Source organism: Centroberyx gerrardi, chromosome 10 (assembly GCF_048128805.1).
Source record: "Centroberyx gerrardi isolate f3 chromosome 10, fCenGer3.hap1.cur.20231027, whole genome shotgun sequence".
In the NCBI taxonomy this organism is placed as follows: Eukaryota; Metazoa; Chordata; class Actinopteri; order Beryciformes; family Berycidae; genus Centroberyx; species Centroberyx gerrardi.
In genome coordinates, this window is record NC_136006.1 from 25,119,891 (window position 1) to 25,191,979 (window position 72,089).

The following is a 72,089-nucleotide window of genomic DNA, read 5'->3' on the forward strand; positions in this document are numbered from 1 at the left end:
GGCTGGCACACACACACACACACATGCACACACACATGCACAAATACACAAATAGCCTACACACACACACACACACACACACAAATAGCCTACACACACACGCATGCAGGCACACACGAAACACGCACCCACCTGCACACACCCATACTGGCACATACATATAACACACACGCACACACACACAAATAGCCTACACACACATGCGTGCAGGCACACACACACAAAGCACACACCCACATGCACACACCCATACTGGCACATACATATAAACACACACACACACACACACACATGCTCGCACACACACATAAACACACACCGGCCATTGTGTGAATTAGAAAGCACTTCAGTCACAGTAGCTCATTCCCTGCGGCTGCTGTGCTTCTTCCATCACTGCGATGGGAGATTCTCCTTTGATGTGTTGCCACTCCATGGAAGAGGTCTGTGTGGTCTGTGTGTGTGTGTGTCTATATGTTCTAGTGTGTGTATTTGTGCTCATGCTTATCTTTATGTGTGTGTCTGTTTCACTCTATATGCAGGAGCGTGCATGCGGCTGTGCGTGCGCCTTGAAAGCCACAGCAGTCAGGCCCGTTTCTACTGGAAGTGACAGTAATGACTGTGCATCCATTAATATGAAGAGACAGGCTGACGGGGCAGGGGGAGGCACACTGTGGCTAATACTATTAGCATCTCCTCCCCTCTGGCCTCCACACCCACTGACATACAACTTATACAAATAAACAGGGAGCCACTTTGAGCTTCTCTCATAGGGCACAGCAGGGATGGAGAGGAGGGTAAACCCACTTAAACTCAGTTTGACATCTTTTTTTAGCCTGACATAAATCTATATGATGTGAATTGATACTATACATCATAGTAACTAGTATCAAACTGATAGAGGATAGTGTCTTATAAGGGAAAAAAAGGATAAATCAATGCTTTTCTAGAAGTATAATTGTTTAAATATTGATGGTTGTTTACCTTACGACTAGTTATCATACTTTACCCTCCTTTTTATTTACCACTACACCATTGCGCAACACTCATATATTCAGACCTACATATCATCTCAAACAGGCTACACTCATATATTCAGACCTACATATCATCTCAAACAGGCTACACTCATATATTCAGACCTACATATCATCTCAAACAGGCTACACTCATATATTCAGACCTACATATCATCTCAAACAGGCTACACTCATATATTCAGAGCATACATCACTCACAGGATCCAGCGTAACAGGGGATTCAAATTACTCAAGTGAAAATGTTTTAATGGCCAGGCTCTCAGGGTCAAGTGAAGTGTATATTAAAGCACAGATATGATTCTGACTCCATAACGGCCACGATACACTGGGGCCATTGTGTGTTGCCATTTAGACCGTAGCCATTACAGGAAAATCAATCGCTACACTGACGGCATTGTTTCAGATACAATGGAATGAGAGTGTCGAGTGCCGAAGATTCAGTCCTCTAGGTTTCCTTCTGAAGGTGAGAAACGCGTAAAATACTGACGCTCCAGCTGTTAGAATAGCCGTCTTCTGCGCAGCAGGTCAAACTTGGCTATTCTGCAGTAATGTGAACAAAAGCAGAAGGATCGATGCACTCCAGCAATTTCTAAATACTGGAAGTGCAAACACATGCACATAGGACAGGTTTGTCACACACCAGCCGCTGTCTGCTGTAGTGTATACATTCAGATCACACTAATTCTCACGGCGCAATTTACATAGCAGAGAACAGGAACCAGCTGTGTGGAGAGGAAGAGAGAGAGAGAGAGAGGGGGAGGGGAGAGAGAGAGAGAGAGAGAGAGAGAGAGAGAGAGAGGGAAAAAAAACTTGGTTGAGAGCCAAGAGCCAGTCTGATTCCTGCATCTCTGGATCGATACACAGCTGGTGGCTCTCTTTTTCTCTCACACACATGCACACACACACACACACACACACACACACACACACAGGCGCTTTTGGAGTCAGCTCTTGTGCATTAACTGTAGCCGAGGTGGAATACAGCCTAATGCTCCTACTGTATCTCAAAATGCCACCGCGATTAGCAACAGTCCTCCCCATTGAGCACTGCAGTGTGGGGTCAATTAACGGTTGTTAGGTGGCGTAGCAGAATCTGTAGAAGACATGAACAGGACGGATAATCGCATTACTAAACCTAACAGGCTGTTTTTGCCACGCGGTTTAATGAGATGCATAAAACAGAATCACAGAGGGAGAAGGCTGTGGAGATTCTCGGTTCAATTTAAGGGAGACAGGGGAGGAACTACCAGCTGTGATTTGAATTGAATTCTCTCTCTCCCTCTCTCTTTCCCTCTCTTTCTCTCCGCCGGTCCCTCGCTCTCTCTCTGCTTCTCCGCGGTGATGAAGGTTGTTGTTTTCACTTTGCCGTCCTCTCCTGCGAGAACTCATCAGCCATGTTTTCCCTAACAACCCGCGGGCCTGTGGGAAATCTGGAGGTTTACGTCGCTGCTGTTGTCATTTATATCCCCGCAACCCCGTCTCTCCGCACGGGCCGCCGGACCAAAACAACCTCGCGCAACCTCACCGGCGTGAGGCACCCTAGGGTGTAACGGTGTCAAATTCTGCTGCAGTGACTGAAGGGCCGCTATTCGGGACTCTCATCCCAGCACCGTCAACTCATCAGTATGTCAATTCAACGCGTAACATCCTCCTCTTCGCCTCTAGACAGTATAGGCTGTTTGTTGATGATGAGAAGGGATGTCTCGCTTTCAAGTGTCTCACGGGAATCACTCAGTTGTTACTGATATTATCTGGCTGTCTGTCATCTCTGTCATGATGGGCTGATGCAGGGCGTCAATTCACTAAACGTACAGTGTTTCTAAGTTACTGCAGCTGGCATCACTTGCCTCCAAAACCTTCAAACCCACCTATACCCACTAAATCTATGTGGACAAAGTGGAGCAAAGACTGATGACTTTCAAGATATTATTATTAGTAAAAGTGATCAATTATTAGACGTAGGTCACCAAACTCACTTAGAGGGAACATTTATTTATATACATATTTCTGGTGATTTTTGCTCTCCATTATAATGCTAAAAACTAACATTTGGACTTACTTGAGTTAAGGTATGGTGAGTTATCAAACCTAATAGATGCATTTCAGAGGCAGGCTTGTCATGCCGTTAATGATGTCATTGGACACTTAAGAGCTGGAAAGCCATGAAAGTAGTGTCTTTCCTACCCCCCCCTCCCACACACACACACACACACTCTCTCTCTCTCTCTCTCTCTCTCTCTCTCTCTCTCTCTCCATGGTGCTGAAGCGGTCGCCCAGGTGACATGTCATCAAGGGCATCATGGGCACCAGTTGGAAATGCCAAGGTGTGACACTAGCCATACATTAGCCTGAGTCCAAATTTGACCTTGTCGTTTTTATCATTACAACGGAGAGTAAAGGTCAAGCAAAAGAGATTTATTTGGAAGCCATATCTGGTGATCTGCTGTCTAATAATTCATCGCACTGACCAAACAATAATATCTTGCCAGTCTCTGCCCTACTAGTTTGTATAAGCAGGTTTTGGAAGTTTGGGTGGTAAATGATATGCGATGGAGGGACTCTGCCATCGCTTATAGGCTTTAGTGGATTAAATAAATCTCTCTCTCCATGGTGCTGAAGGGTCGTCAAGGTGACTTCATATCAAGGGCATCCTCCACCACAGCTGATGGAGCCTCTTCACCAAGGACACCTTCCTCACAAAGCCAACGCCAGCCGACAATCCCTGAAACACAGCCTCTTTCGGGAACCATCAGGACATTCTTGCAGTGGCAAGTGTGGAAGTGGAAGCTCCGTATTTTCAATTCCCACCGCACATCGAGACTATCAGCGAATGGCACCGTTAAGGCACTTAGTGGTCAGTTAGCACTAAGTGATCCAGAGCCGTTTTCTAAGGATTTTCTATGAGCAAATCGCTCCTGGTGCCGAGAAATGCTCTTCTGTGGGAGAAACCCGCTGTCCTTGTTCATGTACTTTCAAATGGTTTCCAAGGAACCGCGCTACACTTCCATAACAGACGCACATCTTTTTAGTTTGATTATATAGGCTGCACGGTTATTCTGATGGCTTTCTGCTTCCCCGCACTTTTGAACGGTAAACTGTTGAACAATAGATGGACTGCGGATCTAGCGCGTTGTCTCATTTCATTGTTATAAAAAAATCTTCCTTTACCGTATCAAAGAAAATCGACAAACGCTCATTAGAGCAGAATACACACACAGTTGGGCCACCCATCTCAGATTAACTTATCAAGGCTACAGGCAAATTGATATAATAGGGTTGATGAAGTAGCCTACATTAGAGGGAGAATTGTTTATCTTCTTGCTCCTAGGCAATAGCAGACAATTAGATCCTGTTTGCTCCTAATTCCTCTTGCATGCAGCTGATTGCTGTACGGAAAAGCTCCGCAACATGCATGGATAGAAGGTGTTAGTGTGTTGAGATGAACTGACACGGGATATTAACATATTAAGGCAGCAGCGGAGCCTTCCAATAACACGATCACCACGCTGACAGGAACGCGTCAAGATGAACTGGGGGAAAATACGGTAAAATCACAGCAGAAAGCGGAGTTCTTACCCGTTAAAATGGTGAAGTTGGACTGCGGGGAATCCGACAGATCGGAGGAATCGCCGCGTTAAAAAATCCTTGGAGGTGAACCTTGAAAGCCTCCGCTGTCGCTCTGCCTCCTCTCCTCTCCTCTCTTCCTGCAGGCTCTCTGGTGCATCTCACCGAAGAGACACCGAGTCGCTGCTGCCTCCGGTAGGACGGAACCGGGGGCGCGTCACCGTGCGCCGTGCACGACAGTCGGGTCTGGTCTGTGTGTGTCCGGTACCGGTGGAAGGAGAGATGGGCAAGAAGCAACGGGGAGCGTATGGGAAGAGACGCAGCTAAATGGCCTATACGTTGGATCCCATAATAAAATAAAATAAGATAAGATCAAATAAAATAAAATAAACAGAGAGATCAACAAGCAAATAAATAAACAAGCAAACAAAAAACAATAAATATGGAGACAGACGAATAAACAAGTAAAATAAATAGACTGATAAATAACAAATAACAAATAACAAATAAACGAGCAAATAAAATCCTGGCAAGCAATTTCAAGATGTGGGTAAATATTTGTACAATGTACAATACATTTCCTCTATGTATAACTACATATAGGCTATGGTTAAAAGATACAAGCTTTTTATATATGTGGTCTCCATGTCAATACATAATAGGCTATATAAAAATGTATGAAAATGCAATGCTGACTGGTTTGCTAGCCTACATAACAGTGGCGTCACCAGCATCGGGCTTCCGGGGCTTTAGCCGGGAATGTTTCTTGACTAGCCCCGAATCTTTTGAAAGAGGAAAACAAGGAGGTTTTATATGAACTGTATCAGGAGTGTCACTGGGCCGTGCGTTCCGGGAGTGAATCTGACGACGGAACGCGCGTTCTGCTTCTAAAAAAAGTAAATGCAGAGCAGCACCGGTGTTTGCACCTGTTTTTGGCGCTTAAACAACTGGTTTGGTTCGTTTTACACGTTTACCAAAGTTTGCCGGCTGGGCGGTGTTGGGATCTTCGGGCCAATCACAGTGCATCAAAACGGAAAACTCCACCCAACCGGGAAGCGGGGCAATATTAAACAAACGTACAATCAAATGACAGACAGAGAGTTTAATCTGAGCAGCGGAGCTGACAGGTTGTGTTGTAAAAATGTCGGGAAAGAAACATTCCGTTTTATTTTCAACCCAATGTGAGTGATAAAACAATGTGTTCATGTGAATTTAACTTGTAAACAGACAGACATGTCATTCTCATTTTCACATGATCCATCTTTGTAACTGAATTTACTAATTTAGTGTAAAGTTTGGTACCAGAGAGTGAAGGAATATTTAGCTATCTATTTGCTATCTATTGTTATTTGATTCACTGTAGCCTAACGTTAGATGCAGTGGTGTATCATATATTATCTTTGAGTTAATCTGAATAGTAATTTAAAAAGTCTCCTATACACAGCCATCATTTCTGAATACTTGCACTGCTCTATTTAACAGAGCCAAATGGAGGCAGGAGGATCAGTCACAGATTAGAGGAGACAGGCCAGCAGAGTTCAGGTAACTAGATAATGTACAAAGTTAATAAAGCTAAAATAAGTGTATTCCTGGTTTTGCTAAAGCTGTTGTTGATGCCATAAAAGTCATGCCCATCTCATAACTGGTACACAATAATATTCAGTTCATAAGCAAGTCTCATCATGGTGCATTACGTTAGACCAGTGATAAGGATTACTATGTCAGAGTCATGTGGTTATCTGAAATTAATCAACACCCCTCCGGCCAATCAGAATCAATTCGTCCAGCACATGTATAGATAATATTAATGGCTGATATTTTGAAAGCTGATTTTCTGTAATGTCATGTTTCCTCTAGCAGGAGGAAGTTGAGCCAGTTTTGAGGGAAGTGGCAGAAAATAGTGATACTATGATCACCTTCAAATGGGAAAATGCTAGTAAAATATGAAACAAGTGAATTGTATTTTATCATATCAATGTCATAGGAAGGACAACAAGAGATTGAGGAAGTCAGAGTCAGGGAGACAGCAGAGAGCAGCCACACTAACCAAACCCCAGATCCAGTCAGGACTCTGCACCCATGGCTTCACTACAGCCTTTTTCTGTTTATTTTGTTTTCAGCTGTTAGTGCTCAGTGTGATGGAATCTTCCATCAAATTATAATAATTGTGTAAAACAATTCCATTCCATTATAATACAGAGGCATGTTATAAGATCTTTAATTTTATAAATTTTAGAGTCAAGTTAACAACTGTATAGTGATGTGTAACTTGGCTTGTAACGCAGTAGAGTGCCCCAAATGCTACCCAATTTAGGGTAAAATACATGCAATGTTCATCCCCGGTTCAGCCCCACATTACTTGGGCTCAGCCCCAAATGTATTCAAACCTTGGTGACGCCCCTGCTACATAATGAGCAGGTCAATAAAGGAATATTTTCAAAGACCCATGCCATCAGCAAGGCAACAGTTACTGCAAACCCTTACAGAAAAGAATTCTAGTAATCCTATAGGGTCATATATAATAGAAGGATACTATATAAAAATCATAGCAAAATTATAAAATAGCCACAGACAAACTTTAAGTCCCTGTAGGCTATATTAGAGTGATACTATAGGAGATTAAAACAAGTACCACGAGGTCACTATATTCCTACCACAGATAAGCTAAAAGTCCCTCTAATGCAGGAATATTATGGTAATATTATAGTGATTTTTCTTTAGGGTTGTTTCCTATTAGCCTACAACCACCTATTTTTTCCACTGTTGGGCTTCACTGACGTAAAAGCCATCAAGGACTTGGGAAATAAGCAACCAACTCCATCCCAATGAATAATAATAAACATGATAATAAATTCCTCAACAGCAGCAGCCGCACACTGTAACCTTGACAGTGGAGACGACTGTGTGCTTCCATGAGGCTGGCTCCCAGAGGACAGCCAGTGCAGAAAAATAAAATACCTCAATCCTCCAAAGCAGGCTGACTGCTGCTGCAGATTAGCCCACTGGGGCTGAGGCTGCAGCGGGACACAGGCCACACACACCTGGAGCATCATACAGCCTGCAGCATGTGTGGCACAGATAGAATGCCTTGTGTACGATACTATACAGGAAAGACTGGATGGGGAATTTGACTCAGTGCGGCAGAGATCCTGTCATATACAGTATATCACTGGAGGAAAGAGGGATGGTTTGAATTGATATTACCGCATAATTGCTGTATGCACACGTTCGACCCACAGCGGCCTGATCTACATGGAGGTTAAAGGAGACTTTTGTTGGTGTATAGAGTTCCTATTTAGGTGCATGAATATTAATAACATGTGGGAGCAGATGATGGACAGGGTGAAAATAATGCAATTGGATGCATAGGTCAAATCTGAACTGGTTGCTTGGTGCTCCCTGCTGGTGGCTGAGAGGATAGCTTTCACAATGAGGACAAGACACATACCCATAATATACATGCATATGGAGAGAATAATAACAATTAACTCCTTATTAATTCCTTGATTCCCTTGTATTTTATAGTAGTTGTAAATTGACTGCTAGGATTTGAATACAGATGTATAGATATTAACAAACAGTAGATCCATGCAGGTGTATGCAAAGTCCACAGTAGGGCTACATATTGCTAGTTTAAGGTTTATAGGGCAACAGGATGTCCTAGTGGTTGTACAGCTGGAGGTCCATGGTTGGACCCCCTGTGTGGTCACACCTGCTGCCTGAGGGAGGAAAGACAGGAAAGACAATTCACCACTTGTGGGATCAATAACGTATATCAAATCAAGAAATATTAGCCACCCATTATTATCGCTTTTTATTCTTATGTCTTTGTATTATTGCACATTTCGGCTGATATTGGCAAAAAGGCTAGACATGCTGTTTCAGATCGCTGGTGTTAAATCAACGATGACAGCAGACAGTGAATAGTTCCTCAGAGAGAGAGACAGAGGGAGAGAGAGAGAGAGAGCCAGAAAGCTATAACCAGCAGTTATATCCTCCCAACCATGATGGTTCTCAATTTCATGCTAGAGCAGTAATCTTTTCTGTGGCTGTCCTTTCAGAGGGGCTGATGGGCTGGGGTGGAGGAGGGGGTGCGGATGGGTGGGGGTTGGATATGATCTGACTGGAGCCTGGGGGGCAGAGAGAGAGAGAGAGAGACATGGGGAGGGGAAAGAGGGACGAATGGGGCTGGAGTAAAAGGAAATGTGCGCGGTGGGAGGAGGAGTGAAGAGGAGGAGAGGAGGGGCTGGGGGTATTACAGTAAGAGAAGAGAGGGATCTAATGATGTAAATAAAAAGGAGGGTAAACTATGACCCCAGTCTGTGATCATCATAAGGCAAGCAACCACCAATATGAACAAAAATCAATTAAATTAGCAGTAAAGCTTTAATTTCTCCCTTTTTCCCCGTTAAAAGACCCTATTCTCATCAGTTTGAGAAAACTTACTATGCAGTGTACTGTGAATTTATAACATAAAGATCCATGCCAGCCTTAAAAAAGGTGGTACACTCTATTCATCGAATGAAAAGGTGGGTAAAGTGAGTTTAGGTGAGTTCACCCTCCACCTCCTCCCTGCTGGGCCGAACCACTAAGCATATCATGTCTGTCTGCTGGGGGAAAAATTCACTTCGCCACATGACGCACAGTAACTGCCTTGTAGAAAATGATGCTGTCGGCTGGCCTCCTCCTCTCTCTATCTATTGATCTCTCTCTCTCTCTCTCTCACACACACACACACACACACCTGATCCTGGAGCCTTCATCAGCCCACTCACCGCAGCCTCACATGATAAATCTTAGCAGAGGAGTGGCCTTTCCTCTCCTTCCCCCCGGCCACAACCAGTAGGCCTCCCTGTGTGAACATGCTGCGATTTATATTTTATTCATGCTTGTCATTGATATATTTCTATGTAATATGTTGTAGTGTTGTAAACCATTCATTCTATTCTTATTTATATTCTGTTTTCTTTGTTGTATCCTATTGCTAGTTGCTGCTGTAACAACCCAATTTTCCCATGGGGATCATTAAAGGTTCATTTTATCTTATGTGATTCTTGTCTGATCTGCTGTTTTCATGCTGTAAAATGAAGACAACGTCCCTGATGGAAGAGAATAGAACCGAAGATAACACCTGGATTCTTCGATACAGGCTTGATGTATGCAGTTAACCAACCAAGACACAACCCTCTAAATTTGTCTCGAGACGTGTTCAGCCCCAATAACAAGGACCTCGGTTTTCTCTGTACTTATCATAAGGAAAACTGCAGGATCCAGTTCTTGACACCAACTAGACAAGCATGTAATACCGCCAGCTTGGGAACGGGACTGTTTGGTTTAACTGCGATGAAAGGATGCCGAAAAATAATTTGGCCAAGGCACAACATGCATCTGACAGGCAGGAGACAGAAGGTGGAGCCTCCTGAGGTCCAGGTCTCTCAGTGAGAACAGGAACCCCACATGGCTGTTTGATCCTCCCTCTCCTCTTCTCCCTGTGCGCCGATGGCTGAACCTTCAGTGACCCCTCCGTCAAGCTGCTCCAGGCTGCACACACCACCTTAACTGGACCTCAATCAAAGGCAACGAGGAGTCCATCGACTGCAGAGAAGTGGCCAGGCTGCTGTCTTGGCGTGCCGCTGAAGATGACGATTGATTTCCACAAGAACCCACCGGCTTGTCTCCTGCTGGTAATCAAGTGCTGCTGCGAACACAGCCGAGTCATTTTAAATTCCTGTGGAAAACCATCTGTAACGGCCTCGAATGGAACAAGAACATCTCCAATCTAATCAACAAGGCCCAACAGAGGATGTTCTTCCTGCGTCAGCGTCAGCAGCTCAACGTGTCAAAACCAACCCTGGTCCAGTTCTACTGATTCATTACTGAAAGCTTCCTCACATCGTTCATCTCAGTCTGGTTTGGCTCTCCCTCCTTCCAATCCAACGCCAAAGACCTGCATGACGCCAGAGCAGGAAAAGGAGAAGAAGGTGGCTTTTGACCCCACCCACCTGGACAACCTCCTGTTTGACCTCTGACCTCTGCTGACTAAACCATGTTAATCCGCTTATCTAGTCTAAACTATTCAGGCTATACACTGAATATACAAAATATGAGAGACATCTTCTGTCACGACCTCTGTCTCCTGTGGTCACCCTGACTCCACACCTGGCCCTGCTTCAGTTTCCCTCTCATCGGTCCCTTAGTCTGCCTTGTTTGGGATTTTCCAGCAGATGGCGTCCCAGTGTTCCCCACATGCCGTTCAGTGCCTCACCAGCTGTCAGTTCATTTGCTAGTCTAGTATTTAAGTTGTCAGCCACCCACCTTTCTCTGCTTGTTTGTTAGTCTAGACCCATGTTCTGTATTCTTTGCCTGCTGAGACTACCAGTAAAACCTTTGTTGATTCCAAGCCTGCCTCGTGCCTTGCTGTTCTGCATTTGGGTCCACCTGATCTGCACATCGCTGACATCTTCCTGATATTGAGTTGCAGCCACTTTCACAAAATACACATCTCAGTTGTCTCAAAGCTTCAAAATCCTTCTGTAACTCACTTGCTTCTCTTTACCTACATCTCCTATGTGATTGGTATAGATTTAATTAGGGAAATCAATAAGCGATCATGGCTTTCACCTGGATTCACCTCATCAATGTACTTTGTGAAAAGAGTAAAATTACCCTGATATTTTGTACATTCAGTGTATATAAGCCTAGATGTATTTTGCACAACTATCACTTATGTATCTTGTGTATCAGCCTAGTTGTACTTAGCTCAACTGTTACCAACAATGCCAATGCTGTTAGCTACATTGTAATTTATAGTGTGTTTGTTTAGTCTTATCTGTACTGTGAGATCCTGTTATGTTTTGTCGTGCACCGAGTGTGTCAGTCTCATGTTGTGTAACTGCCTTGGAATGATTCAGCACCAGTCACCCATTCAAATTCCTTTTGCACCCCTTGTGCTTGGCAATTGCGACTGTCTTGAAATTCTAATAGGTGGGGAGTTTTTGTTCCAAAGTAAGAGTACAGGCTGGAAAATGAGTTTTGAAAGCCAGAAATCTCTGCACCCAAAGTAATCGCTGAGTCATTGGTATTGCTCCACAACCTTATGAACCCCCTGTAAATATATTATGGTCGTTTTGTGCTATGGGGCAGGAAATATTAGACTTTTTGCCCCTTTTTACTTTATTGGCCCAACCCAATCGCACAATATGTCAATTAGAATAGCATGATCAGTCACATTGGAGGTCAGGTTAAGTCTATTCAATCCAGACAGAAGTTTTTCAAAAATGTTTTCTTTCTTTTGGCCTTTGTTTTGTAATGTACAAGCTGAATATTTATGGTGACACTGTGGTTAACAAACAGCCCTGGGAAATTCCTACATCCTCCACTTATCAGGTGAATCAGTCAGGTGGAAGTACACAGTCAGTCTCTCTCTCTCTCTCTCTCTGAGACACACACACACACAGCACGTTTACTCACTCCCAATTTCCTCATTCGTAACTCAAACTTATTGAGAAGTGAAGTTTAAGTCTGCAGAATATGAGTCTAGTAACTGATGTTGCCTTATGTCATGAATACCATGTCATATTCAATTCAGTATATGTTGAATTAAGTAATAGATATAATGTATTTAAATTTTGGATACTTAAGTTTGTAATTACACCTCTCTGAGTAAATGCATTAGTGCAACGGTCTCCCTATTCTCTAATATGGGCAATATTGTTATTCAAGGTTAGTATTCATGTCACTGTTTTTAGCCATTACACTCACAGTTGTTGTAATGGTGGACCTGAGGACCTAATAGAGGACATCAGATGTGACCCAACTCAAACCTCTTTTAAAAACAGGATTAATTATTTACTCTGAAGCCAGTGACTAGGTCTTATCCCTGTGATCTACAGTATTTGATATGTGTACATGTGTATTTTCTCTATGTAATATGTATATACAATATGTCATATTTTTCCTGTGATGTGTCTATGTATCTATTTTCTCCATGTGTGCTATGTGACATGTCTATTCCCTCTATGTGATATGGACATATGTATATTTTCTCTATGTAATTTAATTATATAGATATTTTCTCTGTGTGATATTAATATAGGCATATGTCTATTTTTCTGTGCAATATGTGTATTTGTACATTTCTCTATGTGATAGGCTATGTGTAGGCTATGTGAATACTTCCTTTGTCAGCCACTCTGGCCTGTATACCATTGCATGTTATACTTTTATTGCTTTTAAGTGAATGCAAGTGAAGCGTCTTGACTCTCCTCGAATAATGGCCTGTACAAAATAAAGTTTGACTTGTTTTAGTCGTTTTGGTTCACGCACAGGTCAGCAAAACCTCAGAACTGCGGTCAGCAAAGCCTCAGAAAACTTGCACACGCTGAGAAACTCCACATGCTGCAGCTTGAACGAGGGTTTTCCGTGGTAGGTGGAGACAGGCAGCAGGCGTACAAATCAGGAAGTACAGACTCTCCGCTGTGGTCTCTACGTTATTTTATGATTACCAGGCATGTTCCTCCCTGCCATAAATAAGGCATGGCCCGTTTCTGCGTCGGCACAAGCGCGTCTAGGTCCGTAGATGACACTCTTCCTCTGCGTTTTGAGTAGTTTACACCTACACCGCCTACAATGTTTGAGGTTTTACTTGTAGATCTGATTCACGGTCGGTGTCCAGCATGCAGCAGCAAATCCTTGGACCAACTTGTTGCTAACGTTTTCCCTTTGACCGATAAGGACGCGGACACACACATTTTCTTACTGTGCGGACAGCGTTGTCAGCAGGCTAACGGCAGCGGCTTTTCAAATGCATTTCGGAACAGCAGAAGAAGAGTCCACATCCTGGACTTCCGGACCGTCGCGGAGTGTTTGTACCGCTTCAAACAAACAGTTGACGAGCTGGACCTCAGCTCAGTCGGCGTCCTCACGTCCCCGCAGGGCAGGGAGGTCCTGCTTTTGTACCAGAAGCCACTTTTTACACCGGTGTACTCCTTCGAGTATGTGGTGAAGTCTGAAGACGGCCTCACCTGTCCGAGCTGCAGCCCCGCGCACACCGACTCACCTGGCGAAAGGGTCGATGAAGAGGTGCGCGCCTTTCTGCAGCAGCTGCCTGCGCTGAAGGGAGATGTCGCTGTTCTGAAGTCCACTCTCATTCCAGGTGGGTTTGCTCTAGTAACTTTTGCACTTTCCAGATGGCTCGGTCAGGTTTGTATTCCTTAACATTGCTCTATCTAGACCAATAAGCTGCTGTAGCAGGGGTATGGAGATTTTTTCCTATCTTTATGCAAGAGCGTGGTCTTTCAATTTGAGAGCATGACTTATTGATTTCACGTTCAGATTTTGTAATGCTTTCCTTCAAACCTTGCCCTCGCACTCAAATATGTCCTGCTTGCACTTAGATTTGCTCTGCTTCTGCTCAAACTGTATGCTTGCACTCAGATATAATGTTGCTTGCACACAGATTTCCTGCGCTCCAGCTTCAGCCCTTCTCCTCGCACCGCTGCTTCTGTGCGCTCGTGAAACGTCTGCTCTCGGATTTCTGCTCTGCTCTCGGATTTTTTGTGCAACAACCCTGTCAAAATTCCCCAACCAATAGAATGCCAGGTGTAGTGTTGACCAATGAAATGATCCCTGCCTCGTTGCGGGCGCGTTCGCTTTACTTCTTAGAGCGTCCCGTACGGGCGGTTACTGTTTAACCGGGTTCATCCACTCCCGCCCTCCGGGGCTTTATTAAATACGACTTTTGGAATAAAAGGACAGTTAATGTATATACCGGCACCCGTACTTTTTCTCTTACTATAATAGCTACATAAAATAGTAGCCGTGTAGCACACCGGCCTCCCGTCGGTGTGCTAGAGGAGAAAACGACGTCACCTTCATGACTCAGGAGCGGGAGTCTTGCGGATCACTGGCCAATATGGACCGCCAAAGTCAAGGACCTCAAGTAAGTTTTTTATTTTAATGGTGCTATTACTTCCTTCAAATTGAATTGGTTAAGTCATATTTGCGGCACAAGAATGCATCCATGATAATATGCGTAAACACGTCCCCACAATTTAATTTAAGGATTTCCTCAGCTTTAACAGTAACAGACCCCTCGTTGTTCAACTGGAAAGCTAGTGCTTAATGTCTGCAATGTAACTGATTTAATTGTAGATATGTTACAGATATGAATATGATACCTGCAAGTGGGGACGTGTTTACCGTATTTCCAATATGTGAAACCTTTCTGATAGAGCAGAGTTTGACACAGCAACGGTAAACATCATTTGAAGAGAAGGATATATACACAACACACCAATTGCGTTTTTAAAATGTAGTAGCTCAGTGAATTTACTTTTGTTTTCTACTGTCTTAATGTGTTAGCTGGTTACTTTTGCTGTTGGTACTTTCCCCATTCCTAAACACTAAAATACAGGAAAAAAAGAAACACGGCGGTGTCCATTTTGTTGTTAGTTGCCTAGCAACAATGTTCCCATAACGTACAACACTTGAAAGCCAAGCATATTATCATGGATGCATTCTTGTGCCGCAAATATGACTTAACCAATTCAATTTGAAGGAAGTAATAGCACCATTAAAATAAAAAACTTACTTGAGGTCCTTGACTTTGGCGGTCCATATTGGCCAGTGATCCGCAAGACTCCCGCTCCTGAGTCATGAAGGTGACGTTGTTTTCTCCTCTAGCACACCGACGGGAGGCCGGTGTGCTACACGGCTACTATTTTATGTAGCTATTAGTATTATATTATAGTAAAAGAAAAAGTACGGGTGCTGGTATATACATTAACTGTCCTTTTATTCCAAAAGTCGTATTTAATAAAGCCCCGGAGGGCGGGAGTGGATGAACCCGGTTAAACAGTAACCGCCCGTACGGGACGCTCTAAGAAGTAAAGCGAACGCGCCCGCAACGAGGCAGGGATCATTTCATTGGTCAACACTACACCTGGCATTCTATTGGTTGGGGAATTTTGACAGGGTTGTTGCACAAAAAAATCCGAGAGCAGAGCAGAAATCCGAGAGCAGACGTTTCACGAGCGCACAGAAGCAGCCTGAGTGCGAGGAGAAGGGCTGAAGCTGGAGCGCAGGAAATCTGTGTGCAAGCAACATTATATCTGAGTGCAAGCATACAGTTTGAGCAGAAGCAGAGCAAATCTAAGTGCAAGCAGGACATATTTGAGTGCGAGGGCAAGGTTTGAAGGAAAGCATTACAAAATCTGAACGTGAAATCAATAAGTCATGCTCTCAAATTGAAAGACCACGCTCTTGCATAAAGATAGGAAAAAATCTCCATACAGGGGCGGCAGGGTGATAGTGGTTAGACAGACCGTCCTTCAACCCATCCGCCCTGCCGGAGTGCCCTTGAGCAAGTCACTGAATCCCTACCAGGTCCAGGGGCGCTGCTCTGTCGCTGACCCAGCCCAGATAAGTGCCGTTCAGGGAACATACCAACTCAATTCAAAAATCTGTAAATTTGCTTATGGCTAAACGTATACACACCGGGTAGAACATGACTTAATATATTTTGCAAATGGATAGGGTCTTTTGGCAAATTCGGCATGCATGCGATCCACCAAGCAGCACTTTATTTCAATGAAATCTCAATTTTCATAATTCACTGTTCGCTGCCACTCTGCACGGTGTTTTTGTGGAAGAAGATGACGAAATAACAGGCAATCAGTACTAAAAGGTAAAACTTTATTGAAATAAGTGCTGCTTGGTGTAATAGGTGTATGCCAAATTGAAGAGTGGCTCCACTGAAACAGCTCTTCTCAGAGTCTCCAATGATATAATGATGTCCTCTGATGTGGGTGAATGTTCTGTTTTGGTGCTGCTGGATCTTAGCGCAGCTTTTGACACTGTAGATCACAGCATCCTGACTGAAAGGCTTAGGCCACATCCACACTAATACGTTTTTGTTTTAAAACGCATAACTTTTGCTACGTTTACGCCTAGCGTCCACACTACTCCGGCGTTTTCGGACCCCTAAAACGGAGACTTTTGAAAACGCTGCTGACCCCGTTTTAGAAAAACTTAGTCTGGACGGGCGGAAACAGAGACTTTTGAAAACGATGACGCAGACACCCACGTTCGCTTCCTGATTGGGTCTTATCAGTCACGAAGTGTCCTTCCCTGATTCATCACGCCCCTATCACGTGACCCTTTTATTCGTGTTACGTGGGTGGGTGTCTCTGGCAGCGCCCTGGACTGGTTCTCCTCCTATCTCTCTGATGGGAGTTTTTCTGTCGCTTGGTCCCTACACGTCTGAAGCTGCTGCTCTTTCCTGTGGTGTGCCTCAGGGTTCTGTGTTGGGTCCTATATTATTTGCTTTGTATATGCTTCCCTTAGGTCATATTATCAGCAAATTTAAAGGTATCTCATATCACTGTTACACTGATGATATCCAACTGTATGTCTCTTTTAAGCCTGATGAGACTGACAAGCTGACTGTTTTGCACGATTGTCTGACTGCCATTAAGGACTGGATGGCGAACAACTTTTTACAGCTGAACGCAAATAAGACTGAAGTCCTTATCATTGCTTCAGATAGCATAGCTTCCAAGGTTGCTCAGTGTATTGGGTCCCTTTCTTCAGCTGTACAGTCTAATCTTAGAAATCTCGGTGTTATATTTGATACTGTACCATGTACTTTGATCAGCATATCAAATCATTGACCCGTACATGCTTCTTCCATTTAAGAAACATTGCCAAACTCAGGTCAGTTGTATCACAACCCGAGCTAGAGATGATCATTCACGCTTTTATATCATCCCGGCTAGACTACTGCAATTCCCTTTTCACCTGCCTCAGCAAGTCGTCTCTGGACCGTCTACAAATGGTCCAGAATGCCGCTGCAAGGCTGTTGACCAGGTCCAGCAGGATGACTCACATCACACCCATCTTAGTTTCATTACATTGGCTTCCCATCAAGTTCAGGATTCATTTAAAGGTTCTTGTTTTCACATATAGAGCCCTGCATGGTCAGGCACCAGTGTACATTTCTGACCTGCTCCATCCTTATATCACCAGTAGGTCACTTAGGTCCTCTGACCAGGGCTTACTGGCTGTCCCTCGCGCCCGACTGAAAACAAAAGGTGCCTTTGAAGTGGCGGCTCCGACACTGTGGAACACTCTTCCTATAGACATACGATCTGAGGTCTCTGTTGATGCCTTTAAAAAGCAGCTAAAGACTCATTTATTCAAACTGGCCTTTGTCTCGCCTCGTGCTGTCTAGTGTTTGTATTTTGTGTGTTATGTTTTATTGTTCGTTTCTTTTTACTGTATTTATGGTCTTATTTTTAAAAATTTTACTCTTGTGAAGCACTTTGTGACCTTGCTCTGTGAAAGGTGAAATAAACTTTTACTTACTTACTTACTTACTTAGCTATTTGTTAAAGATTTAAGTCGTGTTGTACCACGTGTGTGCATTTGCAGATGAGCAAAGACAACATTAAACTGCCAGGTTTTTGAATGGAGTTTGGCATGATGTTCTCTCCATACAAGAAAGAACAGCACTTACCAGGCTACCGCTGAACCTGACAAAAGAAAAGAGCATTTCTCTACAAGGATCAGCACAGTATCACATTACATCATCTCTCTCTCTCTCTCTCTCTCTCTCTCTCTCTCTCTCTCTCTCTCTCTCTCTCTATTGTGTGTCTCTCTCTCAGCAGACTGTTTTGGCCATGGCTTCAGCACTCGTACAGGCGGTGTGTCCTACATCCCCACCCTGTCCTCCTTGAACCTGTTCAGCAGCTGCAGGAGAAGGGACCCCAGGGCCGTGGTGGCGGAGAACAGCCGCCGACTGGCCCTGCACGCTGGCTTCCACCCTCAACCTCTACGCCTGGTCAAGGTACACCCTTACATGAATTATTCCAAATACGGTAAGATAACATAAGATTAGAAACTTAAACAATTCCTGTAGGGAAACTGGGTGAGAATACAGCAAAGAAAATAGATTGTGAATAAGAATACAGCAAATGGGGGCATTTATATATATACACATATTCACCTTATCATTATTGGCCTATTCGGTTTTCTACATGTAGTTAACTTAGGTACAGATGTGCAGACTTGCATATGTGCAATTCTAGATGTTCATCTTATCAAAAACTCCAGATGGAGGTACCATATGTACAGAAAACCTGATGATGTGCATTGATGCGTGCATGTACATCATCATCTCAGTTGTTGTGCTCAGTCCGGGAATTATGCACCAAATAATATGCAGAGAATGTAGTCTAATGTCCAAGCTTATGTCTTATCCAAAAGTTAGATCTCTCATGAACCAGAGAAAATGAATTGTCATGCTTTTTTTTTGCATATTTATCACTGAAGAAGATGGTTGTCATTGTGCAGAAGTAGGTGGCTCCAGGTCCAATGAAATAACCTGTTGTTGGTTCTGTTTGGTCGTTGCAGGTGAACCATGCCAGCGATGTCTGGGTTATGGGGAAAGCCGAGCCAGAGAGCTATGATGCAGTGGTGACCGATCGGACCGGGGTTGTCATAGCAGCTCCGGGGGCCGACTGCATGCCCGTCCTATTTGCTGACCCGGTGTCAAAGGTCATCGGAGCCGCTCATGCCGGTGGGTGTCAGGATCACCTGGGAAAAATAAAATGTTGAGGTCACGATTGATTTTGTTTCTTTTGCAGAAAAGTTCTAGCATACTGAAGTGTTTCAAAATTTATGAGATGAAACAAAACTTAAATAATCCCCATGGGGAAAGTGGGTCATTGCAGCATCAAATAGTAATAGGATACAATTGGAAAAAATAGAGTATAAACATAAAATAGACTATAAACAAGACTGAGTGTGCAAGAAAATAAAGAAAAGCCCTAATAAACATGATCAAAATGCATCCTAAGTTCCCTAAAATTCTTATACCATTGCTGATTCTTTTTTTTTTTAAGTAAAGTATGTTGCACAATTTTGCCTCCAAGCCCATTGGTACTCAGTTTATCCAAACAAACACATTATTTTCTACTTGCCCTTAGGTTGGAGGGGAACCCTGATGGGGGTTGCTATGGCGACCGTGGGCGCCATGGTGAGAGAATTCGGTTGCCAGGTGAGCGACATCGTCGTGGCGATTGGGCCGTCGGTGGGGGCGTGCTGCTTCACCCTGGAGAGAGAGCAGGCTCTGGAGTTTCACTACATCCATCCTGACTGCGTTCCTGATCCACACTCACCCAAACCACACGTCAACATCCGCCTCGCCACCAGGTACAGCACACACCACACAGTTCACTACAGCACCGGAATACAATAGAATAGAATAGAATAGAATAGTTAGATATTCAACTGATATGAGTTTTTGAAGGCAGATGGCAAGAATGCTGGATCAAAGCTGCTCTTTAAATTTGACCATTTTCATACCAAAAAATAATAAGTATTCAGTGTTTCACCAGAATTTAATTCTTGTCAGGGTGGAAAAAGCCTTTGAAATCACATTTAGACCATGGGACACTAAAACTCTCCATTGAAACCCAGGATAATACTACTACTACCACTACTACTACTACTAATGATAATAATAATAATAATAAAACAAATTCATGCATAGTTGTGTGGAATCTGATCACAATGTCTGTGGACAGAAGTGGACGCAACTGATATCTGATTTCTTTTTTTAGAACAGATCAATATCAGCCTGATATATCAGCAAACAGATATATTGATCCAAACCTACTTTCTTTAAAGCTAGGCTGTACGAGTTTCCTACTTGTATAAAAGTGACCTCAATTTTCAGTTCTGCTACTTGTGATGCGCTTTTTCAAGACCCTTAAGACTTTTATGACCTTTTGAAGCAAACTGGATTTTACAGCTCTCAGCTCAACATTAAGGTGAACTCATCATCAGGCTTTTATACGACACGTGTTCAAACAGAGTGAGTGGGTGACCCAGTCGATTTCCAATAAAGCCCTTGTCACTATAGCAACAGTTGGCCTGAAGTCACTTGTTTGATTGGGTACAGAGAGGTCGTGACCTCCGAGCGTTATTTGTGATTGGATGGCAGTCAGATCTCCTTCGTCACTCTGGGCCAAGCCATAGATTTATAGTTTCAGCATTGGCAGAAAGATTTAAGACATGGTATTTCTTGACAGATGACAAATGCACTTATTGACCTTTTGAACAGGCTGGCCAACGACCGGCCAATGTGGTACCACATACACTGTTAAGATGGAGATTATCTGTGACATACAGTGAAATATTTGAGCATGTTGCAATTTTGTATGTGATATACAGTATGATAGTGTTTGACCGGCCGATGCCAATATTTTTTGATTGGAGCTGCCAATAGATTTTATGTGCCGATTGTCATTATCTTTAAATTTGACCATTTTCACGTCTAAAAATTTCAAAACAACATCATGGGACACTAAAACTCCCATTGAAATCCCACTCCATTGAAACCCATACTAATGAAATTCTTAAGGTGGGTTTTGCAGACTGACACTCTGAAGCTGCGGAGTAAAATCCTCTCACACTGGAATGATTTCTCTGGTTAGACATATGAGCAGAGACGTATAGAAATTGGCTATTGGCTTGAAACTACATATATGAGTGACTTATATCAGCTGTTCTCCCCCTTTACCATGTCGCTAAATAAATCAAACGTCCAACTCTCCATCCCAGAATTCTTCTCCAAAAAGGCGGGATCCTACCTGAGCATATCCATGACGACACGGTGACGGACAAGCCTTGTGTGACACCCTGCACCTCTTGTCACCCCGAGGCCTTCTTCTCCCACGTCCGAGATGGACCCAACTTTGGCACTCAAGTGGGCTTCCTGTGGATCGAGGAAACAGGAGAACCGGGTCGACCTTCAGCAGGCAAAACCGTGTGGAGCGGACAGTATGGACCGTAGTCGCCGATCCTGCCGCCATCTGACGCACTTTTGTTGTTGGAGATTTACTCTATTTAGGGAATTCTTATGTAATAGTCAGTAGGAGACAAACAAATGGAGACAGTTTTGGGAAATGTCACTAAATGAATCACGGAAAGCTGCCTGTATTTGGAAATTTTGGTTGCTTGTAGGTTTTTTATTTAGTTTGCCTATTCTATTTTGCCTATTCATTGTGAGTTGGATAAGAGTGTCAGCTAAATGCCTGAAATGTGAAGTAATTGTAAATATGATGATCATTATATTTTAATTGATTAATTTAAACTCCAGATTGAAATCATCTAAATATATATGAAAGTAAAATGTTTAAAATAACCTCTTGTGAGGAATAATGACTGCTAAGTCTTACCATACCATTTTTTTGTTCTGTTCTATTGTTTAAAGGCCCATTAACTGCACTGTAAAACAAGCTTTAACTGCGTTGTTGAAGTTCCGGCTGGGTAGATTTTATTTAACAGGACCAATTAAGACCAGCAGCCATTCTTAATGTGTTTCTAATGTAGAGAAATAGAGATCAGTCCAGTATGGTTGCAGTGGGTTGGGTAATGGCACAAAACGGACACAAGAGGGAAGCATTTGCTGATTAATGAATCTGCATGTTCTTATGCAGAGAAGATGTGGGGTTGCAGGTGAATGTGCAGCTTTGTAGGCTGCATTGTTATTGATGTAGAAAACTTGCATATAAATGTACTAGAAGACTGAGGTTGTACTGGGCAGCTCCCACTCCCAGTATGAATGTGTGGAACTGTATGAATCTGATTCAGGATGTTACTAGAAAAGAGCATGGTGCTGAGTTGAATTTCCCTGGATCAATAAAGGTTGAAAAAGGTATTTTGGTCTGATTGAATTGCATTGAAGTCCCACAGATGTAAGTGACATAACTTTCCTAGTTAAGGATCGTGATTCTGTTGGTGTTAACTTTAGTACCACAGCAACACAGTTAATATACTATACATCATGAATACTGGCTGTTTCCATGCCAGAGTCTATTGTCCATACTCTGGTTACGGTCTTATTCTTACATGAACCTTTGATCCCCTGAGAGTGAGTCTCCCTGTTGCCATGAAGAAACCAGTTCACATTCCCCCTTCTTGTTTGACTGAGCAATAGTAGCTAACTTCTAAAACAGAGGAAAGAGATGATGATCCCAGTAGCAATAGTAAGTACTGGTCCCTGCTATGTTTTTTGATGTGAAAGCAGTAAGGTGTTTCCATGCCACAGTAACCAGTTTAATATGGGAAGCCAGGTGTCTTAAACACATTTCTCATTATCACAGTATGAGTTTTGCAGGTTATTCTAACCCACTTATGGTGTTTCCATGTGTCGACACAAAGCAAGTCACATGGATAACCGGGTTAAGAAGGGAATTCTCTGTGAATGTAGCCAATGTTGATTCTGCACCTTTCTGCACTCTCACCGCTCAGGACAGGGCAACAGATGGCAGGTGCAGTAGTGCCACTGATACCCCAGTGTATTACCCTGTCACCCTGCTGCCACACCTAGCCAGGGTGTGTGTGTGTGTTTGTGCGTGCATGTGTGTGTGTGTGTGTGTGTGTGTGCGTGCATGTGTGTGTGTGTCTCATTTTCTGATCATGGATTAGCACCTGTGTTGTAACAGGAGCAGGTATCCTCCATTATTCATGTGTCCTGTAGTTACTGACACTTGCATGTGTGAAAAAGAGAATGTGTGTTTGTGTGTGTGTGTGTGTGTGTGTGTGTGTGTGTGTGTGTGTGTGTGTGTGTGTGCGTGTGATTAACCTGCAAAATACACACTGAACAGGAGGAGGAGTATGATGGCGTCATTATCATAGGAAGACCTTCGACAAAAATCCAAAGTATTTGTGTTTTATAGGCTTTAAAGCTGCATCAGGCAAGATTTTCATACAAAATCCCCCCCTCTTAGTAAAAAACGTCCCATCCCCACTAATAAAGACGCTGTAGATTTGCCCTATTTGCCCAAATGAAATTCTGGTGTCGGTATGGACACTGATGGGAAATCTTCTCCACACAGTGTTAAGCCCGCTGCTGGAATGGCGCGAGGGGTTGTAGGCCCATCCACTAGGATGCAACGGGCCTTGGAAAGGGCAGGACCAGGGGTCAGCAAGACACAGTTGAAAAAATATGTGTGGAAAGAAAAGAGAAGGGAAAGGAGACAGACAGAGGCAGCTAGTCGAGTTCAGGAAGTCACATGCGAGAAGAAGTGTCAAAAATAGTTCATGAACAGTATGTAACCTAGAAACCTCATGATATAAGCCACCATAGAGGTTTTGTGATCTTGGTACACTGAAGGGCCTGTGAATTATATACAACTGGAGACATGTATGTAACCATTAAAGTGTCTGTGAGTTGTATGCTACTGTGCTCTGTACACAAGTGATATATGTGTAACAATATTAAGCTTTGTATTATGCCTTTTGCTTCGCTTGCAGAAACTGAAATGTATAGAGAAATGATTAAGATATGTACTGCCTGGGATTAAAAAAACATGTGGCAGAGAATAACAAAGTTTACTATAACTCAAGAACAAGTGACAGCCTATGACTGTAGTCATGTAAAGTAAGTAAAGTAAAAGTTTATTTAGTATAGCACCTTTCACAGAGCAAGGTCACAAAGTGCTTCACAAGAGTAAAATTGTTAAAAAATAAAAATAAGACCACCCTTTTTTTTGTTAGACAGCTGAACCCTCTGAAAGGGATTGTTGTGTAGTGAACTTAGCTTTAATAAAAACTCAGAAGGACAAAGCCAAGGCTGCACCGTTCTTTTATTTTTATTTTTCCTTTTCTCTGAGCCTGGGACCACAAAAGGTAAGCCTACTGACACTTTTCCAGGGGTGATAGTTTGCTCTCGCCAGGGTGGCCTGTACTTTAAACTTGGTTGGCTAAAAATAAAATCTAGATACAAGGATAGGTCATAAATCTAGCAAAGTAAAACTACTAGCCCTCTCTCTTAGGGGAACTCAGGGAATATCCCTTTTCCAGCTTCTAGGCCTGTGGGAGCTAAGGTTGGGTTAGTGACCCCCGCCCACACCAAACCAAGGGCCTTAGGGACGAGTGAGGCTAATACAGGGTTTGTAAGTGGGCCCTAGGCAGAGCAAGCCTCCACAGTGAATTAGTCTTTCAGGACACCCTAGGGGGAAGAAAGAAACTGCAACAGGAAGTGACAAATCAAAACTTAAGAGTAAAATATAAACCGTGTCCGAAACAGCTGGGCTCTTTAACGATAGCAGAACCTTTTCACCACCCATCACCTAGAAGAAGACATTTACAGTTTACATTTACTGATGTCACCTTACACGATTTCTGGGTAACTGACATTTGGGGCCGCCAACGTGCAAATTCGCCTAGTGCAGCTTTAATTTATTTACACCATTTAATTTAGGTATTTGTGTAATTCACTGTACTGTAGGTGCTTTATAAATTGACATTTGTGTTCCTGCATTGTAATCCTTGCTTTGTCCCATTTCCCCACATGGATTCAGCATTTAATGGGAAGGAACTCATTGTACAAGTCAGCATCTGATCACCATGTAAACAATGTCTGAATCACTTGAATGTGTGCTCAAGTGCATTTGAGTAAATAGTTTTGATTGACCTATTTCTTTTGTTGAGGAAAGGGGAGAATTTCCTCAAACTTGTTTTTCCAATGTTCCCTCACTATTAGATTTAATTGAATTAAAACTCCAGACCCAGAAAACTCCTGACCTAAAAATCAAACGTACAAAACCGCATTGATGCGGTTTACTTGATACCGCTCAGACAGACGCTAAGCTAACCTTTAGCTATGCTTATCAAATGTACTTTAAGGCCTCAGATGTCGTCAGAGCTCCACCTGTCAACAAAAGGTCTTTCACACACACACACACACACACACACACACACACACACACACACACACACACACACACACACACAACAATGCTCTTCTCATCTCTGCATTTCCAGTAAATGATGTGATCTGCAAGATGATGAATCAAATTTTGTTATTTTTCTATTTTTCTCTCTATTTTAGTGTTCTCAGACTATTTGGGTGCTCTCCAGAATGATCACACACACACACACACACACACACACACACACACACACACACACAGCCTATCATTGAATATGTGTTTCTCAGTTGGTAGACTATCACAACACACAGAGCAAACCCCAAAATAAAGAGAGAACTACAGTCTCTCTCTCTCTCTGTGTCTCTCTCCCTCTCTCTTGAAGAAGAAGAAATTCTCTCTATCTAGGAAGTCCTCAAGTCTGAAGTCCTAATAAGTAAGAGTGTTCTTTTTTGTTTTTGCATGTGAGAAGTACGATAGAGTAGGGGTTCCTAAACTTCCTAAATAACAGAGTTCCCAAACAGTATGCAAGAGTGATTTTTGTGCATGTGACAGGTAGAATATGAATAATGGCCGACACTGAACCTCGTACACTTCTCGTTCCATAACACATCTTGTTGTTAGTCCATACATTGCCTCTTTCCAGTCAGCCTCTGTGACCCTGAACCAGTGAAACCAGAAGAGGTTCAGGAAAACACAGGATCTACAAAGTGTTTCCAAAATATCCAACCTGAAGGCTTTTGTTTTGGAAAGAATTTAGAAGACATGTATCGAGCCCATAGAGACACACCAGCATCCTTCGGCATGCAACACACACACACACAGACACACAATATCTCTCTCTTAAGGGCTCATATTGCTCAAAAAGGATAAATGGGATATAAAAAGGGAATTCCAAACTTTTTCAGGCCAAGGATTCAGAAATAAACACACATTAGTCCATGGATTGGATAAGATGTTATCCTCTTGTTGAATTATATAACTGTGTAGACTAATGGTGGGGTGATAACCACACTGAGTACAGTGAAACCTCAGATGAGGACAGCCATCCTTATACACTCTTTCAGTTAACCTTTAGTGAGTGAAATAATAGTGAAATTAATTCCTATTCCTTATATACTGGAGACCACCTGGAACCCCCTGAAGGACCCCTGGTGGTCCCCAAACCCCATTTTGGGAACCACTGAATAACAATATAGCAATACAAATGAGAATATAGCAAAGAGGGGGTATTGAAACATTAGAACATTCACAATTTCAACATTAGAACATGTTAAGTAGAAATGTAAGAATGAAAAAAAAAAATCCATATAAACTGGATTCCATTTTTTAATGTTGTATTCTTAAAAGTGTGTGTGTGTGTTTGTGTGTGTGTGTGTGTGTGTGTGCGTGCCAGTTTGTGTGTATGTTTCTGTTGTAAGGTTTGTCCCTCTCATCCGGATGGAAGCAGACATGATAAGCTGTTATGTAAGAAGCTTCTGCTTTCTGCTCTTTTCTTGCCTCTCCTGCGATCTGACTGATTCTATCTGAGGTTTCAGTCTCCCTGACTGGCATCAGTTACCTAAAATACACACAACTCTTACTCAGAGCTATAGAATCACCACTCCCACTGCCAGACGCCCCCTTACTCTACAATATACGGTTGTATAAATAACTCTATCATCGTCGTCCTTATCATGCTACCCACACAACATATTATATGAGGGAGCCCTATACAGTCAAACCTTATTCATAAGTCATAGCCCACACAGGGTTTGTTTTATAATATAAGTATAAATATAAGTTTTGATGTTGGTCTTTGCCTGTCTGACTCTCCTTCTCTCTGCCTCTCCATCCTTCTCTCTTTCATCTGTCCTACTTCAGAAAGGAGGTGAACCATATACTGCTGCTACGTCAGTGGCTGTCAAAGTCACACAGCACTGGCATATACTTTATCTGGCAATATAAATGTATTTATAGCTAATTGACTCAAATAGCAGCTGTGGGTGAAATGTAAAATTTGTAACTTACTACTTAATACTTCATGGTCTCTGCTCCACTTGCTTCAAATATAGAGCAGTGAAGTGTGTCAATGAACAAAGAAGTGAAAATCTTATGTCTGATAGTATAACATAACCCTCTCTCTACTGCTACACTACTGCTGCTACTACTACTACTACTACTACTGCTACTACTACCGCTACTGATACTACTACTGTTACTACTACTACTACTACTACTAATAATAATAATAATAATAATAATATTACTACTACTACTACTACTACTACTGCTACTACTACTACTACTACTACTGCTACTACTACCACTACTGATACTACTACTGTTACTACTACTAATAATAATAATAATAATAATAATAATAATATTACTATTACTACTACTACTACTACTAATAATAATAATAATAATAATAATATTACTACTACTACTACCACTACTACTGCTACTACTACTACTACTACTACTACTACTGCTACTACTACTACTACTACTGCTACTACTACCGCTACTGATACTACCACTGCTACTACTACTACTGCTACTACTACTGCTACTGCTACCGCTACTACTACTACTACTACTACTACCGCTACTACTACTACTACTACTACTACTGCTACTACTACCGCTACTACTACTACTACTACTACTACCGCTACTGATACTACTACTGCTACTACCACTACTACTACTACTACTACCGCTACTACTACTACTACCGCTACTACTACTACTACTACTACTACTGCTACTACTACCGCTACTACTACTACTACTACTACTACCGCTACTGATACTACTACTGCTACTACCACTACTACTACTACTACCGCTACTACTACTACTGCTACTACTACTACCGCTACTGATACTACTACTGTTACTACTACTACTATTAATAATAATAATATTACTACTACTATTACTACTACTACTGTACTACTGCTACTACTACAACTGTACTACTGCTACTACTACTACTACTACTACTACTACTGCTACTACAGTTAGGCTACTACTATTGCTACTACTGATATACTGCTAGTACTAATACTAATACTACCACCACTACTACTAGGCCTTCTGCTACTAGTGCTGCTACTACTGTTACCACTGAAACTACTGTTACTACTACTAGTTATACTACTAGCCTACCAGTGCTGCTACTTCTACATTCAAAAGAAAACAGGTCAAAAGAAAAAAAATAATAAACACATAAAATAAAGTAAGATAAGTAAAAGATGACAGTGAATTAGCTAGCCTCAGGCAGGCGTTCCACAGGTTAGGAGTCCTATTGGTAAAAGCAGGTATAGGCTGACTAACTCACTGGCTGGACAGAGTTAGTCAGTCTAACTCACTGTCCAGCCTAAGGCCCCTCTGACCAATCCCACACTTAAGCCTGGGCACACGTTGGTTTCATAATTTGATTTTCATTCTTAACTGAACAGGCTCACTGCAGTGTGGAAAAGGTGAGGTTTGGTGTGTGTGTGTGTGTGTGTGTGTGTGTGCGCGCGTGCGTGCGTGTGTTCAGACTGGGTCCAGGTCTTGGCTGTGGCTTCAGTATGGATCTTTCCACAGAGCAGAGGCTGAGTAATGCTGAGGCAGCAGGGAGCAGCTCCAGCCTCCTCACCTGCAGGAGAGCTGCTGATACAGAGCCTGAGCCTCACATACTGTACCAGCACATACATGCTGTATATTCTGTTTACAGCACACACTAATTCTGACAGACACAATGACCTAAATAGAGTGAGAAAAACTAAGAGATTCAGAGAAAGAAAGAGTTGGGGATGGAGAGAGTAAACAAGAACAAGAAAACATGTCGCCCCCCATGAAGGATGCAGGCACCCCTTGGGCCAATCAGTAACAAAATGCATCACCCTCCAAGTTTCATCAAATAGGACCAGTGATGTCTGAGATATCACATTTGCGTTAAAAATGTTGACCTTTATAGTGCCTCCATCGGGCCAAGGCAAGTTAGAACACAGTGCCAAAAAGCGTCATCCCGCCATGTTCCGTGAAAATGGGATAAGGAGTGATATCAGTGAGAGATGAGCAGAGCTGTAGAACGTCCTGACAGGCTACAGCACCTGGATGATGTTCAGCCATAACATTAGCTATGTTAGCAGTCAGCTTTACCTCACTTTATGTTGTTAACGTTACATTTATCTCCAAACCAACTAAGTATAATTGTGTAAGTTGTAGCTAAAGCAGCAGTAAGCAATATTTTTAACCAGCTAGCATCACTTAACACTAGCATTAGCTAACAGACACAGCTAACATCAACAATTTGACTGTTAAAGAAATGCCACTAAGAATATGAAGCATAATGTTAGCAAATTACTAATACTAAAGAAGAAGGCTGTTAATGCTGATGATTATAAATTAGACCTGGTTGGTTTGGAGATAAATATATTAATGTTAACGAAGTAGCTGACTGCTAACATTAGCTTAGTCTATCAGTGGTTGTGAACAGGTTGCTGTAGCTTTTGGACCTTCTTAGGTAATTTGGCCTCCAGCTCTGCTCATCGCTTGATGATATTCAAGAATAATTTTGGAGTACTTTTTAAATTGTTTGTCCAAAGACCGGTTGAATTTACCACCTCTGACTTCAACAATCTTGTGAGTGGGGGTTGGCTGTTCTTAGCCAGTGACTCTAGTGGTCAAAACTGAATAGTCGACTTTTTGTATCTGTTCATTCCACTTTATCGAACATTGATTTTTTGGTTTGTGTACATAAAAGGTAATTTAATATGAAGGCGGGACTCCCTTTACTTGAAAAGGGAGTGGGCATTGGGCTTGGCCATGGAGTCGGAATTGACTCCAGATGTTGGGATTACTTTTAAAATTTGGATTTGGATTATCCAGTACTTCTGGGTAGTGTTCCCCACCCTGAGTCTATGGTGTAAATCAAACATGGCCGCCGTGTGAATAAAGCGAATGGAGCTGTTAGCGTTTCTGGCTGCATCATCCAGCGAGTGCTGACGTCCAACTAATCTGCAGAGAGAGAGCTGAGGGCCTGTCAGAGCTGCAGGTCAGCAGGTTCAGGTTGGCAGAGTTTCTAAAACACATACACACACACACACACACACACACCTTGGTTGTATGCCAACATCTCAGCTGTGCTTCTCTGCAGAGAGGATGAGAGAAAGTGAGGCAGAACAGAGACAGAGAGAGTTAGAAGGATAGCGAGTGCCATCACCCTCTTAGCTATCTGGCTGCAATTCTCTCTATGGAACAAACAAGTATACAGATAGCCTTAATGTGTTTTTATTGGCCTATGGTTAGCTTTGATACACACATCTAATCAGTTTAATGGCGCTCTTAAAACACTGCTGGCACGTAGAGGCGGACAGAAGAAAAAAGTGTGTGTGTGTGTGTGTGTGTGTGTGTGTCCATCCAATTGAGAGAATCTTCTAATATTCCCCCATGTGAAGAGCCAGGTGTGACTGTAATCCAGCAATTATCCCGAGATTCAACAAACTGCTCAGAGCGAACCTGACGAGTCTGGATAACATCAGACAGATCAACCACCTGTTTCCACACATCTAAGTCTCACAGTCTTAAATTAAAAGCTGCTGAGGAAACTTCAGAGAGGTAACCAGCTGAAAAATGTAACGTTCAATACCCAGAAATCATGTAAGATGACACGCTCATTTTTGCCAACTTAAGAAAGAAAGAAAGAAAGAAAGACAGAAAGAGAAATGAAGGTACAACAGTAGGAAAGGAGGAAAGGAAGGAAAGCAAAAAGGAGGGATTGCTGCTGCCAGGACTCCAAACACTGGTCTGTTGTGTCTGACCAGAGAGTCTTCCTCTGTCTCTCTCTCTGTGTTCCTCTATCTCTCTCTGTCCCTAGGGGGTGAAGGAGGGCAGAGGATTATGGGTTGTTGACCCAGTTACCTGCTCTGACCAGACACTGGCCCGGCCCGGTCCGGCCATCCGGCCTCAGCTCCATAACTCTGCCATCGCCATTCATTCACCTCTAAACGCTTTCCATCCATACAGGAATACATGGAGTTTAATGAAGTGTCAGGGAAACACATTACGGGGGGAAAGAAATAAAAAGGCCACTTGTTTTCCAACTCGTTTTCAGTCAAATAAAAATCTGTATGAAAATGTGTACTTTTAAGCAGTTGTAAATCACATAATGTAAATTAGGTTTTACAGGGTTTGTGAAGGTCGATACCAATATATTTTAGATTGAAGCTGCCAACAGCCGACATTTCAGCTTAGTCTTGTGAGTTTTGTGAGATGAGCGCAAATGCAAATATGTGCTCCGTGCAGGAAAAGTGAGAGAAATATGTTTCCCCACTAGGAAAGGATTACGTGAAGGAGGTACGACTAGAAATAGGCTGGAGTTTGATATTGAAATAGTGTGGTGGAAGGTAAGGGTGTTGTGGTGGAGGGGCAGAGACATTTACCTTCAACTTCAACGACCCAGGTTCAATTACCAACTCATGACAAGAAGTTTTCTACTGGGAGTTTTCTGTTTTTAGCTAAGTTTTAGTTGCCTAAACCTAACCCTATCCCTATCCTTAACCAAAGTTGTTTTACTTGCCTAAAGTGAACTGCTGTGAACAAATGTGAAAATGGCTTGTCTGGTTTGTGCTGTTGCCCTTTCATGATGGAAGAATGCAATCTGCACTTCAGAGTTTGGAATTAGACCATTTTCACGCCAAAAAATGATCAAAAACACAATGTACCCCCAGAATTGGATTCTTGTCAGGGTGGAAAAAGCTTTGAAACAGTGTTTAGACTATCATGGGACACAATAAAACATATTCATGCATACTTGTGTGAAATCTGATCAAAATGTCTCATTAGAATAATTCATTATTTCCTATTGACAACCAGTGTATTATTGACCAATTCTACAATAAATAATCAAACAAACTGCATCATATCCATCACGTCAGAGGTGGACGACACTGACTTGCTCATATCCGATTTTGAATAAAAGGTCAATATTGGTCCAATATATTTGCAGACCAATATCTAACCCTGTCTGTCTAACCCTAATATATACACAATATTCACACAATACTGAAGTTTTGGTCACAAAGATGTGAACATGTTGTCTGTTTTAGCAACATCTCTTGCAACATTTTCCATCCGGGTGGAAACAACAACCCTGTCGACCCTGTCTGTTGGCTTCCAAGAAGGGTTTCCACTGCAAACTGACATTTCCTCACAGCAAGTTGATTCCAGGCTCTCTAACTTCACTGAACCATCGTTTTCAATCTGTATCTCATCAAAATTCACACCCGAACCTGGCCAGGGGTATTTGGTAAGTAACTCCATACATCAAGGGAGGCTGTTTTCCCTGTCTGACCTCTCGAGCAGTTGACCATTAATCCTCACGTGCTTCTTGTGCTCCTATATACACATATCCTGTCGGCTGCATATGCATATATATGTGTTTGTGTATTTTAATTCAGCCAGTGGTTTGAGGGAATGTGGGTTTTTTGCTTGCGAGTGGCTCAGAGGAATGTGTGTACACATAGACCCCAGACAGAGGATCTGTGTGTGTGTGTGTGTGTGTGTGTGTGTGTGTGTGTTTGAACAGTTCTATTTGGCTTGGCCCCATGCTGTGTTGGATGTGTTTTTGTGATGGATGCCCCCGCTTCGCTCCTTCCTCACTGCTGGAGAGGATGTTGACTGCCGCTGATCCTCAGTCAATAAATCTCTCTGGCAAACAAATTATAAATATGTGTGTTTTGGGCACTTTGACCTCTAGGTAGAAATTTCAGTTTGCCGATACTGGCCTTTTATTAAAAATAAAATATTGGCCAGTCGTCTGTTGTTTACCTCTGATATGATGGAGGTTCCTCCCTGACCACAGCTACTGAATGTTTTTATTATTATTTTTATATCAGATGTCTGAATTTCATTAGTGTGGCTTTCAATGTTTCAGAGTTTTAGTGTCCCATGATGGTCTGAATGCTGTTTCAGAGGCTTTTCCACGCTGAGAAGAATAAAGCACTGAGGGAGACACTGAATTCTGGTAGGTTTTTGGAATTTTTAGGCATGAAAATGGTCCAATTTAAAGATATTCAGTATCAGCGCAGAGTATCGACTATCAGCAGCTTCAATCCAGAAACACTGGTATCAGCCTTCAGAAATTAATTAGGATTAGGTTAGGATTTAAAGTTTAGTTTTACAGTAAATTAAGGGTTTGGGTTGTGCATGTGTGTGTGCATATGTGTGTATGTGTGTGTGTGTGTGTGTGTGTGTGTGTGTGTGTGTGTGTGTGTGTGTGTGTGTTTGTGACAGCCTGGTTCTGTGTCTGTCTAAACATTAGGCCTGTAACTAATCGTATGTCTTGCTATTTTACTGTTTTACTATGTCACTGTCTTTCTATCCTGATTAGTTGACATTTTGAATTGGTAATCAAAAGGATCGCCTACCTAATAAAGCAATGGGAGCAGAAAATTAGATTTCAAATCACATGCATCACGAGTCTGTACCCCTCATTGATTTAGCTCATTGGCAACTCTGGGAATTTGACAACAAGGTACATCTGTGTGAGACTGTGCGTGTGTGTGTGTGTGTGTGTGTGTGTGTGTGTGTGTGTATGTGTTTGTACTGCTGGGGAGCGGCATGGGAGAATGAATGGGAGAGAAAGACATTTGACTGTTGCTACAAACCATATCGTCAATCCAAACACAGAGCAATGATGCAAGCAAACACTGTCGAGTGTGACGCTTTAGTTTCCAGGAGTCATCTGAATGGTATCACACAGGAAGACACACAGAGCAGCTGAGAGAAAGAGAGGAGGACGAGAAAGGGTGTGTGTGTGTGTGTGTGTGTGTGTGTGTGTGTGTGTGTGTGTGTGTGTGGGAGGGGAGGGGGGGGTTTGTATTCAGTGGTTTTCTCCAGAATTTTATTCTTGTCAGGGTGGAAAAGCCTCTAAAGCAGCATTTAGACCATCATGGGACACTGAAACTCTGATACCAATAATAACAACAAAACATATTAAATCATACTTGTGAGGAATCTGATCAAAATGTCTCATTAGAATCAGTTCAGGTTAAAGTCTTCCCATAGACAACCAGTGTAGTATTGGTCAATTCTACAATAAATATGTAATCAATCAAACTGCATCTTATCCATCATATCAGATCTGATATTTAATAAAACCCTATATACACTCGCAAAAAAATCAAGAAAGTGATGGCATGTTTTGTGATGACTGTCATAAAGTTTTGACTTCTCACTTCATTTCACAGACTCAGTACCAGCTGAAAGGAGGGAAGCAGAGATAAAGTGTTTGTCAGAGAGATAAAGCACTGTTGTCAGGCGGGCAGGTGTGAGTTTTGTTGCTGTGCGTTAATCAGCTGTTCCCACGCGATGTGCTCATTACTGCTACTTTCAGTGATCACTCAGGGTGTCGTGTGTCACTACTGGGAACACTCCCTAGGGACACACACACACACACACACACACACACACACACACCGCAGCCACCCGAGCCCTCAGACTGAGATGTCGGCGGAGCCAGGTTTGTGTGCTGTCAGCTACATGACAGACAGGTAACTCTGCAGCTCCCTGCCACAATAGCTCTTTGTCTGCCAAAGTGAAACCAAAGCAGCCCAGCATGGGCTGAACATCATGGGAAAAGCTAAGGTTAGCCTGGGAAGGACCACGGAGGGGTGTGTGTGTGTGTGTGTGTGTGTGTGTGTGTGTGTGTGTATGTGCAGGTGGATGGGTGCTTTGTTATTGTAAAATGACATTGTAAAATGTCCTTCGCTCAAACAATCTTTAGCAGACAAAAAATTGAAATTGTAAACATAAATGGCATGCAGTGATTTTTTTTTCTTATGGTCATTGGAAAAATGTATATACTGTATGTGTTTGTGAGTTTTTCCAAATTGAATGAGACACTAAATGAGTTCTACAAATTATACTGACGTGGTTCCTATGATAATGAAGCAAAAACATCTCATTATGCTTATGGTAATGTCTAATAATGCTGGTTGGACTGAGTTTATTATTTTGGCTATCATGGCTTGAAGGATTCTGATAGAAGACTGACTGCTTGTTTGTCAGGAGCTTCAGTGACGAAGGCTGTTCAACTTGATGATTTTTTATAATGAATGGCAGCTAAGGTGATGTTGGCACAGAAGTGTGAAGGTAAGACATCATCAGCTAGGGAGACATGTAGAAAAAAGTGCATTTACTCCTCAACCACATTGTCCATGCATTGGTCAAGATGCAAGAGAAACACTGTCCCTGTCTTCGACAAGCGAGTGGTGCCGAGAACACAGGCATTAGTCTATTGAGCGGTGGAAAAATGTGATATGGTTAGATGAGTCACTCTTCACCCTGTTCTCAACAAGTGGACAAGTGCTTGTTTGGCAAATGTCTAGAGAAGTCCGCCTGCCTGAGTGCTTGTTTTCCATGGTGAAGGGTTCTGGTAACTCTGTTATGGTGTGGGCGGCATTTTCCTGGCATGGTTTGGATCCACTGAACCCTCTATCACTATTGGGCAGAATAGAAGAAGCAGGCTTTGTTTATTGGATTTTCCTTGTCAATAACACACATACAGGAACGCAACCGTTCCGCAAGCATTGTTTTTGAGACGTTTACTCCTTGTGGTCTTTCAAATAAAAGTTGTAGAGAACTGGGAAGCTTTGAACAGCTCTCGGCCATTTTGCATTTGCCAGGTGTAACTATCGTTCATAGAACTAAATCACATCAGTAGAGAAACTAGCTGTTAATGGCTGACGACCACGAAAAGATCAGCCATGGCCAAGTTTCCCCGGTTGCTCAGCTCTATTGGAAATGAATGGACTTCCAGTGACTTGTTGAGCATGTTCCTTGCAGTTTGAGCGCATGGTTACGTCCCGATCTTTGCGCTCCTTCTTTTGGTTGGTGGTAATGTTGGTGATTCGAGAACTGAAGCTTATTCCACACCCACAAGTCCCAATGGATAAGAGAGTCAGATCAAATGTGCAAGGCCCTTACACTTTATTACATTTAACAGACAAGAACATTCGCCATACATCTCATTTTCTCATTTTCAGTGTGTTCTTCCCCTCAGCTGTTCCTGACAAAAGGTATTTTGGTCACGTTTTCGGCCCATTGAAGCACATGACTCCTCCTGTCATGTGGAGACCGACTGGGAGCCCATGATCCACAGTTAAAGACACCAGTTTCTAGAACATTCTCAGAGATGCCACACTGTAGGAGGGGCGGGGTGTTACATTCCTATGTGTTGTCACCCCCTCAACCAAGACCCCCCACACACACACACACACACACACACACACACGCATCATACACACTCCCACACATGAGGGTCCTCCTTCACATCCACATGAGGAATGTTTGATTTCAACATTGCACACACACACACACACATTAACACACACAAGCCCAGCTAAACATTACCTCATGGGTGCCACTGCTATCGGTGTGTCATGGGACAGGAGTGTCACTGTTAGAGTGTGTGTGTCAGAGGAGTGTGTTTGTGTGTGGGGGACTGGCAGGGTTTCCAGAGAGACCATTACTCTCCAGTAGGCGTCCTGACTGCCTGCATGCTATTATTTTCATGATTGACAGCCAATGGCTTTTAAAACTTTTGAAACCTTTTTAAAATCAATTGGAATCAGTAACAAAGTAAGTATGTACGCACAAAACACATGCGGTAAATTGGTATTTTTCACTGATATTGCTTGGGAGTTATTTCTTTGACGTCACACACTGACAAAAAGATAATGCCTCTTTGTGAATAAACCTCTTTTGTTCTGCTACTTTTCTAATCCAGTTAAGACAAAATAAGGTTTGCGTCCATTTCCTGGAAAAGGATTCAGGTCCACATCAGAGGACATAGTGATCACTGTCAATGCTGCCATATCAAAACAGAGACACATTTGGAAGTAGTTCACAGTATTGTTTACAGTGTATGTTGATAATTTCATCATGACTCACAACATGGAAGGTATTTTCACCCCACTTTGCTGATAAAACGCACTGCAAGAATTCAAAGCATCAGAGGACCTCACTGAGGCCAGCTTGGTAGAACTACTCTGTCCTCCAGCTGTCTAGTGCTGGGTAACATATTTAAACGTGTTTTAATCCAACAAATAAAGAAGAGTAAAGGCAGGAGACAGTACATTCATCACACTGATTAATTCATTTCATTTAAGCTTGTCATCCTCATCTCTGTCATCCGTTCATTTACCTGGAGAAAAAGAAATCCTCTGTCATAATAGGAAGGGCAAACCAAAGTGTGCCATAGTCTTATAATATTTAATTTGTCCATTTCTATTTTCAGTGGCATGTGTTGTTAAGAGCTAACTCTAGAACAGGGTCACGCACAATGGAATTATATTTTGTTATGCTGTAAAGTGCTGCACTCTTTAAATATCTGTGATGTTTTCATATAAATAACTAAAAAATAACAAGTATTCAGTGTTTCCACCATTACTTTATTCTTGTCAGAGTGAAGGAAGAAAGGCATCTGAAGCAGCATTTAGATCATGGGACACTAAAACTCTGAGAATAGAATAAATATGTGGTCAAACATCATATCATATATCATATCAGAGGTGGGCGACACTGACTGGCTCATATCCCATTTTTAATAAAAGGCCGATATCAGCCTCATATATCGGTCTAACTATAGCTACCACACTGGTTTCCCCATGTGACAGCTCCACAGTCCTTTTGGCACCAGGCGTGTTTATCACATTAATGTGTCACTGCAGAATATAAACATGTGGGAGTGTGTATGGCTGTATCTGTGCGTAAGGCGAGGTGAGTTTTGGCTGTTGATGACTGCAGAGCGTCCGTCCCAGGAGAGAATGAGTCAGCCTGTCTGGTATGAAGTCCCGTTAACTCATCCACCCAAACAGGCCGGTGGTGATGTCGTCAAGGTGAGACACGCTCCTCTGCGTTTCCAGGCAGTGGTTTTTCGGCTTCCAAAACACACCAGGTGAGCCCGAGTTCACGACACACACACACACACGCACACCCCGCTCCGAGCCTCTTCCCACCTCGCCTTCTGGGAAAATAAAAGAAGCGGAGTCACGCCTCCTCCTCCTCGCTCCCTTTTCCTTTTTCTTGTATTTCCCACGAAAACACGGGATGAAAACTGTTTTCCTCCGGGGATCGAGAGCGTTATATACGGCGGGGCCCGGCCTGCTGTTAATCTAAACACAGACTCGTTTAGACGTTACCAAGGGATGGCAGGGAGATTAATGAGCGACGGCAAACAATCGGCACTGTATGTTTATCCAGGGTTTCTGGGAAGCGGTGCGATTCATTCAGCTCTACCACGAACTCCTGAATGAAGGTCAAAGGTCGCCGTCAGTCAAGTTGTGTCCAGTGGATTCTTACTGTGTTGTGGAGTGGCCAGTGGGTGGATCCTCCAGTCCAAAACGCTTCTATTAAAACACTTATTTAGGCTTGCTTCTGCTTGAACTATGCTCTGTTTTCTGATCTTATCCTCTTCTATTCTGTCTATTTGTATATTTCCAAGACTTTTTACAAGTGCATTAAATCCGTTTATTTGGTTAAATGTTGGTGTGTTTCTGTGTTTTTGTATCTTTATGTTTCCAGGGAAAGTTGACTGAGCTCCATGCTCTTTTCCAGTAACGTCCTGCTTCATATTCATACAGTTCCACACATTAAACTGGGAGCTGCCCAGTACGACCTCTTCTACTGTTGGCCACTGAGCAGCTCCACTACTATCATCATACTATCATACTGTATGCACATACTGTACTCTCTCTCTCCCTCTCTCTTTCTCTCTCTCTCTCACACACACACACACACAGATGCTGAGAGTCTGCTCCTTATGGAAATAAGGGATAGAATATCTAAATAAAGGAACAGTGCCATTTCTCCATGAATCCCTCCCTGGGCATCTGACACCAGCTAAATAGAGAAAGACACAGAGACAGAACATCTGTGTGTGTGTGTGTGTGTGTGTGTGTGTGTGTCTCGACCCAGTTTCTCTGCTGTGGGCTGGCATCACCTGAGAGCACAAGTCAAATGGACAGTGGGTCATTCACACACACATGCTTGCATGCAAAAAATGCTCACGACAGGTTTCTGCATCGCACTCACGGGATGGGGACTTGCGTGTGTGTGTGTGTGTGAGAGAGAGAGAGAGAGAGAGAGAGAGAGAGAGAGAGAGGGTGTGTGTGTGTGTGTGTGTGTGTGTGTGTGTGTGTGTGTGTTGACCTTGGCTGTCTGAAAGAGGGACTCAGCGCTCTTTAAACAGTTTTGGAGCATTTCATGGCAGGGCTGGGTCGAGGAAGGGAGGCCATTTTCCATGGTGTTTATCCAAAACACACACACACACACACACACACACACACACAGAACTATTTTTCTGATGGTAAAAATAAACATAAATTGGTGCATTTTAGTCTTCCTTGATGATGCAGTTTGACTGTTGTTGTTGTTGTTGTTGTAGTGCTGTCCTCATCTTTATGTCATCTGGCACATACAGGGCTTTAGAAAACATGAGTTTGTATGGGCACACCCACACACACACACAGAATTAATGATGTTATTCCAACCTGCAGTGTGCATGTGTGTGTGCAAAACTTTTGTATATTCCTGGAGGAATTCATAGAGGAAGAACATTTAAACGATGGAGGAAGACCAAACCATCAAAAGTCTTCTTCTTATCCCAAATTAAAATGCACAGTCAGACTTTGACGTCTCATTGAGGGCTTTTTGAGACTTGTTTCCGTTAGTGTTTCCGAAGTGTTTCCATTATTGTGTGCAGATACGGAAAATATCTATAAATTTGACTATTTTCATGCCAAAAAATAAAAGTATACAGTGTTTCCCCCAGAATTTTATTCCTCATCAGAATGGAAAAGCCTTGAAACAGCATTTCCACCATAGGACACTACAACTCTCCATTGAAACCCCTGATAATAATAAACTAACATCCAATTTTCAATAAAAGGCCAATAATCATCCCCATATTGGCAAACCCGCATATATCGGTCTAACCTTCTTCATTCATCTTATTTTTCTGGTGATGAGCAGCTTTATCAGCCTTTCTGAGCCTTTCCATCTGCTTGTGTCCCATTTTAGCCGTTTGAGACACAGCCTGGTGTCCTGCAGCCTTACAGTCTGCCCACAGGTGAAGGAGAACACCTGAACGAAGCTCACATGGCTCAGAGAAATAGAGGGGACGGAACGCAGACACAAATATGACTGTAACATCCACGTTTCCTCCTGTAATTGCACGCCGCTGACATTTACTGAAGGACAATAAAACCTTCAGGAATCTCTGTGTGAATTCTCAGACTGCAAGAACAGACGACTGGAGACGGAAAACAGGGAAACGTGAGGAAAACGGGGAGAATCGAGAAACAAATAGGATACTGTAGGCAGAATGGGAGAAAGAAAGAAAAGATGATGGATACTGAGATAGGAAGAGAAAGAAAAGAGAGAGGCTTCAAAACAAGAGAGAATGCCAAGGGCGGGAAAAGGAGAGAGGGAGAAAAAGAGGAGGTAGAAGTGAGGAATGTTGTTGTTAAGACAGGCAAAAAGAAGGCCAGGTCTCGGCTTACAGAGAGCCCGGCATCAAAGGAGTTGTTGTCACGCACGCACGCACGCACGCACGCGCACACACACACACACACACACACACACACACACGTTTGTCTTACTACACTTGTGAGGACCTTTCACTGATTACATTAATTTCCTAACCCATAACTAACCTTAACCCTCACCACTACATCCCTAATATAAACCTAATCCTAATTGTAATCCTAAATCTGGACTGATGCTCATATTCAGTTATTTATTTGTGTATTCTTAACACCAGAGAAGAAGAGCCCAGACAAGTCCATCATCCTTAACTAAAGCACAGGGACTAGAATCAGATTTGTTTTGACTCCCTCCGCCACCAAAATCTCTAACCTGGCAGAAAGACAGGTTACTGAAACTCTGTCCAATAAACAAGCTACTTGTGAGTCATGTGACTTTTGTTTACAAGCCCTGGTTCACCTGTAATTAGGCAGCGTGAACCTAAACGAACCAAATACAAAAATGCAACAAAGTAAACTTTGCCACAAACTATAGGTATGATCACACCCTAAAACTGAAAATGGATCTTACTAAGATAGAAGTGCAACAACAACACACACACACCACACCCACACACACACACACACACAGAAGGCTGTCTGGGAAGCAGGGTGGGGCACACACACACATACTAAAGGAGAGAATGGGATGAGTGTTTGCATGACTTGCGGTGGCTGATTTTGCTGAATTTTTGCTTGCTTCTGCATGTATACTTGGGGGTTTTCCCACGTGTATGTGCATGTGCATGTACATCTTTGTCTGTGCACATATAAGTGTATGTGTGTGTGTGTGTGTGTGTGTGTGTGTGTGTGTGCACCCCCTGTCCCTCATTCTTGCTTTCTCTCGGGTGTTCAGGCTTGCCGTCATTGTGCTTCTTTTGTCCGCCGCTGCTTTGTTCCCCTAAAGGTTGGTCAGTCAAACAGCAGCGGTTAGTTGCTAAACCAGCGCGCGGGTTTTGTCCTGCTGCAGCAGGACAATGTGAACCGGGTTGGGGCTACATAACCGCTAGAAGACCCGCACAAAGAAGAGCTTGGAGCACTAATCGTCAGGACAAAGAGGGATGAGCAGAGATCCATGGCTCTGGTCCTGTTACCCCCTCCACCCCCCCACCCCCCCCCACATCCCCAAAACCCCAAAACCAGCTCTCTGGCCCCTGCAGCCCCCCCCCCCCCCCCCCATGTCCCCAAAATAGATATCATGGCTTCAACCACAACAGCAAAAACAAGAGGTTCAGCCATTCCATGTACACTGATACAATAAAAACATTGTTTGATTGTTCATTTTCAATATTGCATTTCATTTCAAGATGTCTAATAGTCTATATATTAAATATGATTCCCTCAGTAAGTGAAAAGGAAGCCAAGCAGGGAACTGGAATATCCCAGCCAAACCTAAATTTGGCGCAACATCTTTTTCTCCTGCAGGTGATGCCAAGTTGTTCAAACGTTCTTGCCAAGTTGTCTTGGAGGCAGAACAAAAGCTAGAAGGTAAAGACTGCCTCATGGGCAAATATACACAAGAGACTCATCTTCAAATATATTGTACAACATACACTCCTAACACAAGGAGTATTAAGAATGTTGTTCTGAAGCACTGGCATGTTTTAAGTAGTGATCCTGCTGTGAAAGATGCTTTGGTGGCCTTCAAGAAAGCTCAGAATAAAAGGAGCAGAGTTGTTAAGGCTTGCCCTCCTGTACAGTCCAAGCAAACTGCTTGATGCAAGAAATACAAAAAGTTTTCAACATCCTGTCAGTGTCAGGGAAGACTGTGGACATTAAGATTTTCATTTCCTGTAATACAAAGAATGTGATATACATGGTTTCATGCCCCTGTGAAAAAGTGTATATTGGTGAAACTGAGCGCTCTTTAAAAGACAGAGAAAGAATTAGTTCCATTAAGAGAGGCCCTTTGGATCTTTGAGGTTTAACATGCTGTAATGGTCTTGACTGTGAGATGGAATTGTCCTTAAAGGGGTTGAAACCAAGGATGCCTCTTACACCAGGTGGTAGCAATTGTTTTTTAAAATATTGGCATCTGATTGGTCTACAGCGCTATTTATTGCTGTCTATGCATGTAATTCTGTAATTCTAATGAAGGCTACTGCAGCTGAAACATGTTTTTTAATTCAACACAAATCACAAGATTTGCAACTCTTTCACCAAGTGGAGAGAACAAGTCACAATCATTGGCTGAGGAGATGATGAATAAGCCATAGTGACACATGGCTTGTGATTGGCTAAGTGAAGCGTGTTGGCCCACAGCCTTGAAGGAGGCGAATGCCTTCCAGTCGACACTCAGGGAATAACAGTCCCTTGTGCCTGGATGTGCGTCTCAGGAAGCTGACCTGAATTAAGTAAACTGAATTTGTATTGGGAAAACCAAATTTGAAGTTATAGCTAAAAGTTAAATTCAATAACAATCACACTTAATTTCGAGTAATTGCATTTAGTTTCAAATTAGTAGTGTATTCAGCAAATTAATTTTTTGGATTCAAGGGTTCAGTATGAGCGTGACAAATTCAATTCTAGACTGTGCCAAGAGCACGGTTAGATTGGCAAGAAGCATCTCCAGGGACTGTGAACACCAACTCATGCCATCAGGAAGGCGTTACAGGAGCTCACAGTGCAGACCTAATAGATGTAAGTGTTCATTTGTCCCAGAGCCAATGAGAACGCTTAATGAACATCTGAACAGAGGCAGGGATGATGAAATGTTACAGCTGCAGGAGCTCACAATAGCAACTCTGGGGGGGTAGATATGTCCAATAACTGAGTGACTGTAATACACCATGATCAAGAATATTCAAGTGATTCAACGATGTGTGGGATGTATGGACATATGGGATCATTTCCTACCTGTTATGTGATTGTCATGTGCTGTATGTGAAATTGTACTTGCATGACAAAGACAAATAGGATAGAGAGGATAGCAGGGATCTGATACTGGCCATGGGAAAATAGTTTCCTCTCCGTTGACTGATTTCCATCAACTGTAATTTTGGTTGTGCCACCTCTAACATCACAGCTTCAGACAGCATGAGCCACAATCTGTATCCTCTTTTCAGTCAACAGGAGAGTTGAACACACAGACCTTCACCTGACCCTCTGCTTCATCATCTGAGTCGTTGAAGGAAGAGATAGTGAATGGCAGTAAGTGTGTGTGTTGTGTGTGGGGTCAGGGTGAGAGCAGCACATCAGCAGCCTGAAGAACATGTTGATCTTGTCGGGCTGAAGTGATGTTTAAAAAGGTCTGACAGTCATCACCTTTATATGAGCTTTCAAAGCAACTAACAGAGATCCACCATCACACACCATTCAATAGTTCCCATAAACTTATGACATAAATCTGACTGTACCAAGTAGAACCCAAAATGTGAGAATCAACACACAAGCACATGCACACCTGTGAGCGCGCACACACACACACACACACATCCCAAGGCAGTCCTTGAGTCTGGCATTCAAAGTGGGTCACATAACTGAAGAGGGCGGGGGGGGGAGCTAGTACGTAACACCAGTACACCTCACTCTCCCAGTCTCAAGGGACAATTGGACCAGTTTAGGGAAGCCTGCATCAACTGACGCCATGCAGGATTTATTTTGGTCTTCTTGGCTTTCTGTAGATTGGTGAAAAATCTCCCTGGCTGCATATTTAGCCTCCCAAACAACTGAACAGTCGACTACCTGAGTGCTCGTCTAGCAGAAACCGTCTGCATTTCTAATCCCTCCCCATACATCTGATGCTAGGTTCAACTGGAACTCATCCAAACTTGTACTGTGTGGTGCATCAGTGATTCTAGCATCTATACTCAGCATCATGTGGGATTCCCCAGACTGTGTCACAGCATCAGAGCAAATCCTGAAGCAAAGTAAAGACAAATCAAGCCAATCATAACGCATCACAGTGGGTCACCTTCCTGTTGGACCACACCCATGTTTTTCAACCCTGGTAAAAGTTAACTCACCTCATGCTAGGGAACACTGCGTCCTCTGTGTGTGTGTGTGTGTGTGTGTGTGTATCCCTATGTGGAGAAGGACTATCATGTTGTCCTGTTTTTATTCATTTTGCTGCTTCCTACTTTCCTCTTCGTACATTTGACTATTCTTGTTGTTATGCCTTCCTTTAAAGCACTTTGTTAACTCTGCCATATTAATAAAGTTTACTATAACTCCTGTGCGCTGTCTGTGTTTCCGTCAGTGCCGATCATTAACCGAACAATAAGTAACTCAGTCCACAAAAGGAACACTGGCTGCTCTCACCCAGAGTGACCTTCATAGCACTGAACTAATCACACACTTTCTGGTGTCACACTGCTAAGTCAGGCTCATAGATACTGGCCTTTTATTAAAAATCAGATACCAGCCAGTCAGTGTCATCCACCTCTGATATGATTTTGCATTTTGTTTGATTAGGCTACATATTTATTGTAGAATTGATCAAAAGGAAAATTTCACACAGTGATGCAACTCAAAGTGCTTGACAAACATGATGAAAAAAAAAAGATCCATAAAAACATTTGAAAGTATAAGAATATTAGAAAGCAGAAATATAAAGTATGGTTAAAATAACTTATTCAAATGCATAAGTAAGAAGGGGTGTTTTTAATTCGGTTCAGCTTCTTAGATTATTATTTATTATTCTTATTCTTAGTATCCTTGGTTTCAATGGAGAGTTTTAGTGTCCCATGGTCTAAGTGCTTGGATTCAGATTTTTTTGTTTGTTTTTCTCATTTTCTTAAAGATAGACTTTTTCGGAGATGTAAAGTTTTCATTGTACAGCAGTGATATCATGTGATTGTGAACAGAAGAGGTGAAAGTGTTGCCCGTTCTCCCTCCTCTGACCTACATATTCTGTCATCACTGCCTTGCTGAGAGAGGAAGAAAGAGAAGGGAAGTACTTTAGCTTCAGAGGAACAAATCAGTTTCCTAATTAGTTTCGATGTGACGTTCAACCTCTCTCTGTATCCACATTGACACCGCCAGCTCAGATCAAACAAATGCTTTGTTACCAATCTGATCTTTTCATTAGTCAGCTTTTCCAAGGTTTTGACCACAATGAAAATATCTGTCTGCGTCACGTAGGTAGAGAATAGAATTAATCAGAATTAGATTACAGCGGCTATTGAAGGGATTCATCTCCCTTGATGCTTTGCACATTTTTCATGCAACAAAAAATTGGGATTTTTGGATTAAAATCCACACAAAGCACCTAGTTGTTTCAATCAAAGTTGCATGGAAACTCAAGAAAAAGAAAAGTAAAAGAAGTATTCACTCCTTTTTTTACTCTCCTTTTACTAGCACATATTCATTCTTCATCTATAGGTAATAGTAAGACATTTTGGATAGATTTTCTTTATTTTCTTTCCAAAATTGCTACATTTCTTGCTGGGAAATCTTATCCCAGGCCCCTTCAATACATTTAATGATGTTTGTTTCTGTGGTTTCAAAGAAAAAATAAACTATCATTCCTCCATCACTATATATAAAAGCATGGTGTGTGTATTTGTCTCTTTTCCACCGCTTTAACAGGTTGATCTCAACACAAGCAGCCTGTTCACTACTCTATTCTCCTTCTCCTCCTCCTCCTTCCCTTTAACTCCTCTTCTCCTCTCTCTGTCTTCCGTCTCATTCTTTAAATGGAGGTTTCCGGCTTCGCTCGGGTGGGGATGACACATTTCCTCTTGATGCCGTGCAGGAGTGGGAGGGGAGAGAGGGAGGCAGAGGAGAAGAAAGAGCAAGCGAGCTGAACAACTACAACGCCGCATGCATGAGAGAAACTTCTCACAGCGGGGCTCCTGCTTTTAAATGGGATTCCCAAAATCCCACAGCGCGGGTGTTCTGTTACGCCGACGCGGGCATCTTGACTGGCATCCAGCGGGTGTCGGGAATCATTACTGATGATGTTATAGCGATGTGCCCCATAGGAAATGCATGCAAGGTCATGATGAGTGTGGGTATGGTGAGGTCAGAGTTATGTCAATATAATGGAGTGCAAAGTTCACCAAAAAATCCCCAGAAATCTATGTGGAAGCCATATCTAAATAAAACAAATCACATCAGAGGAGGCATTTAGGACTAATGTCTAATAATTGATCACATTGACCAAATAATAGGCTACTATAGTGTCAGTCATTGGTCATTGCTTCACTTTGTCCCCAGAAATGTAATGAATATAAGGCAGGTTTTGGTAGTAAGTGATATTTAACCGTCATCATCATCAAGGCTATGCACTGTGTTTGCACTGATATTACACCAAGGATAAGCAGTGCAGAGCCGGTGCAGTGGAGAGCTCTCAGCAGAGCGCTCAGGTCCACTTCAGAAGTGTCGGTGTCATGTCACACTCATGACAGCGGCACCGAGGGACTCAGAGAGCGGCAGCAACACTTACAGGCCGATGCCCAATGAGATTGAACAGCTGCACCAAACCCACAGAAAACTACACAAGGAGCGCTCACTCAGCTCTCTGACGTGAAGTAGATTGGGCATAGAGGTGTCAGTGTGTTGGAGTGTGTCGAGGTCGGTGTGTGTGTGAGTGTGTGTGTGTGAGGTATCTGAAATTACATGTGAATCACTGGCTCCCTAAGCAATTACTGCAGTATCGAGGCCAGTGTGTGTGTGTGTGTGGGTGTGTGTTATACAGGGGAAAGAGGGGAGAGCCAATGAGCCGAGCGATCAAAAAGAAAAAGGGAGAGCTTGTTCGGCGGGCCGTAATGAGTTTCAACCCGGAGACCCGCCTATATGTTTTCATACAGAGCTTATTTTGTTCATGTGACACCCTCACGCTCAGACATCAAACATGACCCCCCCCACAAACCCTCCCTCCATCCTCCTCCAAGGCCACTCCACCCTCCTCCTCCTCTCTTTACCTGAATTCATCGCTCTCACGTTTCGGGTTTGTTTTGCTTAGCGCTAACTGCTATTTACCCTCCAAGTGCGCGCTTGTGCTTTGCAGGCAGTGTAATTAGGAGAGCAGGTTTGAGGTAAACAGCACTGAATTTAGGTCAAGTATTCTCGATGTTACATTCCCAAAATAGATGCGGAACAGGGGGCTGCTGCGGGTGGGGCTGTTTGACAATGGAGAGGCTTTATAGTGACAATGGACGATGGGATGGGTTTGCACCACGGCAGTGATATACTGCATATGTGTGTGTGTCTGTCTTTCTGTGTGTGTGTGTGTGTGTGTGTGTGCATTGGGCAAAAATGCCTCCTCCTAGTCCTTGACATGAGGGTGACATCTCAGGTATTTCCTCATGGAAACGCCAGGCAGAGCCGCTGCGCCGCACATGCTCGTTCTGCATAATTATCCCCCCACAGCAGCCTCACCTCTGCTGTCGGCTTTCTGTTTAGTCCGACAGAGAGCTATAAAATAAAATACAGGCCGCTCCGAGCCACGTGCTGCACATGCATGTGTATTATTACTGGCAAGGTATGCTATAAACTCACATATTTGTTTTCTTCATATTCTTCCCATCTTCTTGAAAGTAAAATCATCTACTGGCAATGATTTGGTCCAAAAAGGATGAAAAATTGCAAACACTTACAGGCAGCTGTTGGCGTTGGCTATTCTTGCATATATTGATATTTTGGAATTTTTAACTAATTTCACACTGCATATATTTCATATTTGCATATTTTTCATTCCTTTTTTCTTTCTCTCAGTATGTTCTACAGCTGTCATTTTGCACACCCTCATAATGCTGTTGTTTATAATTTTTCATACTTTTTCAGTCATACATTTCTTCTTAACTTGTTCTAGTGTTGTAACTGTCAGTTGCATTATGTTTTAGTTTGCTGTATTCATATTTCTATTCTATTTTTCTATGCTGTATCTTATTATTACTATTTGCTGCTGCAACAACTCAATTTCCCCACGGGGATCATTAAGGTCTCATCTTCATCTTCATCTTCATCCTCCCTGTCTCAGGCCTGGTTGCTGCTGAGCTGCCAGGTCAGAGTGGAGTCAGCAAAAAAAGGCAGTTCAGCCTAAAGGTCATGATCTCAGTTAGTTGAGGAGCGCTAAGACAGAATGCCACAAGGCGGTACTGCAGGGTGTAGGGAATGACCTTTGACCTTTGACCTGTTATGAAACTGCTCTCTCCTAAAGGCTGGGTTTCCTCTCTCTGCTCCATAAGCAGGCTTCTTGTTTCTTTAAAGGGAAACCAGGGGATGTGAAAACATGTACTGGGGAAGAATTGGGTAAATGGCTGCTCTCCTTCTATCTATCTAACACGTATCTTTTCAAACTGGAAAATCTAGTCATTTGACTCAAATCGGACTTGTTTTTAAGTCTTGATGTCATATCTGTGTATCCACCTCGAACTATCTGTTGTGTTGAACAGCATGCAGACGCAACTGTAAATCTATCAGGTCACACTGGGGTCAATAGGAGCGTTCACATAACTGTGTTTATCAGTGATCGACTGTTTTCTTGTGATGGTCGTCGCTCGCTCCTACCATAGAGTTCATTCAGAACAGAGAGGTTTATGGGACAGTGGCTGGCTGTAACGCACTGTGCTGTCTGGATGATTGAGCCATGAACACACACACACACACACACACACACACACACTCCTGCGCTCATGTCACAAGCTCAAGGGGAAGCCCTTTGACCTGTTACCAAACTGCACTCACCTCAAAGTTCTGTAACATGAGCAGGCCGTTTCTTAAAGGTAAAATTAGGTAATGGTGAAGATTTGGGTTGAACTTTATTTGGATAGTCCAGTGCTGATACTCAACTTACTATAAGGTGACTATAATGTGTCATTAAAAAGTTTACTGAGTTTCAAATGATACAATAGTGTGAAAATTGGTTTGTAGATATTTAGCATCTAGGTTAGAGTTAAGTAGTAAGTAATCCATACTCTTTCCCATACTTCCCACTCTTACAGTCTCCTGTAAGAGTCTCCTACAATTGTTTATATTCTATTTTTTTGTTTTTCCATTTTCCTTTGTTGCATCCTGCTCCTATTTGCTTGAGGATGAGATCTAAACTGAATGATCAGTTGATGTAGCTCCAGATTATTCGTTCATGTCGTCTCTGTGTCATCGTGTTGCAGATGTATTGCGGTGCGATGAAGGTGTTGCTTGCGTCGGATTTATTCTATTTATGTGATGATAATGCGTAATGTTGTTATTTATTGCTCTCTGTGACGTTATCAGGATGAAAGGATGAAAAGCAGTGAAAGAGCGATTACACTTGTATTCCTGGCAGGGTAGAAAAGTCTTTTAGACCATGAGACACTAACACATATTCATACATACTGTACTTGTGTGGATCTAAATGTCACATTAGTATCAATTCAGTTTAAAGGAAAAATCCACCCTAAAACACCCTAACACTGTTAAAAAACAGCTACTGGTGATGTACTTTGCATTTGCGATCACAAAGGAGGAGATGTAGATAAAGAGAAGCAGACATGTTAGAGAATGATTTGATTTTCGTTTTTTCTTTATAGTGCATGGAATAGAATGAGAGATGCAAATCCTTCTCATAACATCGAGTGACATCTCTCTCTCTCTCTGTCTCTCAATCATTCTGTTCATCTCTGCTTGTCCTTGCTTTAGGCTGACACTCTTCTCCATTACAGTAGAGTTGTAGGACACACACACACACACACACACACACACACACACACACACACAGTGGAGACCCTCGGGAGGGGAGAGAGGGAAGCTTGAAATCCAGGTCATGCTATGCCGGTGACTTTGAACGCAGAAGGACATTTGATCTACAGCCAGCACTTCTGTTTACACCCTCACAGCACTACAGACTCTCTCTCTCTCTCTCTCTCTCTCTCTCTCTCTCTCTCTCTCTCTCTCTCTCTCTCTCTCTCTCTCTCTCTCTCTCTCTCTCTCTCTCTCTCTCTCTCTCTCTCGATTTAATGAAGCACAGAAGAGTAGTGATAATGTTGGTAATAGTAATTGTCCAGCTCAGTGGTTGTAATTACCAGACCAGGGACTAATCACTCAATTTACTGCCCACATTGGGAGCAAAACAAAATGAATGAGCTGTTTGGTTGCACCACGCTCGCTGCTGAGCAGGACGAACACGACAACATGCCTTCACATTAGGGAATACACAGCATGAAGGGCTGCAATAAGGCAAAATGAGATTAGATTAGATGAAACTTTATTGATCCCTGTGGGGAATGGGCTTGTTGCAGCTGCAGGTGGCAATAGATACAGCAGGGGAAAATGTAAGCATACAAATAGAGATAGATAAAATAAGGAATAAAAACAATAACAAGGTTGTCACTTGGACAAGTTTCAAGTCAGTTTGGTGAATTTAAAGGACTAAAAATTGGACTTGAATTAAAAAAAAATCAAGTACTTTTAAAGTCATCCATTCGTTTTCAAAAACATTCAAGGCCGTATTTTATTTTTCTCAAATCTATAAACTTTCAAGGCTTTTTAAGGCCCATGGGAGCCCAGCAATAAAAAGCAATAAAAATAGAATAGAAACAATTGTGGTTATATTAACATTTATACATGTTCAGCAGACTCTATGAATGCCATAAATGGGAAAGAGCATGGATTACTGACGTGTGTGGTTTTACTTACAGACATTACTAACAGTATTGATTGCCTACAGCATATAGAATAGACCTACATACTATACATACGTAACAGTAACAATCATTATTGTGAATCCAAATGAATCATCATGAGTCGGCAATTAAGACTATAGTACAGTCAGCCTTCTCTTCTTCTCTCCCCCTTTCTCCGCTCCTCTTCTTCTCTTCTTATTCTCTCCCCTGGCAGATTTTGCTGTGCAACCCTACCTCCCACCCCCCACACCACCACACACACACACACATACACACACACATACACACCCCTTGATGCAGTTGCTAGGCAACCTCTGCTCTTATTAAAGGAAGTTCCACTAAATGCTACTGCTCCTGCATTCTCTCTTTCTCTCTCTCTCTCTCTCTCTCTCTCTCTCTCTCTCTCTCTGCCATCCATCTCTCTAAGCAGCCAGCTAAATTCTCAGATTGAGTAGATGATGTAATGCAGACTAATTCGGCTGTAACTGACGCTGCAGATTCAGAAACCTCTGCATATTACCAATAGTTAAAAACCATCATGTCCATGGCTGTCAGTTGGGTATGGCAAGTTGTGGCCGCTCTCCATATCCTAGCCTGAGTCCAAATTTGATCTTGAAGAGCAAAGATCAAACAGAAATCGACAGAATTCTATAATTGGGGGGGAAAAAAACACAGAATATTCTTGAACCTTTATTGAACCTTGAACCTTTAACCTCGGGAAGAGAATAACTTGTTGACCATTTCCTCACATTTACCTCAACGAAAAATCACTGTAACATTCCTGTAATAATCCTATAAGACCTCTGTAGACTACTATCTGTCCTAAAAGTTTACCAAATATCCCAGTAAATGTCCCAGTGTGGGACAAATTACTTACTGCTAGAAGGAGTTTACTGGAAGGAAAAGCCTTTGAAAGGCTAATGTTGCTCAAGTATTACCTTTAAATTCATGCGGTTTTAAAATTAGTCACTTTTTTTAAAGGAATGTTAATGATAAAGTTCATATTTCATTGATTTGACATTGTTAAGATTTGAATGGAATCGAATGTAGTTTTGTATTCATGCATTTAGTAAAATAATGTAATTGATTTTTCTAAACTAAAGAAATAATTGAATTTACTGCATATCAGTAATCTACTGTACTACAGTAATACTCAACAATAATTGCAGTAAGTTTCTCACTGTAAAACAGAATAAGGACTTAGTTACAAAACTGGCAACACTGTTGCTAGCAAATTACTGTAAAACTGTAAGGGCTTAGTTACATTACTTTTTTGCTGTTATATTGGTATAGTATGCTTATAAACTGTATTATAGTAATAGAGTTGAAGACCTGGTCTTTCGGTTATATTTTACATTGTTTCAAATGGAATCAATCAGAAACCATTAACGGTAACTGGGTGCGCACGCCAGTTCCATAGAGGCGCGATGCTGGCCGCGCGCAGCAGGTGCAAAGGAGCGAGGTGTGTCAAGCTGCCAGAATGAAGCATGCAACTTCCGGCCATAACCTTCAAGATAAAAGTTTTGACCGTGTTACGAAGTTTTTAAGACGTGAGAAAAGAATAAATGAAAATGCAATTGCTGTATTTTATAAAAGGTCATTTTTCAACATAAATTCAGAGCCACGTCAGTCACTCAAAATAAACCTCCACTAAAATGCCATGAATTGTCAAAAGTGAAATATTTTACGCTCTTATTTTTAAGGTAAAGTCAGGTAGCTTCCGGTTTTATTCTAGCAAACTGTGGCTGGCTTGACGCAGGGTGCCGTCGTCAGCCTGCAGCATCCGAAAACAACGGGCTAAGTGGCGATAATTAATCCGGAGTATTATTACCGTTCCGGAAGATGGTGGCCAAACAGAGGATCCGCATGGCCAACGAGAAACACAGCAAGAACATCACACAGAGAGGCAACGTAGCCAAGACGCTGGTGAGCCGCTGTCTGACCAGAGAGATGCAAGCATGACAGGAGCCCTGATACGAGACGTCCACTGTAGTATGGAGAGAACATGATGCCAATCTGGCCGTTTAATGTTTCCTTGCTTATCGGCAAACGTACATATCTCCTACAACATGACTTAAGATGTTTCCTGAAGCGTTATGGTCTTCTGGTACTTTCGGCATATATTATAGTCCACCAAGAGCACTTTATTTCAAGAAAATCTCAATTTTTAGAATTGGTTGACACTGCTCCTTACCGCCCTCCACGGTGTGTTTTGGTGGGAGAAGACTCTGGGAATAACAGGTGAAGCAATTGTAAAGGTTGGGATTTGAATGAAATTACTGCTGAATGGTGTATTTGATTTATGCCGAACTGAAGAGAGGATCTTATTGATTAATGCAAGGTCTTAAGTCATTTATTACCAGGTATGTGCCTTTGCTGACAAGCAAGACTGCATAAAAATGCGAGATTTTTTAATTGAGTTTGGTGTGAATGTTATGTCCATACAGGAGTGAGTGCAACGTGTCGGGGCTAGCTAGCATGACATGGGTATTTTCTCCTATTCATCCTTTCAAACAGCTGCATGATAGGTTTTTCTTTTTAGTCATACATTAATTTTACATGTAGCGTGGTTGTGATGATGGAGATGATGGTTATTCGCCTCACATCGCTCATGCTGCTGCTGTCTTAACCAGGGGATCTCAAACGTTTCCATGTCACGGACCCTCAAATAGACACACGTTAGACCCCCATTTGATCAGATTTAGTCTCAGAGAGCCACAGGGGAGGATTACTGTTGTTGATTTAGTATTGAATTGTAGAACTGTCTACAGTGTATCTGGGGAGATATTGAGAGTGACTTATGATGAGAATAGTCCTACCTGTACATTCTGTAATTGGGATGATTTCTAGTGAATTAAACATTAGTGACATTAAACTCTTCCTCATTTTGCTGAGGACCCCCTGGAACCCCCTCAAGGACCCCCGGGTGTCCCTGGACCCCGCTTTGAGAATCACTGGCCTAAGTGATATAAAGGCTACCAGTTTCCAATTGATAATGAAAGATGAAGCTGAGTTACGCCCCAATGAATACTTGAGTACAATCCCCATGTCTCTCCTCCTTTGAAGCCCATGTGTGTTGTGATGTAACTTGGGCTGCACCGGCCAGTCATACCTGTCACTCATCAGTCAGATGGAGATGTGCAGACAGTTAGGCTTTACCATGAACTTTTCAGTCCATACAAGTATCTGTGGTGAATCTGTGACCTCGTGCCTGGATTACCAACAGGGTGTACAGGGCATATTCCCTGTGTCCCGGGACCCCCAAGCACCCCGAAAGCACTGGGTTTGCATCCATTTGTAGTTTAATTGTAAATTTGCACTCTCGTACAAATTTGCATTCTGTCTCAGCTGTCTTTAATAGTTGTACACTGAGCAGTTTTTGTATCATTTCATTAGTGTACCAGATACTGTGGGCACTTAACTGGGTGGGTACTAGGAATTTTTTGTCCCCAATACCAATCCCGGTTGTTAAATATTGAGTATGTGCCGATACCGAGTACTGATCCAGTATTTTTGTAATTAATTGAAAAATGTTTATTTTTTATGTAATTATACAGCTGCACATCCTCTATTGCTTGCAGCTTGGGCCCAGACTTCTTCTGAGCTGTCTGTGACAACTTGTAGTCCTTCGACTGATGTTTCCTCAAGTGTCCAGTGAAATTAGTGCTGTTGTAATTAGCTCTGCTGCTGCCACCCCTCATTTCCATCAGTAGAATCATGCTCAGTGTGCACATTTTAACACTTTCAGTTATTTTTGGTCCGCGTAACAGCCAGCGGCCGTTCATGACATCATTCAAGCCGACTTCAAGTCAAATTGGCCATTGAAGCAGATTAGTCGATCATATGACAGACTTGCTTTAGAGTTAAAGGATAAGTTCGGCGATTTTGGACCTATATATAATTTGTACTATTGGTACTATAAGTACTACAGGTATGTAAGAGACAAATCATATATAGGTCCAAAATCGCCAAACTTGTCGTACCAATTGAAATCAAACAACTTGGAACGCACTCAAGCTGCTATGAGCGCCGATGGGAAAAAACAAGGAAAACTGAGGGAGCATTGGATTGTTATTATAATTACTCTGAGGACTGAAAACAGGGAAAGCATTGAGTGAGAGATCATGTGTTTATGGGATGGGCAGTATTATGCTGTACACACATCACATCATCATCCCAGGTAAAGAGGAGACTGGTTGTGACCTGTTTCATGCAGAGGATTTCCTTCTGTTTCTCTCTCTCTGACACTAAAGGGGGTTAAACAGTTGGTTAAAGATCAGATATTGAGGAAAAGTGGGCGCTGTTCATCTTGTTTCCTTCTTTCCCTCTTTGAGATAAGTTACAGACATGCTGCTGTTACCGTATAAAGAAAACAAACACGTTCCCAGCATCATTTAGCTCATCACTGTGTCATTGTCCATAGCGGCCTCCCTCACCAGCAGCAGGCAAACGTGGAGCCTGTCCAAGCGCATGATATCATCTTGTGGTGCCGATGGTCGCTCTGGAATCGGTCTAAACCGCCGACTCGTGCTTTTCCACTCATCTTTTTCACATGAGCCACACTGTGTTCGAGTCTGAGAAGAACGGCTACATGCTAACGGTGCAGATTTCGGTTTATAATTAGACTCTCGCGTTTGTTCAGTAGGCTACGGCCGCAAAGTTGTTATTGTGAGGGCTTTGGCAGACGGCGGCATAACAGCTTACCTCACTGGGAAGCTCGCCGTCTTCTGCCCCATGTTGTCGGGGTGGAAGGTAAGGCAAGAAACAACAGAGAGTCTAATGACACGCTGCCGAAAATAGGTGGCGGCAGGATGAAGAGAAAGGGCGACCCAAGCAAAAACCTGCCCAGTGTCAAAACAGCTTTACTTTTGCTCTGCAGCATCTGGCACAGTTCTGTAGCTGCAATCATACTGACGTGTGCGTGTGTGTGTGTGTGTGTGTGTGTGTGTGTGTGTGTGTGTGTGTCTGTCTGTCTTTCCCATAGCGACCACAGGAGGAGAAGTATCCAGTGGGGCCCTGGCTGCTGGCCCTCTTTGTATTTGTTGTGTGTGGATCAGGTAAATACCTCTTATATCTAGAGCCATGTGTGTGTATGTGTGTGTGTGTGTGTGTGTGTGTGTGTGTGAGAGAGTGAGAGAGAGAGAGTGAGTGAGAGAGAGTGAGAGAGAGAGAGAGAGTGAGTGAGAGAGAGAGAGGGGCCAATGAAGGCTATCTGCGGTTCCTTAAAAAGTCTAAATCGAAGGCCTTAAAAGCCTTAAAATGTCTTAAATACAGTTATAAGGGGTCTTATTTTTTTCACAATGCAGTGACAGGTTTCTTTGTGCTGCATGTCCACTCTTAGATTAATAGAGAACAGGGTTAGTAGTACAATATGCGTCCTATCTGCATGACATACTTTTTCTTACTCTGCCCATTTATAGTTTCAGAGCTTACATTAGCTGTGCTCAATCAACCAGCTTGCTTTCTTACTTTTGCTTGTTAAATTGGCCTTAAAGTCAATTCCAGGCAGCATTAAAAAAGTCCAGTCAAGTTTCTTTGTATAGCCTTTAATCACAGTTACACTCTCAAAGGGCTTCACATTATGAAACAGTAAGTGGAAACGATTGAAAAAGATCTTAAATTTGAAATTTGAAACCGGCAGATACCCTGCCATGCTTTTGTCACTCCAGGTCGCTCCCTGACCAGAGCCGTTCTGTGCGATTTCAGCCATATTTCAGATCATCCAGAGCATCCGGATGGGAATGTGATCCGGAGGGAGGCTCCATGCTCTCCCTTCCCCCCCTCGCCCCCTCACTGAGCCTGGGTAGCTCACCTCTGCACACACCCCCTCGCCCCCCTCCAGAGGCCCGGAGAGCGACGAGGAACGCCTCGGATCCACCAGACCTCAGAGGAGAGGAGCGTCCCCGCCCCCCCGCCCCCCTCCCCCCCCGCCGCCGCCGCCGCCACCAGCCCTCCATCCTGCCATCCCTCCTCCTCCTCCTCCTCGTCTTCCTCCCCTCGATCAGCGTTTACAGTGTTGCAGACTGTGGGACTGACAGCTTTTCTATGGACAGTCTAAAACCACGCCGGCTGGAGAAAGTGTCTGTCTTTATCATTCACTTGGCTCGTACCTGTGTCTGTGTGTGTGTGTGTGTGAATGTGTGAGACTCTTAATGAGAGGGTGTGTGTGCGGTCAATGATGTGACTCCTGCTGACAATGTGCCATACTAGTCTGTTTCAGTATTTGTCTGTGTTGCGTGAGAAGAATCTTTTTTCAAATAAATGTGAAGAGCATTTAGGAAGCGCCTGGTTTCACTTCTGCTTTTGTCCCGCTACAATCTCTGTGCTGATCAACGCACACACACACCGGCTTTTGTAGCCGTGAGAGTGTGTGTGAAAGCTTTTTTTAAATTTTATGACCTCTGAGAAAAAGGCAGATCACATCCTGAAAAAGTCTGAAAATGTTTTGAATATTTACTATCGAACATGATCAGCTTTTTTTGGCTGGTTTTTCTTCTCATTTTGCCATTTTCACATTCAGTTCAGTGGCGATATTGGCCTTATATTTCATTCTAACTAGAATTAAAAAGTCTTTATCTAGCTTGATGAAACATACAGACACTTTGTGAAAGACGGCTCATCACACCATGTTACTTTATGTTTTGTGCTCCTTACATCAAGTTATGCATCTCTGTGCGTTGGCCTTGGATACAAGCCGTTTCTGAATGGCAAAATACCAGCATTGTGAAGTGGTTTTTGTCCACAGATTGAACTCTGGTCATTTTTGAAGTGGTTTGTAGTGTTAAGCAGCTATTCTGTTAGGTGTCCATCTATCCCTATTGGTCAGCTTCAACTTGCGACCACTGTTCCTCTTTGCTGATGCAGTTTTCCTGTGTTTGGAATACATAATTCCCCTTGTCACATTCAATCATTTTGCAGTTTCTGTGACTGATGCATCTGCAATCCAGCCACCTCCTGTTTGGTCTCATTGGATTTCTCTCATATAAAAGTGATGACTGTCAGACCTTTTTAAATCTGACACATACTGCTAATTGATAATCAACTTAATATGACTCACCTGTGTGGCTGCCTTTGATTGTGATTTAGTTGCTTCACAGTTTAATTCTTTTTCATGTAGTTTCCTCCTGTGTGCCAGTGTTACTGTCTGATCTTTCAGCAGTTCTCCACTCAGATGTTTCCAGCTCAACATGTGTCTCCTCCACATGCGCTCTCCTCTACAAACATCACTTCAGCCCGACATGATCAACATGTTCTTCAGGCTGCTGATGTGCTGCTCTCACCCTGACCCCACACACAACACACACACTTACTGCCATTCACTATCTCTTCCTTCAACGACTCAGATGATGAAGCAGAGGGTCAGGTGAAGGTCTGTGTGTTCAACTCTCCTGTTGACTGAAAAGAGGATACAGATTGTGGCTCATGCTGTGTGAAGCTGTGATGTTAGAGGTGGCACAAACAGTTGATGGAAATCAGTCATAGGAGAGGAAACAATTTTTCCATGTCCATTATTAGATCCCCCCTATCCTCTCTCTCCATCTCTGCATCAGCATGATGTGCCAATGTTAAGAAGACGTCTTCCTTTACTGAAGCACACTGTGAGAAGACTCATCTCCAGAGGTCAATACTCTGCCATATACTGTATCTAAGCCACACTATCTAAGATGAGATAAAACGAAGAAGAAATATTATTGATCCTTGAAGGGAAATCGGGTTGTTGCAGCAGCAAATAGTAAGATCCAGCAAAGAAAATTCAAGTATAAACATAAAAATAGAATAGAACAAGAATATAGCAAATTTACAACCCACAATTTCAGTACAAATGGGAAGCATGGTAAAAGTATGGATTGCAGCCAGTAATGTGCAAGACTCAGAGCGTCAAGGAGGAAAACCTCTAATGTAACTGTGATGTTCTACACTCAAATCTGGCCTGTGACCTTTGTTGCTTGTCATCCCTTCTCTCCCATATTTTCTGTCTCTCTTCTCTTCACTAAAAGGGCACTTCTCCAGAAATGCTAAGGGGGGCGGGGGGAGGGGGGCTTGATTGTCTCCTGGTAAGAAGTTTTTTCTGCTTCTAAAAACTCATTTTTAGTGACTTCCTTACAGTGACATGTACACTTTCAAGGGAGGAAATGCCATATACTTGCATTCCAGACTTCTCACTGAGATTAATATGCAATCCAATCTAAAAATTACAGGCATGAAATTAAATGCAATGTGAAATGAAAAGACTTTGATGTATCAAATAGGACCCTACCAAAGTAGTGTTTGTTTAACAAAATTACCATTAGTTTCCATTTTCTGGCAAAAAATATGTTTCTATACAAGATAAGCAAGAAATCAGTATCAGTATTTCTGAATGATGTCACTTGGCTTATGCAAAGCAGCTAGAGTTGGTATTCAGTAACTGAAATTTACACTCAATCCACAAGTTGCACTGTTTTATCAGTAAGAGTTTCAGTAAGGCTTACTGTTTTATCAGTAAGGCTCAACTGTTTTTGCCCTGAAGAATTCCAGCATCAGGCTGCTGAAAATCACTTTATTGACAGTTTGACATGCTATTTTAATTTTGTTAACTGTGTGAAAATTGGACAAGACAAATATGGAGAGGATGGAAATATTTCTGTGGCCTTAAATGCTCCCTGCTGACTAATGGAAGTTGTTGAAGAGAGGTGAGCCATGTGTTTATGTCTCTGCCAGCATGACTTCATACACACATTGCCACAAGTTAAAGTGAGTTTGCTGTACTGCTTCTTCTAAACACAGACGTCACTGGCTGTTATCCTACAATGTTACAGCCAGAGCTCAATGCATACAGTCTAAACAATCACATGACATATTTGATGAGGGAGTTTGTGATTGACTGGACACTATTGGTATAGTATTATGGCAGAATTGTTTTATTGGTGTGTGGTGTTTTGCAGAGTATTTTATGTATAATGGATCTATATAACATCTGTCAGTTAACATCTAAATCCTTTGTTGTGTTTTAAGTGATTGGGTTTAAGATGCCTTTATAATAGCACTTAAACTAAGCTGCCTTAAATGAATATGTCAACACAATGTAAATTAGATGCTGTAACATGTTTTAATGAATGGGCCTGCTTTAGCTCTCCTGCATAACATTCTAAGGTTAGGAATGATTCATCTGGTGTGGATGGATTTTACTCCACAGCTTCAGGTTTGTCAGTCTGTAAAACCTGCAGTGAAACCTGCCTCACTGCCTTAAGGAGCTGCTAACACACCTAAAAGAATTTCATTAGTGTCACTTTTAATGGAGAGTTTAGTCTAAATGCTGTTTCAGAGGCTTTTCCATCCCAACAAGATTAACATTCTGGGGGAAACACTGAATCCTTGTCATTTTTGGGTACAAAATTAGTCAGATTTTAACATATTCAGTTTCAGCACAGATCAGCTGGTGGCAGCTTCAATCCAAACACATCATGATTGGCTTTCAAAAATCCCTAATGTTTGGTCCCTACTGCTAACCAAAGGGTTCAAAAACAACTTAGTAGGCAATCATTAACCCCCAGTGAACAAAACCCCTGAAGCAGAGAGGAATTCAACTGCAGACCAACTCCACATACCAAGCCTGCAGCAAGCAGCATGATCCTACATGTGACTGGAGGAGCAAACAGCCAATCAGCATCCGGAGGCTTGTTGCTCATTTGCGTGGTCGCACCCACTGGACTGAGACCGCCAGTTACCCACCATCAAACCAGTCATCAGGAAGGATGTAAAAAAAGATCATGGTGAGCAAGTAGTTATTCTTCCTTAAGCATTTTTATTGAAAGTTGTGAAGTGCAGCTGTCAAGTGCAATTGTGTTATGTATGTTACAATTTCTCATCTGGTTTCTGAGGAAACATGCACAGAACATGAGCATACAACTGATACATAGAATGCAAAAAAAAAAACATCTTCAGAGTTTGTTTTCATGGTATTCAGAGTAAGTGTTAAGTTTTTAAGAGTTTGATCATCCGGGAGTACCTCACTGTCAAAGAATAAGATGGGGGGGAAAAAATCACAAGGGTGCAATACTTCAGAAAAGAAATTCAAGTGAAAAATGGTTTTACAGTAAGAGTTAATGTTGCAGCAGGGGATATGGACACCATTGTTGCCTGTCTGTTGTCAGTTAAATAACCTCAACTCCTGTAGATCTCCATAGTCCTGAAATACAGCATTAAAAATAGACGACACAGACCGGGCAGCACCAGCACATTACCGGCCCGCCCGCTTCAATCTGTGCGACCTAGATAGCATCTGTTGTTGTTTTTCCTCTTTTCTCACTATTTTACACAGTACTTACACTATACAGAAATATACATCATCTTCTGCCCATCAAACTTTTGGGGAAAAAACACAAAATGCAGCTTAGCCCAATGTCTCAACCCTGCTTAAGAGTATTTCATAAACATGCCACTGCAGGGTTGAGAAAACAGCAATGATGAGCTTTGTCCAGGGCAAATGAGGAGCTCGAAACTTAAATACTGAAAATATAAGAATATCATCATCATCATCATCTCCTTAATAAACCGAGTTTGTTTTACCCCCCTTCAGCCCCCAGTTAAAATAATGTGGTCAATGCTGCCAAGTGTTGTGTTCGAACCACCTCCAGTTCCCTGGTCGCTCTACATCCCCCCACATACCCCATGCCAGATGGGGACTTTGTGATGATAATAATAATTGCTCACATTCTTTATTTGTCACGCAGTTAGGCTTTTCTCTCCCACGTCTCTCAACCTGTAACTTTAGCATCTAGCCTTGAGAGAGAACCGATTTTATTTACATTACATAATTCAGCAAAGCATGGCGACAACCAGTACAATCCTCCGCCTCCTACTCTTCATCACCATCATCAATTAAATCGACATCACTTGAAATCCATTGACACAGGCACAGTGATTTTTTTTTTTCTGTAGTCGAGTATAATGTCGCCACTGATTAGTTGTTTTTGTTTCTTCTTCGTAAGACATTCTAGTTGATATGTCCAAGGGTTATTTGGCAAAAGTTCATTCATTCATTCTCCTCCGACACCGACCCGTCAGGATTGTCTCCTTTCACTGTGCCTTAAAGCACCACACCGGCTGCGTCCTTCTGAGAGTTAAATATGTGCAAATTCTTGTCTTAACAGCGTAGCCTCCCGCTGTAGGAGGCATGGTTTAGCTCTGCTGCCGTAGCAGAATTCAGAAAGCTGTCAGTCAGTCTGTGTGGCCGGGCCGGGCTACGCCGAGGGGCCGGAGCTGTGCGAGACGGGCTGGGCGAGGGCGGCGGTGCTCTGGGGCCCCGGGGTGGCGGCGACGGCCGGGGGGGAGCCGGTCTGGACCTGGGCCTGGAACTGGGCCATCTGCTCCGGGCTGGCCAGCGTCTTCAGCAGGGTGTTCTCCTGCTCCAGCTGAGAGTTGCGCTCTATCAGCTCCTTGATCTGCTCCTTCAAGACCTCCACCTCCTCCCGAACCGCATACATCAGGTGGCTCTTCACCAGGTCCTGACAGACAGAGAGAGAGAGATGGGGGTTGGAATCAATCACCAATATCAAATCAACAACGCTTGCAAAATAAACAAATACTAAAATCAAGCACTAACATGATAACTAATTATGTTGAACTACACATAAGATACATCCCATCACTGTTAGGTTTTCGAAAACCTTGTATCTCCAAAATGTCAGGTTCTCAGGTAATAAAAAATAAAAACAGCCATTTTAAAGCTTGACCACCATGCATTTCTGAGCTTATCCATTGTGGTTTTGAAAATAATTTCCTAAATACCAAGGGTGGAGGAATTTTCCCAACCCATAGAGTACCACCTAATCCTTCAACATAAGTTCAAAGATAAAAAAAAAAAAAAAAAAAAATTGGAGTTACAAGGTTTTCACATGACAATAGTGATATGGGAATGTGACAAATGGGTTACACTGCCTGACCTAGTAACCAAGAACAATATGAAACAGTTCGCTATTATTTTCAAATTTGGATTTGTGTGAGTAAAGGTTGACGCTAGTCCAGACATCGGTTGTTTAAGATTAGATAAAGCTTTGATGATTCTTGTGAGGAAATTGGGTCATTTCAGCAACAAATAGTAATAATAGGATGCAGAAAAGAAAAAAAACCCAAAATAGAATATTGCATTTATATTTCCATTTACATAGCTGAATATATCTGCTATATTCCCCTGAATACAGTAAATACCCCCTATTTAACATAACAATCAACAACTTCAATACTAACCTGTTGGGTATTAATGAAATGTATAAAAAAATGCAAAATAACATCCAAAGAACATATTGAAACAAAGAAAAAAAAAAGTGTACAATATGATATTATACAAAAAAAAAATGTTGGGTATATGTAGAATTAAAAAAGTGAAAATGTATTAAATACAAAGATATATGCAATATATAACCGCTACGAATATTAAAACATAGTGAAAACAAAAACGTGAGTAGTTCAGTCTATGAATATTCCCAGGCTTCCTACTCTTCACTCACGCTGCCTTACGTCATTAACCCTGCCCATATTTAAGTCTCAGCCAATCAGAGGCCGAGATATTTATAACCAGCTGTCGGAGCCTCACAGTTTGCCTAGCAACAGAGTCGACAGCAACAACAACAGTGAAACAGAAAATAAAACCGCTAGTTCTGGGACTTTCCACGAACAAAAAGGCGTGTATTTCAAATAATTACTTTGGTAACATGGGAAAGGGAGTCTGTTTACGTGCTAAAACATTTATTACACCATTCAAAAAGATGTATAATTTTCAACACACTCCTGTTGTCCCAAGCTAGACACACGGGATGAGTTGAGTTGGAAGTAACGCAGCCTTTTTAAGACTGTAGGCCTACTGTAAGTTACTTTTACAGTAGCGCAAACGAAATATTGTGCCTGGATCAGGATTTACAGTTAATTTCTGAATGTTGAAAGCAAAGTCCAACACCAAGTATCATTCCCCAACACCGCCGAAGTATACAGTAGCTTAAATACTGTTGCTCTGTTACCCAAGTATCAAGTGACGATCTCTACTATAACTTGTCCTATGGTCCCAATACATAAACATGGACAGGGACAATGCACAAATACATTTAGGCTATGGTAAAATGACACAAAGGGCTATGAGCGTGTGAAGGAACGTAACATGCTCACACATTTCAGCGCTGTAATGTTATGTAACCCATGTACTCTCTTGCCTGATGCAATCCTATCATTCAAACGATCATCCACTGCATTGTATTATTAGGATCATACATGTCATTGTGGCTGACATGTTCCACAGTTTGTTAATGTAGAGAAAAAAATTGAAAACTCACCATTGCTTGTTCAATCTTGTTGTCTATGGCCACAACACTGGCTCCTGACGAACTGCAAAAGAACAAAAGAACACATTATTAATATATTTTAAACCAATCCTGGCAACCGATTAAAAACCATACCAGGCCTGAGCCTACGGCAAACCTCCAGTTCTCCGTGAATTTCGCCACAGGAATAATGGAACCATCTATTGAAATTTAGGCCGTAAGAGGAAGCCTCTGGAAATTTCGACAAAATCTTCAAAATCGACAATACCGCTTTATTCTTCATTTTTTTTTTTTTTTTAACAATTGTTTTTAACAAGCGTGCCCTTTCTCAGTAAACGATCCGGCAACTGCAACCTCTGTATGTGTGTGTGCGTGTGTGTGCGTGTGTATATGTGTGTAATACTGTAGCATCCATCCACTGAAGCTGCCAATGCCAGCCAGCTCAGCCCTCCATCACACACACAGCAGTGACATTACTCGTCATTCTAACACAGACTGCAACATCATCTACTGCCGTTGCTGAACATAGAGATAATACGTGCAGTCATGGAGCCAGAATATGAGCTGCTGCTGTCGGCTATCAGACAGTGAGCCCAGGCGCGGGACTGCGGGCAGAATGCAGAGGAGCTGAGCTGGCTCTCATCAGAGGACAGCGGCTCGTGCAGAGCCAGCAGAGCTCAATCACATATTTACCTATTGTCAAGCTTGACGTGCGAGCTGTCGGCGCCCAGTAACGAAGACAGAAACGATATGGAGAAATTTCTCAGATGGCAGACGCCTAGATCCATGGCCACGGTGTAGCACGGCGTATTCATGCTATTCATATTTATATGTCCGTCCGTCAACAACAGCCTTGTCCCGACTCAACCTCCACGCGGCCAGCTCCTCGATCCACATCCACACGCGCTCTGTCCGGTGGAGCTCGTGCACCGACCGCCGCGATACAAAACACAATCCAAGGTCAGCTCATCTCCGCGCTACACAAAATCTGCAGCCCGGGACAAACCAGTATAATTTATCCAGGAAAAACAGGGGAGGTCGGTTCCTATTGGCCGAGACAGGGGCGATTTGAATAATTTATTCAGGAACGCCCCCACCTGCCGCTCAGCTGACGTGGTTTTTGCATAAAATATTCAGGCAGCCGAAAGGAGGGGGATGAAACCGGGAAAAACCGGATGGAAGGGAGGAAGAGGGGACTAAGAAAAGGCTGTACAAAAACACATAGGCAAGGAATGAACGTCTATTGAGTATGGCAAGATGTAGCACTTTATCTTTACTGGGACAGCGCACATTCATCAGCATTTGTGTAAATGTGACAATATTGGTCAGCTGGCTGGTTATACACTGGGTATGACCACCATTAATGTCATTTGCCATACCTTTGCCTAAGTGACTGCAAATTTAATGTTATTGTTTTTATTGTTATAAGGAGAGCAAAGATTTAGCCATATCTAAAAAAAATCACATCAGAGGAGCATTCAGGACCAATGTTCCCTCTTAAGCTGGTGACCTTCCTATAATAATTCATCACACAGACCAAATATTATCTGGTCAGTCATCAGTCTTTGCTCCACTTTGTCCCCAGAACGTTAGTGGCTATAAGCAGGTTTGGAGGTTTTGATGGTGTTATTACTAATTTATTAATTATTATTAGATACAAGGACTTTGCCATATATCAGGGCTTGGTGAAGTGATGCCACTGAGGCTATAGGCCTGCAGGTTTGTCCTGACTGAGAATCCAAAAATGATGCCAGGACTCACTACTACCCACAACAAAGGTTACAAGCCAGACAGTCATATTTCACAACAAGCATCTGAAAATAATCAACGTGAGCCATACAGCCAACAGTCACAACATTATATCAAGAGAATAGTAGACACTAATTCTAAAGTCAAGCAGAATAAAAGCCCACAAGCTCTCTGCAGGTGTAAAAAGCAAATTCTTTATACTTCATTGAAGTGGTATTATGTCTTTATGTTGCCCCCTTGTGGCCCTATATATCATTACAGAAAAAGGTGGCTGAGCCACACTGATAACAGGCAGCCCTGATGCAACAAAAAAAGATCCAAATTGTCATATCAAATTATTGATACGAGTTTCACTTACCACAAAGGGTAAAGACTAGATGTTCAGGCTGTCAAGTGTGAGTCTGGGGTTCAAACTCCACTATCATTTGGAGGTGTATACATATCCATCTATGCAAATAACAATAACCAACGTCTTGTGAGGAGGGTTGGAATGGCAATCAAACAGCAAGATCCATATTACTGAGTGGAGGAAAGTTGCGTAGGCGGATGTGATTAGCAGCCTGGCAGTAATTACAATAATCATATATAAATCTGGGAAAATCAAATTAAATCAACAATGGATTTAACAAATGCTATCAAAGTATGGAGGAGAGGGAGAGTGGATGCCCTGAGAAGAGATAAATGATAGAATAATATGATGAACACATCATGAATGTTGGTGCTCTACCATCCTGTTCACACTAAAAACATTTGTTTAACCCCATCAGAAACCACAGGAAGCTGATACTAGTAAGATAAACACATCTCATCCACAAAAACTAGGACTTGGAGTTCTCAGTCTCTTATTCTCGCAGTGCTTTACCAAACCGAGCAAACAAGGATCATCTTTCCAACAGCAACTTGGTGTTCGGATTACCTTTCGTCCATTATAAGCCATTTAAACAAAGACATGGTATTAGAGCTAGGATGGTTTGCAGTAAACTAGGTCCTGGCTATCCATCTACTGCAGTTTACAGCAGTGTAAACAGGGCAAGATTAAGCTGCAGTTTGAAAAGCTGACCGCTTATTGCACTCAAGAATAACTCAAGCCTGTCTTGTTAGGGCGGATGAATAAAGGCCTGAAGGGAGACTCTAAATACTGAAGGGGTGAATCTGATAGCTGTCAAGTTGTCAGTTGAACAGCCTGCATTTCAGCAATATAGAGACCTGCCTGGGTTGTCATTTACTTGATTAAAAACATCTCAGGTACTTATGAGATTTTAAATAAGAGTGAGCTGGTGTTGGCAGACCGGGGGTCATTCTTAGGCCATTTCCAAACTGGGGCACTGGGAGTAAAGATTCCCATATACGAGATCCGATCAAATATCATAGTAGCCTTGACTTCTAGTTTTCTTTTACAGTCTCCCACACAGAAAAACTGCCCTTTCAGCACTTTGCGAGAGGGGGTTGTTTTTATGTTGAACAGTCATACAGACACACCCAAAAACAACTCCTCCACACAGAAACCTCAAAAAACGCACTTCCCACCTCAGACATCCTCGGGACACAAGGTCCATGCATACGTACACCTCCCTACACACCCTGAAAGGCAACTCTCACACATTCCATGCACACCTCAAACCGCTGATGTGTACACACCCTTGACATTCCTGCCTCTGATCATACACACCGTACAGACCCTGTGTGGTGTGTATGATCCTGCTTTCTGCTTCTTCTCTGACACAGATATCAGTGTAGACAAGGCCCAGCTCTTTAGAGACCCAGTGGATCTCAGAAACATTGAACAAAAGGCCATGGTCAACTTTCAAAAATAACAAGGAGAGGCTTAGATGAGGCACAGAGCCAAACATAAAGACAGAGGGAGGGACTGACGGGTATGGCAAGGCCCAGAGAAAATGGTGCAGGACAGAATGTATGGGGGGAAATCATGGCTTCATGGCTTAGTTTCCAACCTTTAAAGAACTAGGTTTTCATTCTACCTATCTAGTCAGGGACTGATTTAGATCTGAGACAACAGGTGAATGCAATTACCTACCTGGCAGAATAGAAAACAAGCAGTTTTCCAGACCCGGAGGACTAGATTTGAGGCCCCTGGTCAAAGCTATAATACTGACTAGGTGTCTAGAGGGCAATCTGACTAGAATGATAACTGACTTGGAATGATATTTCCACTGCTCATTACAGACGAAATTTACAAAAAATAGCATGGCAGGTAGGTAATGGTGAAATGTTTAAATGTGTTTATTTTTAATGAAAAATACTATATATAGCCCCCTGTACTAGTGCCTAGCCTATTAACAGAAACATATGACACAGTAATCATAATACTTTATGGGATGTATAAGGAATGCTTAAAGCTAGCTACTGCACATTTCATACAACACAAGCCTATTACATCTCACAGGCTGGATATTACATGTCCGTATTGGTCTACACACTATATGCACGCAAACATACTAGCACATACATTTCTGTGCTAATGGCCTGCAGCTATCCCAGTCTACTGTTTTCAACTATTATAATTCTGTCTAATAACACCTGAATACAGTTGTAGTCAGTGCCTTGGAATGTCTGCTCTTCTAACGCAACACAGGACTGTCCGGATAGCTTTCTCACCAACAACACTACACACCGTGAACAGTCCTGATGAACCAGCTGCCAGCACACTCCCCAAGGCCTACAAACCTTGCACATAAAATAAACAGCTGTCCAATCTCCGAGCCCTGGATTCCCAAAATGATTGTCAAGGGGTCAGGCGTAATGCAGGGCGTCAATTATGAGGGTAACGTTTGTAATCAACCATTTTGAAAGCTTTCGATTTTGAAGGCATTTCAGCTTTATTAGACCGTGTACAGTGGAGTGCGACAGGAAAGATGGGAGAGAGGGAACAGGTGACATGCAAACAATGTCAGGAGAAAAATTCAAAAACAACAGAGTACAGGACGTACACCTTAGCCTGTCGATCACCCAGAAAGCCAGCAATCAACTTTTACAATGGAATAATGACGATAATACCAGAGTCCTGGCTTAGCATGCAACAGTACCGTGAGTTCAACAGAGGTTCAAACATAGCTCCCTAGGCCCTGTGCTGCATCTCAGCCCTAGATCACCTCTGATCCCAGTCAAACGCTGCAGCGCTCCACGCTTGGTAAGAGGCTCAATGCCACACTTATCTCTTCCGGTCTCTTCTTTGACTGGAAGTGGGTTTAGCCAATTACCCAGACCCAAATAGCTGCTATGACTGCAGCTCTTGAGGATTGAGAATAACCTCTACTGTGGTCACATTCAGACACGCACACTTTGAGTGAGTGAGCATCTTAGGTAGGAGCTACACTAGGTTCCATTGACAGCTGGCCAAGAGAAAAATTAGATGATGTTCCAAGAAAATTGACTTTGAATATGTTCTCTTCTTCTAATTCAATCTGATCTGCCTGGGCCAAAGATAACCACTGTCCCCAACAGGCGTGAAAGAAGCCACTGGTCCAAGTAAGAGGGACAAGGCTGGCTTGCTTCAAACTAAACATCCAAATCAAAGTCACCTCTGTGTGTGTGTGCGTGTGTGTGTTTGTGTATATGATGGTGACACCAGATGTTGCTTCAGTGGCATCTCACACCAGGAAACGCACAAGTGTAAGAAGTGGCCAACCACTGAGGTTTCCAACTGGCTACAGCACTGAGCCCTACGTCCTGCCTGGCCATCACTTCAGTCAGCCATCGACCCTCACCGCGCTCCCAAAACAAGCTGCCAAAACTGAAACATAAACCAGGACAAATGGAAAATGTTAGACCTACGCAGGGAGAACATAACATCTCTCCTCTCCTTTCATCACAGTGGTCTAACGCAGATCTGATTGTTGACAGCAGAGACTGTTGTAGGTCGCTCAGCCGATCGATGGCCATGCTGCTTTACCATATAAGGATACTTGCCAGATGACCTACTGAAGCAACTCAAGAGAGAAATGACCTGACTCTATGCAGCCTAATGCTTGATGTCCATTAACAGAGGAAAATATGTTAAAAGCAATAGATTTTCTGGTTCACTGTGTTCATGTCATCACAGTTTCATAGCAGATCTCTGGATTTTGATCACTCTTCCAACTCCACCGAAAATTGACAACCAATCAACATTTTTCATATGGAGTGCAGCAGGTATAGCCATACCCTTCCTTTCCCTGCTCCTCTCAACATTTATATATAATATCATTAGAAAACATTCACATGAACCATGCAACTATGGGATTAATACAGATACATACATGTGCAGCAGCACTGAACAATAGAGACCATACAGATCTAAAAACTACAGACATAAATGTGCACTCCCATTTACGTAAGAATATCATCAAGGGCTCTTTTCAAAACAAACAGGCTATCTACAGAGTTAATGGTGCAGAATCTAATTAACAGTCGTTGCATCCAAGAGATAAAAACAAGCAGATGTTTGCAGAGTTATAATCCAAGTAAAACAGCCCCTGATGTTTTGACTCTGGATCATTTTCATGGAGCACACCCTTCCTTTGGGAATCAAACCACTGAACATGACAGAGAGTCCTAACTTTGGCTGGTTTCGCCTAATAAGTGTTTGACTGTGGACTGTAAATACACAAACTAGCAAGTATACATAATTTTTTATGTGGCGCTGTGTTCGAAAGCATTTCTATTTCGTGCAAGCTCAACTTCGTTGCAAGCCTACCGTCTCCTTAAGCATAAGAATTTACTGGTTTCAGTGAATTTTCTCAGAAACTAACAATTGTCACGGAAATGTTAACACACCACACATTCTGAGTACTGTATTCAGAGGTTAGTCAGAAGACAACAGTGAAAGGGAGCAAAACTAGCCTAACAAAGGTGACAGTGATAACAGTGATACTAAGCTTCATGCATTGCCAGACTGTTAACGGCAAGGAGAATAGGACCACTTCATGTGACATGATGGAGCAACTGCACCAACATCATGCATCAGTTACAAAACTGTTTAATATTGCAAGCAGTGCAATGAAATAACAAAAAACAATGTGTTGTGGGTATAGTAACTCATGGTCTACTCAACTCAAGTATAACCCATTGAGATTTTTAGCAAAAGCATACTACCGTAGTAAGCAGAATGGGCCTACATTTATACCTTACAAGTATGCCATGTACACAGCTTGCATCACATTTCTATGGTCTACTGTACATTCAATAAAATGACCATGTCAGACTACACTGCATCACATCACCAAACACCCTCCAATTAACTTACAAAGCCTGGACAGTAGTGCGTAAACCCGCTTACAGTACAGTGTCTGTTTGCAGCCAGTGACCCACTACCCATCTCCACCAACCCTGCCTGTAAAGTCAGTAAAAGCATCCCTCCATCCTACTACTACCCCTGCAGCCATGAATGACTGAATAAGAAGTAGAGAGAGGGAGACAATATCGCCCAGGCAGCCCTTTGTGTGCAGCTACTGTAGTGAATGGCTCGGCGTCTATTCCCAGGCAGCGCTACAGTGCACCAAGGGGGGGAGTCCCTTTCTTTATTTTACCTCTTGAGATGCTGCTCCAGCTCCCAGAACAATAGCTTCATTGCCATCTCGTCATGGCCTCGCACCCGGATCCCCCGCTCTCTCATGGA

General features: G+C 42.5%; 3 protein-coding genes across 4 annotated transcripts; 2 read left to right on the top strand and 1 right to left on the bottom strand.

Moving 5' to 3' along the window:
• Window positions 1–13,090: 13,090 nt before the first annotated feature.
• lacc1 (laccase (multicopper oxidoreductase) domain containing 1) lies at window positions 13,091–22,318 on the top strand. Of its 2 annotated transcripts, none has more exons than XM_078286093.1 (5): window positions 13,091–13,755; window positions 18,266–18,447; window positions 19,014–19,179; window positions 19,589–19,814; window positions 21,228–22,318. In XM_078286093.1, the coding sequence occupies exons 1-5, from the start codon at window positions 13,230–13,232 to the stop codon at window positions 21,457–21,459; spliced, it is 1,332 nt and encodes a 443-aa protein (XP_078142219.1). In that variant the 5' UTR covers window positions 13,091–13,229; the 3' UTR covers window positions 21,460–22,318. The 2 variants fall into 2 exon arrangements, with proteins under 2 accessions (XP_078142219.1, XP_078142220.1); XM_078286094.1 differs by having other exon boundaries at window positions 18,269–18,447.
• A 30,958-nt stretch (window positions 22,319–53,276) lies between these two features.
• On the top strand, window positions 53,277–57,181 carry serp2 (stress-associated endoplasmic reticulum protein family member 2). Its single transcript, XM_071895821.1, has 3 exons — window positions 53,277–53,360; window positions 56,419–56,491; window positions 57,141–57,181. Exons 1-3 carry the CDS (start codon window positions 53,277–53,279, stop codon window positions 57,179–57,181), a joined length of 198 nt encoding a protein of 65 aa, XP_071751922.1.
• Window positions 57,182–61,208: 4,027 nt separating this feature from the next.
• LOC139908931 (TSC22 domain family protein 1-like) lies at window positions 61,209–65,697 on the bottom strand. The gene is made up of 3 exons (XM_071895811.2): window positions 65,420–65,697; window positions 64,739–64,790; window positions 61,209–62,920 (listed from the first exon to the last, which is right to left on the bottom strand). Exons 1-3 carry the CDS (start codon window positions 65,548–65,550, stop codon window positions 62,657–62,659), a joined length of 447 nt encoding a protein of 148 aa, XP_071751912.1. The 5' UTR covers window positions 65,551–65,697; the 3' UTR covers window positions 61,209–62,656.
• Window positions 65,698–72,089: the final 6,392 nt, after the last annotated feature.

What these genes read in the sequence shown, in the direction of transcription:
- LOC139908931 (XM_071895811.2), bottom strand. Translation starts at nt 65,550, where the DNA reads ATGAATAGCATGAATACGCCGTGCTACACCGTGGCCATGGATCTAGGC. An exon ending in CACGTCAAGCTTGACAATAG is followed by an intron (nt 64,791 to 65,419) that starts GTAAATATGTGA and finishes GTTCTTTTGCAG; the next exon opens with TTCGTCAGGAGCCAGTGTTG. An exon ending in ACAAGATTGAACAAGCAATG is followed by an intron (nt 62,921 to 64,738) that starts GTGAGTTTTCAA and finishes TCTGTCTGTCAG; the next exon opens with GACCTGGTGAAGAGCCACCT.
- lacc1 (XM_078286093.1), top strand. Translation starts at nt 13,230, where the DNA reads ATGTTTGAGGTTTTACTTGTAGATCTGATTCACGGTCGGTGTCCAGCA. An exon ending in GAAGTCCACTCTCATTCCAG is followed by an intron (nt 13,756 to 18,265) that starts GTGGGTTTGCTC and finishes TCTCTCTCTCAG; the next exon opens with CAGACTGTTTTGGCCATGGC. An exon ending in AACCTCTACGCCTGGTCAAG is followed by an intron (nt 18,448 to 19,013) that starts GTACACCCTTAC and finishes TGGTCGTTGCAG; the next exon opens with GTGAACCATGCCAGCGATGT.
- serp2 (XM_071895821.1), top strand. Translation starts at nt 53,277, where the DNA reads ATGGTGGCCAAACAGAGGATCCGCATGGCCAACGAGAAACACAGCAAG. An exon ending in GCAACGTAGCCAAGACGCTG is followed by an intron (nt 53,361 to 56,418) that starts GTGAGCCGCTGT and finishes TCTTTCCCATAG; the next exon opens with CGACCACAGGAGGAGAAGTA. An exon ending in ATTTGTTGTGTGTGGATCAG is followed by an intron (nt 56,492 to 57,140) that starts GTAAATACCTCT and finishes GTGCGATTTCAG; the next exon opens with CCATATTTCAGATCATCCAG.